Below are 72089 nucleotides of genomic sequence, written 5' to 3'. Positions count from 1 at the left end.
TTTATATATAGAATAGGCATTTATATATATAGGCATTTATATATAGCACAGCCATTATATATAGCATAGGCATTTGATTTTTTTTAAGGCAGATATTCTATCCTTAGCCCTGTGACAGCATTTGACACTACTTTTCACCTCCATCTCTGGCTCCAAAACTTTATTGAGCTTTACTGAGCTTGCTGCTCATTGTTGCCCTGGCTGTGCACTATACTCTGTAAATTCGACTGCCAGCCTTTGCTAGACAAGATCTTTGCTCATGCTCTTCTCTCAGTCTTAAATGGGTTTAACTACTCATGGTGGTACTGGTCTTTGCTAATCACTTCAGATTTGCCAAGAAGTACTGATATCAACAACGACAACCTAAAACTCTGAAAACAAGTTAAAAAGACTCATTTATTAAAAGAGTTTTAACAATTAGTTACAATACTTGAAAACTTGAAATGCTCCCAACTCTTAACATCTCCCGTATGACAGAACTTTGAAAGATGTAGTCCCAATTATGACAGCAATCCTCAATATTTACCTGTGACTGACAATAAAGAGTTGTGATGGTGTAGGAAACTGTACTAAATTATCAGTAATAAAACATAGTTTTTGATGAATTGTGCTATTATAAAAATGAAGTCTTTTAAACTCTTTACAGAAAATGACATGAAAAATAATTGTCATGTGAAGAGGTAAAGAGTATGCAGGCAAAAAAATAAGAAAAAATATTAGAAAACACAGTTAGGTAATTAATTTAAATTGATGTATGTTAGTTTTCTGAACGTGTCAGCTTTTAAAAATGGGTAAATGTGATATTTTATCATTCTAAAGAAAAATTTACTCTGTACCTGTTTACATTAATGTTACATATTCTGTTTCTCAAAGAGAGCTTTCAAAATTGCAATAGATTCTGACTCCACAAAATTTAGATCAGTCCTTAGATAGGTGCTGTTTTATCCACACTGCAGAGAGAAAGAGATAAATACAGAGTAATACTATGTAAAATAACTTTTCCAAGGTTATGCAGCTAGGAAAAGGCTGAGCAGGGACATATTTAACCCAATCAGTATGACTCTATATTCTGAGCTATTAACCAGGAATCCGAGACTTGTCAATTTTGACTGTACATTCAAATCTCTAGGGCAGCTTAAAAATACCAATGCCTGGGCCCCATCTCTGACCAATGAAATCATAATCTCTTGGGATCTGAACCTTGGTATTTTGTTAAAGCTCCCCAGGTGATTCTAATGTTTAGCCAAGTGTGAGACTCACTGCATTAAACCTATCTTATCAACAAAAGGTGTCGGCTTTTATGATGGAACTTTAAACATTTTTAAGGCAGTTATGCTATATGAGCAGTCTGACTGCAGGAAGCTGTGCCAACAAAATTTTCAAGGAATTTGTAATATCTTCCTTGGTTTGCGTCCCTATAGCCCTCTAATCCTCACAGCTGGCATTACTTAGTGTCCATATGCAAGCTCTGTTCCATCCAGGTTATGGGACCAACATTGTTCTCAGAAGCTAAAGAAACAGAGATCTTTGTCATTAGTCACATAGCATCCATTATCCGTAGCCAATCCACCTTTTACTCTCTGCCCTAGTAGTCTGTAATCACATTTAGTAATTATTTAGTTGTACATTTGCTTCCACTTGACCAACTTACCACAATTGTTGCTTACCATTTACTTTTTCAATATTACCTTTGATATTCATCAAATTATTTCATATGTCATCTTTATGTCATTTTATTTCCTAGATTCTTTATATAAATACGTAAGTGTATATCTCACCAGATAGTTTATCTTCAGTGTATGTGTTGTTTTTGTGTCAGTGTATGTGTTGTTTTTGTTGAATTATCTTGGAAATCAAAGATTAGAGTTCATTTTAGATTGGAAAGTAAAGATGAGTATTTTAAATATGTGATGAAAAGCTAGTAAAAATATTACAAAATTATTAGGAAGAAATGTGTGTTAACTTATAAAATATATGTCTTTTTCGTTTACAGATACAAGGGATTGCTCCTTGCTAGGTACCTATGTCCCTCTCTACTCTTTGCCATAGTCAGCACTATGCTAAACATCTTTTTCGCTTTAGATGTGTAGATGTGATTGTGTTATACTATTTACAATATCCTACATAAAAGAGAAAGTGAAAAATTTAAAAAAAAAAAAAAGAAAAAAACTTACCAGGATTTCAACCTTTTTTTTCTTCTCAGTAGTATTTAAAAACATGAATGAACAATCTTCTTTGGTCCTCATCAATAGCATAATGCTGAACACATATTAGGATTTCAAAAGACATAGCTGAACTTGCCATAGTGGTCTGTGATCTTTCCCGTCACCTGGCCCAGTCAGAGGAACTTCTTGCCTCATGTCAGGAGCACATGTGGCATCACTGGAGACATTCACGGTAATTCCAGGGTGTGAATTGATATTTGCCAGGGCATCATATTCCTGCTGAGCCAGTACCTATTTACTTCTCTTTGCTTTTCTACTTGGTTTTGATCTCTATTTGACACATTTAGTTCATATTTCATATACACACAACACTGGATCATTAGTCTTAAAAGCCATGTATTTGAAATTCTTGCCAACTTCGATGTAGGTATACCACTAATGTGCTTCAGGACCGAGAGTACAACAAGCAAAAAGGGAGAGAAAACCCAGGAGTGTTATGCTAATTGAGCTCCTTGTCTTTGGAAGAAAACACCAGGAGGGGGGATAGAATATTTACTTGCAATAACAGACACATGACAAGTACTTAATTATTTTATTGATTATGAATTGCATTATAGCTGGCCTGGTTGGTCACTAATTTACTTAACATCAAAGAGAGAAAAGCTGATGGCAAGTATGACTTTTAGGGCAAGATAATTAATTCGTTCTAGCTCTAAAGAATACTACAAAAACTGTAAGTGGAAAAAATAGTTATTTGGCCATGTTATTTTGTGTAATTCACTTGGACAACTGACTGATATTAGCTGTGTGACATTTATTAGCATCACTTTAGTGAAATCAGAGGAAAATTTATATCTTTTGTTTACTCTTTTTCTTGACATATATAACCTTAATAAAATATAACATTAAAAATTATTTTAGTTTTCATTATTCCTGGAGTTCAGAAGAACAGGTAAAGATAGGGACTCTGGAGAAGTGGACTGGTCCTCAGGGCAGAGCAGGCTGGTGAGGCGGTTACTGATCATGGAACAGAGGATGATTAAAAAGAGAGATTCTGACGTTAAGAGCCAATATGCAGTCTAACCAGCTTCTTCACAACTGGCTAGAAAGGGGAACAGGATTCAGGTGGAAGGCAAAATGTCAGAGAAAGCATGAAAATCAACCAGAGGACGAGTATGAAAGCAGAAGGATGCACATGGGGTATGTGCAGATTCCTGGGGCCTCTTGAGTCCAGCTGTGTCAGGAACCTGCCTATTCAGCTGTGAAATAGAACACTGAAGGGCGCCCAGTGAGCTTGAACTTCATGTCTGTGGAACAGATCCTTCTTATCATAGCCTTTTCTAGATTAGAAAATGACAATTCAGGGAAGTTTATTTATTCATCAGATCACATGGCTAGTTAATGGGAATTCTAGTATTCTAACTTAAGTCTCCAGATTTTCTCCTGAGATTTCACTGTGATTTGCATATGTCTGTTGTCTCAGTCTTAAGTCTTACTCTTCTTATTCCTCCACGTTGGCCTCAGACTTATTCTAAAAACCAGGACTGATCATAGTAATTCATAATTTAAAACAATTTATGGTTTCCCATAATAGAGTTTAAATTTCTTCACATAGCCCACAAAGTCTTCTGATGATCTGGCTTTTGCTACCTATGCAGCCTCCCTTCCTACACATGCCCCAGCTTGTCCTCTGTGATCAAGATCTCCATCTCTTTCATCTCTAGCACAGCACCCTGCTTGTTAATAAGGTCATGGAAAATACATGGCTGTATCTACTACTGCACTTGTAGTATTGAAGATAGATACTGCTTGGATGACATTCACTCATCTGAATATTATCTTTCCTTTACATCACAATCTCCAAGCACTTTGTGTAGATTATCAAAGGCTCACAAAATCTTATGGAGGTGTGTAGATATCCAACAAATAACTACTAAAATGAGTAAATAAAGAAGCATAAACTTTATGTTCATTTTTTCTATGTATAATATTGTCTCATTGGAGAACATTCATCCTCAAAAGTAAGGACTTCAAGTGAGAGTTAATCTCTAAGTAATAAATACATTTTTATCGGGAGGGTTGTACCCCAAATACTCTACTTTGAACGTAATTCCTGTAAGATGCATTTTTCTCAAAGCAGATTATCAGCTGCTTATATTTTCCCAGGACAAATGTGCTCTTAAGAGCCTATCTTAATTGAGCAATTGATTAATTAGCACTTTTCTACTTTCACCAGGGAGTGAGAATTTAGAGGGTATTACTGTGCTAATAAGCTCACACCTTTCCTATTTTAAACTGTTTTCAATTTTGGGAATACAAATCCCTAAGACAAGAAAAATAAATTTGAAATCTTTTCATCCATGCAAAATGCAAAGTAGGTCACCCCACCTGTTTCTACTTGACTAGCACATTTGCTAAGGAGCAAGACATTTTCCTCTCATGTTTCTGTTTCAAATCTACCACGTGTTTGTTGGGGAATTTAATATCATAATATATAAAATAGCAAAGAGCACCAAGTCACAGACAGATTAAAAAAGAGTTAAAAGGTCTATCTTAGTCCATTTTGTGCTGCTATGACAGAACACCTGAGATTCTAATTTCTAATGAACAGGAATTTACTGGCTCACAGTTCTGCAAGCTGGGAAGTCTAAAGTGTAAGGTGAGGCGCTTGCAGTTTTGGTGTCTAGAGAGGCTGTTCCCCTCTTCCAAGAAGGCACCTTGCACACGCATTCCCACATGGCAGAAGGCAGAAAGGTGAGTCCACTCCTTAAAGCCCTCCTCTGCCTTCATGTCCTAGACACCTCCCACTAAAACCTACTTCCCTACACTGTTGCATTGGGTCTTAAGTTTCCAACACATGAATTTGGGGAAACACATGTAAGCTATAGCAAGGCCCAAGTCTCTTTTCCTTGTTTGATAAATCTCTTTTAACTTCCTTATTTGACAATTCTCAAATGTATGTATGCTCATTAATAAACAATAACAAATTGTTGTAATTTCTATTATGATTTTTAAAAATTTGTTCTAGATATCACTCTTCAAGATAACACTCTCTAGGAGAGCCCTGACTAGGGAAATGTTATGTTCAGGTGTGTGAGTCAGATGAGACATTACGAGGATGTGAACCCAAAATGTATAAAATAGAAGAAATTTGTTATTCACAGGTACCAGAGAGGTTACGGGTGTTTATGGGAGACTGAGGGGAAGTCTAGAAGTGACCGAGAGCTCAACCAGCAGGTGGGAAGAGAGACAGACAGGACATGTGGGACTATGCCTTTATTAAAGTCCATGGGTGTTATCCCTTAGACTGCCTGAAGGTTTGTGGATTGCATATATTTAGTATACAATCAAATAAATATATATAAATGATATATAAAGAAAACACACATGAAGGGGAAACTTATGTACTGAGTCTTATGTTGACCATTGAGTTTCACTGTAGTCAGCAATTGTGGAGTGTGTTGGGTTTGGGGTGTGGGATGAGGAACAAATGGCATATCGCAAACAACCACACAGAGAGGTAAAGTTTTAACTAAGCCAGAGGTGATGGAGTATAACTGGGTTTCAAACATCTTCTGTCAAGCTTAAAAATGGATGCCAAAAGCAGCTATTACATAAACAAATTTATGGCACCAATTGAAGTATATGTGGTGAAAAGTTGCATGTTCATCGATAGCCAGTACACTTAAGAAAAATTTAGTGGAGATATTTTTTTGCAAAATTAGTCTTCTGAAACTTGACAAAAAACTTACAGAATGATACAGAATGTATCTAACAGCACCAATGCTTCTTGGAAGAAAAGCCCTGCCATGGAGTAGGTTTCCTTTAATGGGTTTGTAATGAGCTGCAGGTGGTGGTCTAGGGCTATGCTGAATTATGAGGTTATTAATGATATTGGAAGGAAAAGCAAGTCATCAGCAACAGAGTTTAATATGCCTTTGACTTTAATGAATTTTTCCATATTTTTTAAAAATAGAATTTTGTACATTTTAAATATAGAAAAAGTAAAACTGCATTAAATACATTTAGTATACAAACAATAAATACAGATAAATGATATTTTAGTGTAATAGGTAAATAAATACACAGGGCATAAAATTGTGCTGCAAAACTGACATTTCATCTGTGTTTATAAAACTCATTTTAAAGAGGTAGAAATAACATTCCCTAAAATATTCCCTTAAAAGAACTGTTTACAAGTCACAAAGTCTGCATTTAATACCTTACTTTTTGTTTTAAAGTTATTCAATTAGTTAACTTAAAGTTATATGTATTATTGACTGACATATATATATTACTTTCTTAGACTTCATATTTTTTCTCAAAAATGAGTGGTTAGATACAATTGCCTACTAAAAAATTAATATTTTGCCCTCAAGTTCTGCATTACTTCTTTATGTTTACTCTGTAATACTGTAAGTGAAACTTTGGAATAAGAGAAGACTCCTCCCATAATTCTATGACATTAAGTAACAAACTAGCCACAAAAGGACTTATATCAGAAATCTGTGGAAGGTATCTTAAATGACAGAGTACCATCCAGGTCAAAAGCTGGAAGAGCAGGGTGAGAAAATCTAATTACGGTATGTGTATCTGAAACAAAGATGTTATATATGTAAAGATACAATGTGCTTACTGCAGTACATGGTGCTCAGAAAAAAAAAAAAGATAGTCATGGATCTAGAGTATACCATTTTAACCCAGCACTTTCAAGGGGAATATGTGCTAAATGCAGACAACTGAAGAGATCCATGTTCCATTTGAAAGCAGAAGTCTCAAAATGACACTTGTAATTTCATGCCCATCAATAGGTCATTTCATGGTTCTTGTTGTGATTCCTTTCTCAACAAGGAGCCATCAGAGGAAGCAATTGCCTTCCCATGTCTATTTCCCAAAGGAGCTTACTAAAATGGAAGTTTCTGTGCCTAGGACTTTGGCATTTATTAGGGTCTATTAATTACCTTATACATTTATGTGTTTGTAAAGATATATGCTGTGAATTTTAAAACTGGCTTTCTGGTTTATCTATCAGACTCATCTGGACTTGGTTAACATAAAGCAATCTTCTGAATCTACTCAACTCTGGGTGATCAAGGCACTCAAAATATGAGTTTGAAATGCTCCAGAAGTAATTATGTATCATGGTCAATTCATAACTCTTGTGTCATCCTGTAAAAAGCTGCCTGAGCAGCAGTCAACTCCCTAGATGAACTCTTTATCTCATTTTATTCTAGATGGAATAATCAAAATAAAATAACAGAGAGAAATTCCATCAATCATAATGTTTTAGAAAAATCTTTCCACTCTGCTTTGGAAAGAAATAAAAAATTAGGTAAAATTCAGTATACTAAAAATTATACTTAGAAGCAGTGGCTGTAACCTTCCCTACTGGAACCTGACCACAAAGTTGTATTAACATGCCCTGGCACCAGTTCTTATATCATGCATCCTTTCTTATTAGTTCTTAAAGCAATGATCATGGAGACATTAACAAGGAAACTTTGCAAAATGCACTATTTCTTTCCTATAATGAATGGGCATATTTTGAACGAATGGACCTTGAAAGAACTTATCAATAGAGCAGTCTAGTGCCTCCTAAAGAGGAAACATTTTTCTACCAGGTGACATTTGGCAACATCTGGAGGCATTTTTGGCTGTCACAGCTGGAATAAAGCATGCTATTAGCATCTCACTGGTAGAGGTCAGAGATGCTTCTAACTATCCTATGTGCAGGAGAGCACCCACAGAAAAGAATTGTCTTGTCTAAAATATCAGCCAGGTTCCATAGCTTATGCCTGTAATCCCAGTACTTTGAGGGGCCGAGGTGGGCGAATCACCTAAAGTCAGGAGTTCGAGACTAGCCTGGCCAACGTGGTGAAACCTCGTCTCTATTAAAAATAAAAAAATTAGCAGGGCATGGTGGCACATGCCTGTAATCCCAGCTACTTGGCATGCTGAGGCAGGAGAATCACTTGAACTTGGGAGGCAGTGGGTGCAGTGAACTGAGATCATGCCACTGCACTTCAGCCTGAGCGACAGAGTGGGACTCTGCCTCAAAAAAAAAATAATAATAATAATATATACACACACACACACACACAAATATATATATACACACACACACAAATATATATATACACACACACATTATATATCTATCACTAAAGTTGAGAAGCTGTAGCTTAGATCATTGAATTATTTTAAATACAGTGATCATTATTTAAAGACATAGAAATTAAATCAAAATAAGCTTATAGAACAACTTTTTCTTACTGCAGTGACTAAATGGAATATAAAAGATGGTTTGAATCAATTTTATGAGTAGTTTTTTATAGTCATTCACTTAAAATGTTTTTATTGTTGCTATATTTTTATGTGTCAATTAATGAAAGCTTCAAAATGAAAGATTTCATGAAGCATTACTAACTAGTCAGACAGCTGAGAAATGTTCACACATAAATGTTAGATCTGGTTGATTATTCTGTAAATCTCATTTTCATGCCCCTTTTTCACCAGTGGAGCCAATGAATTTTCTTGATGTTACTCAAGTATCTTCTTCCTTCTTTGTATAACTATTCCTGTTAATTAGACAGTGATTCCCAACCTGATTATGACATTATTTTGCTTCTCTTGTTAGTTACTATATTCAAGTGTCTAGTAATAAGAAAGCTTTAAAAAAAAAAAGGCAGAACTCTTACACAGGAAGCCATCCTCAGGCGAGTTACAGTGTATAAACAGTCCAGCCGACTGCACGGTGTAATGGAGCAGCCTGTATTATCCCACATCATGCCGATAATAGCTCAGCTCCATATTCATGAGTTTCAAGCTATTCATACAGAAGATCCATGGCCCTTCCATTCAGAGAACATTGTATGATTCAATGAGCAAAATGATTACTGAGCACACTGTATAATATGTGTATACTAACAGCTCAATTGTGCCATGCCCATAGACAAAAGTGAGTCTTCTCTGTTTTAGTCATTTGTTTGGCCATTTATTCAACAAGTAAATGGAAGTGCTATGTATTTATTGAGCATCTCCACAAAAGCAGTCACTTTCATAGACATTTCCTTTTTTAAATTGCATATTGCCCTGAGAGGTATTTGTATTGATGTTTTATTGTAAACTAGGGCTTTAAGCTCAGGGATTTATAAATGTCCTCAAGGTGTAAAGCTAGGAGACTATTACACAACATTTTTTCTCCCACATGTATCCTCCATATTTCTCTGCCTTGCTGTCTCCCCGGAGGATCTGAATTCTACAGATCCCATCACCCAGATTCTTTTTCCCTCTGGTTTCTGGTTGAGTTCAGCCAATGGAATGCACCAGCAGATCAGAGGGTGGGAAGAGACACTGTGTGGGATATTTATTCCCTCTGCTTTCTCCCTGCTTTATAATGCTTCTGGTCATTGTTGTGCTTCTCAACAATTACAGGTCTGGTTTGGGGTTCCTTTCCCAGCAGCCCAGGTTCTCTCAGGGTTCTGGTAATACCACTCACTTCCTCTCATCTCCTTTTCTGCTCTAAGGATAAAAATGATTTCCTGGCTGTTTTCCGTTTCTGGTGCCTCAGAGTCTTCTGGCTCCCTTGATTCTGAACACACCTTTATGAATCACCTCCTCATTAAACTTTTTAGTGTCTGCTATGACCTTACAGACAGAGGAGTAATGTCGTGATTAAAACTCAGATCTCTCTGACTTCAACACCTGAGCTCTGTCTATTCCACCATGATGTTTACGTGTGCCAATGTGTAAAGATGGATTAGGAAAGTGAATACAACCCTTGCTCTCAAGTGGCTTCCAGTTTCTCTGAGCAGATCCACACTAAGCTACTACAATAATAAGGAAGAAGGAAATCAACCAAAAATATCCTGTATTCCTGAAAATGAAGACTGGTAAATGTTACACATTGGTCTTTAAATACTGAATATTAAAATTTTACACAGCAGTGGGTCCTGAGAAACTACCAAGACTCACTTCCTTTCTTTATAGAAGGAAACTGAGACTCCCTACGGAGGTATAGGAACTGGGTAATTTCCACAAGGTGTATTAGTGGCGAAACTGGGACTGGTACCCAGCCCTCTTAATTGCTAGCTAAGTGTTCATTCCTCTCTACTAAATAATTCATATAGGCTTCTAAAAGAGTACCAAGAGAGCATCTCAGACATCAAGTGATATTCTATACACACTCTGCATATATTAATCAACCAACAGTAATTTCTCTACTTGAAGAATATCAGAATGCAAAAATGAAAATATAGCCATATATCCACCTCCCAAGAAACTCTTACAAAATAGAGAATACTAAATATGTGCAGAATTAAGTTAATCTAGAGAGAGCGCTAAAATTGTAAACTCTTCCCAAGAAACTTTTTTCCACCTTAATCTAAATATTGACTGTTTTGAGATTTCTTTTCCTCATTTAAAAACAGTTAGAGCTAACACATCTGCGTGATAGCAGAAAGAGATGCTATCAAATGCTCAGTGTGTCAGCATTTGTAATCTGCTTTTGGCCAGTGGGAGGTGAAGTGGTTTATTTCAAGTTGAGAACTTAGGTGAAAACCCTTTATGTTTGTTTTATTCAAAATAGCTTTCACACAGATACAAAGCCATCGAAGCACCAAGCAGTCCATTGCTGCTACATAATGTTATTTATTTTTTATGTAGAGTAGTTTTGATGTTAGGATTTAAATGTTTTAATGATGCTTAGTTCTTATGTATTCAAAAATTTCAGATAACATCAAATCATTTATTATAGATTTATTTAAGTTGAGATCATTTTAATAACTAACAAACAACACACAAAGTCTACTACAAGGGGAGTTTGAACAAGTCCTGTGGTCTAAATCTGAAGAAGTTTCTGTGCAATTTTATGCATACTAGCCTAGCCGGGGAGCAAAGTGCAAAAACAGGATGGAGGAAGTTACTATTCCCTTAGTTTATTTTTCATTTTAAATTTTAAGTAAATCCAACCAAACAGATTTAGTTTCCAGCTTCTCCTTTTACACGGAAGTAATTTGTCATTGGAACAGAATTCAGGTGATCCAGAAATTCTCAGATGTGTCACGTTATTTTTTTTTCTTTCTATCCTTTCCTCTAAACTAAAACTTATGTCTTTACACAAGTGCATAGGAGATTTTTTTCAAAGACTATTTTCCACTGATGGTTTCCAGCCACACCAGAGGCCTAAGTGCCAAACTTTCTTAGGAAATGCTGCCCTTATGACATTTTTTGGCAGGGAGCTGAAAGGCAGGCAGTAGACGGCATACAGAAAATTTTGTTCTTCCATGATTTCCCTTATGATTCTAAATGGACAGAGATTTAAGATAAAAATCCAAACGATGTCCAGCATAGTTTTGCATTCGTATTCTACATAAGTATCCTGGTTCATAGGCTTTTCCCAGCAGAAAATATCAATCAGTGATGAATCAATTCACTCTGATAAGATGGATAAGTACCTAACAGGTGCCAGAGCTTGTGTGACTCACTGCACATAAAGAGACAAATAAAAGTGCCACTTGGCTTGAGAAGAGTCTAAAACGAGAGAGAGAAACATGTCCTGAGAATCAATGGGGAGAGAAAATGATAATAATGATGACAACCAAATATACAAAAAGTGTTTCTGTGTTGTACAACATGCTAAGACTATTATGTGCATTACCTCATTTAATCATTGCTGTCTCAATTTTCCAGATAAGGAAGTTAAGGTTTAAGAAAGATTATTCAACTCACCCAATAAAATAATGGCATGAAAGAGTACAGCCAGAATTCAAATCTAGGAAAGCTTGATTACGTTCTCCAAACAAGGATACCCTTCAAATACTACTGCCATTCAATCATCCCAATTGGGAAAGTAACATTGATAAGATACTGTCATTCAATCCATAGACATATTTCATATTGCATCACCTACTCTAATAATGCCTCTTTTTTCCTCTCACAAATTTTTCAAATTCAAAAACTTAATCCTTAAAACCTGTGTTCTTAAACTGTGAATGGACAAGTTGAGTCAGAGTAAAAATAGTTTTTTTAACTTGTTATATAATTTGAGGGCTAAATTATTTTAAAGATACTTAGAGTTTTAAAGAGATATCTGTACACCCATGTTCATAGCAATACTATTCATAGTAGACAAAAGATGAAAGCATCCCAAGTGCCTGTCAACAGATGGATGGATAAGCTACACATGGCATATACATACAATGGAATATTAGCCTTAAAAAAGAAGGAAATTCTAACACATCAAATTGCTTATTATAGAGTAATTTAAATTAAGATCATTTTAATAACTAACAAGCAAAAGACAATGTCTACCACAAGGGAAGTTTGAACAAGTCCCGTGGTCTAAATCATAAAGGTTCATCAATAGATGAACTTTGAGGACATTATGCTAAGTGAAATAACCCAGTCACGCACAGACAAATGCTGTATGACTCCATTTACATGAGGTATATATAGTAGTAAAACTCACAGAAACAAAGTAGAATGGTGGTTGGCAGGGGAGATGGGGAAGGAGAAAGGGGAAGTTGTTTAATGGATATAGAGTTTCAATTTTGCAAAATTAAAAAGTTCTGGAGATTGGTTGCCCAACAATGTGACTATCCTTAACTCTACTGAAAATGGTGAAAATGGGAAATTTCATTATATGTAATTTACCTCAATTAAAAAGGAAAAAAATGTCAAAAAATTCTTAGAAATTAGGTCTAAGAAAAGATTAAAGGAAGATGAGTCCTTCTGGTAAGGACAAAAAAGGATGAACCAATCTGATCTTTTCCAATATTGCATAAAGATGTCATTATTGTATACCTGTGACATGAGAATATTACCCCCACAGTGATTTATTAAAAGTCTGGTTGTAGTGATGCACAAGTTTAATCCTTATAATTGGGCTCTTCCTTATTGCATTGATAAGACACAAACAACACAGAACCAGACATGTAACCAATAGGAATAAAGTCAGAAATATACCCACCAATTATATGCATTACAAATATCTTCTCATTCTATAATCTTCTCATTCAGTATAAGTTCTAAAATAAATATAAGTTACAGAGTAAGGGAGTAAAAACATATGAGCTATATGTTCAAAATAGGTGAAACTGATGGAAAGGGTTCCTGCACCTAGACCAGCCTGCTGTACCACACCACTCTTTCCATATAGAACTTTTCCAAGTTACAGTAATATTTACTGTAGAGGAAACTATTAGACTTACATACATTTGTCTAAACAAACTGAGTCCTTTGTGTTGACCTCCTCTTCTCTTATCACTCTCTCCTCTGAGTAAACCATTGGAGTAAGGTTCATAGTTAGAGAGAAGGAGAGCAAACTTTAATAACAGGCTGCCTTGGTTATGCTAATGCCTGAACCAGAATATGTTTCTATCTATTCCCCAGTATTTTTAGTGAGGTGAATTTTTGAAAGAGGTGAGACGATGAGGACATTAAACTACATGGCTTAGTGCTTGCATTGACTTTGACCAAGGTCATTGGAAGAACAGCAGGTAAGTGCTGTAACTAGATGTTCTCTCTAGCACACACACCCATGAGAATGTTACCTAATCTTTCTTCTGTGACATAAATCCTTCTCACCTTCTTTCTAGCCTTTCCACCAAATGGAGCTAATCAATTACTCTTTCTAATTACTCCAATTATGCTTCCTTTGATTTACATGTATTATTTTTGTGATAATCTCATTAGCATAACAGTGAGCATCTTATTTGCAGTATAACCAAAAATGGTGCATGTATATTTTCACTGTTAATGAGATGTTAACTCTATTTTGTTCAATTCTTACCATGTTTTCAGTTCATTTCATATTTGTGACTGCAAAAATATTAACATTCCACAGCTTCCACCTTCTTATTTGGCCTGTTTATTCTCAAGGTTTTATTTACTTGTATGTCTTCCTGAAATCAATGACTTCTCATATTCTATTTCCACTAAGAAATCTTGATGATGTATACTTCTTCAATATAAAGGATCACTCTTCTAATCAGGACTGTCCACTCATCTTATCAAATGATTTTCGACTTACAGATAGTTGTAAAGTCTTGAGAACTGCACAGAACTTGAAGACAGTAGACATCCGGAACATTATTACCTGCTACAGGCATTACAAATACTAGACAGAGTGAATCAGCAGAGGGGTTATAAAGAGTTTCCCAAAAGCCCATGACATGGTCTTTTAGCCAAATTATCCTTTTTAAAGTGCTTTACTACCTAACATTTCTTCCTGTACAAATCGTCTACAATTAACACTGCCCCAAGCTATTTTCCTATAAGTTTATACATTCCCAAACAGTGATCCATTTGATATACTAGCCACATTTATGGATGCATAAGCAAGTAATTGAAATCCCATAGTACTTTAAGCCAGGTTGTTTCTTTGAATAAAAAAAAAATCAAGACCATGAACAGAAAATAATATATATTTGTTCATATAGAAGCAGTCTTAAAATAATTAAATATAAATTAAATATAAATCATTCCATAATTTTGTCAAAGGATACATCTATCTCGGTTCTGACACTACTTAAAGTCACAAATTCCAAATTCCCCATGTCCTTTGGGATTTCCTTTGAAGATAGAATTTTTTTTAAGAACTGTTTTACAAAAAAGACTAGAATTTATGATATGAAAAAATATTTGTATTATCTTAAAGAAACAAGTTTGTTCAAGGCTTTGAATGCAAATCTGCTCTTAGTCTCTTAGCATGTAACCCAGAGGGACATAAATAGCAGTGGTGTATTTCATTTTCAGGCCCGGTCATTGCTCAGCCTCCTTAAGGTAATGCTCTAGAAGTTGACAGGAGGCTTTAAATCTTTGGTTGGCTTATAAATTGCAACAGGGAACCTTTCATGATGTCCAGGATCCCAGAAGTGAGACGCCAGTAACTAATCCCTGAGTCACTGGGCTCCTTTAACCTGGTCTCTTCACACTTGTTTCCATATTTCATCTTCTCTGAGCTGAGTTTGCTTTATGATTTTGGTTAAGTGTGAGGAAATCAGTGTGGCAGATGGAAGGAACTCAAGCTGTTCTGTACCAAATGCTAAATTTCTACCAATATTTATTTTGTTTGCCATAGTAAAATCCCCAACATGCCGTTTTTTAGTGTGTCGAGTAAGCCTTATCACTTGCCACTTTAAGTAACAGCAGATGCAGTATTCCCTTGCAGAAGATGAAGAAAGGACCTCCATGTTTGGTTTTTAATGTTAAGGACAACATAGTTTAAGGCATACAGCAATCTGAAAGAGAAAGTACTTTAAACATAGTGCCTACTACAAAGGCCAGAGCTTTGCTTGTGCCTCCATGGTTAGAGACGTGGCTGAGACCCTTATACTGATGGCAGCTGTGAGTGATGTGAGGGGCACTGATACTGGAGTCAGAGATTCTCAACTCCAGTTCTGACTCTGCCAGCCTGTTACCCCAAATTACCAATCGCTTCTCACAACCTGAGTTGCTGCAATAGTAAAGTCAAAATAAGGCAAACCTCAAAGGAGTTAATTAGAAATAAGTAAGATTATGAATAAAGATATGTTTGCAGGCTAAAGAGCATCTTATTATGGGTTATGATCTTTTTGTTACAAGGTTGTAATATTTTTTGGCCAATTTTGTTTACTTAACATTAGTAAATTAATGTCATTTCTATCATATTGATTTTTAACTTTTTAACAGATATTTTTGTGTCTGACTTGATGCCAAAAATCCAACTGGGAACTAAAATATTTAGTCAATAATCTGGATTGCAGAGCACATACACGTATCATCACTTATATACAAAATAGCTACACTTCTGACAGATTTTTAAATTGCTGTTTAGCATTATGGAGAACCAGACTAAGAAGCTCTTCGTAAACTGTACTTTGTAACCTCAGCAATCTAGGAGCTAAGTTATCAGACATCAAAATTATGTGCAGTTTTATACCAGAGTCCTTTTTAAAAAGCTAAGCACAAATGGTTGAGAGTCTTTGTCCAAATAAATAGCCATCATTGTCTCTCTATACATGAATTTATATATAAATATACTACTAAGATAGAACTACAACTATAAATATAAAGTAATGAGATAATGATATGCACTGTAAAAATATGAACACATACACATATGTACTGAATATAGATGATTACATACACATATGCATTGTATACATTGTATATGAATATAGATACATATATAGTGTGTACACACACACATACACACACACACACATCTGCATGAGACCAATGCCAGGTCTCTATTCCGGAACAATTGTGTTAGAATATATAGGGTGGAGCTGCAGCACTAGTGCATATTAAAAGCTCCCCACGTGATTTTCACAAGCACTAGGAACCACTGCTCCACATCTATATCTGAAGTCCTCTGTGTATCTTATATTCAGTATGAACTTATATTGTGCTGGCCCATGTGTTTCCATCTAGACTCGAAGGACAATAGTAATGGTAACGTTAAAAGTCTTCATCTGCTGTGACTAATTCATTGAACTCCTTGCTTTCCACCTTGATTGTGAGGCTTCCCCAACCACATGGAACTGTAAGTCCATTAAACGCTTTTTCCTGTATAAATTACCCAGTCTCAGGTATCTCTTTTTCAGCAGCATGAATATGGACTAATACAATAGGTCTGGGTGGGACCTGAGATTCTGTATTTTTAACCAGCTACCAGTTAATGCCAGTATTTAAGGCCATGGACAGCTTTTGAGTGGCAAGGCTGCCCCCCCCCAAAAAAAAAAAGAAGTAAATCAGAATTTATAACTTTCTGGAAAAAAAAATCTTGACTACACAGGCTTTCTAAAACAAAACACTTAAGAAATAATATACAGAGTATGAACTAGAAACTTAAAAAGCAGAGACAACGTAGCATCTGGCTTTTGAACAATGACCCTGTTTGCTTAATGGCATTCCAAAGTATTTTCATGTTCTTCTGTTGCCCTAACTACACTTCAGTAATTAGTAAATATTATAGGCATGCTGAGATTTGCTGCCTGGTCCAGTAGTCAATCATTCAAGCATCTATAAGAAAAAACAAGAATGTTAATGCATTTTAATGCATTTCTGTGATTTGTAGTTTCATAAATGTTGTTCTAACCGTTTTCCTCACAGTTAGCAAAACAGGAATGCAGTAATTCTTTTATTTCAACATATAGTTCATCATTAATCTTGAGACTCTATTATAAAAGACTGCACCCCATGAAATTAATCAATATGCTCCACACTTTTATTCTGCTTCTTTTTGCCCTGTGTCATGGCTAAATTCAAGAAACTGAAATACCCGTTTCCATAACAATGTGAAATTTTTTACTTTGACAGAACATGCAAAGTTTGGTTTCGCAGAGTTTTCTTTTACTCAAGTCAGAAAGACCCAACTATGCTGTACCTCTTCCCTTCTACCGCTTTGAAGCAGACTAATTTTATGGAACCGAAGATGTGGCATGAGAGGACTATTTAATTCCCAGCTCTTTTATGTGGGGGTCTAGTCTGGCCTGAGCTAGTCACTGAAATGGCTCTGGGCCTCAGTTTCCTTATATAAAATGAGATAATTAATATCTTATATAATATTGCTTATATAATTATCTCTTTTTATGAGATATTAATTATCTCATTTTATATAAGGAAACTGAGGCCCAGAGACATAATAATATCAACATTATTTATTATTACTATTATAACTATAGGATGTGAGCTAATACATACATTTGAGTCAGAAAACTTTTTAAGTGAAGTTATGAATCCTCGTATGAGACACATACGTGGATCATTTCTTCTCCTTTCTTTCTCTAACTTAAATATGGCTTGGCAGCTGGGACTCTAGGTTGGATACAGGGATAAAAGTTTATAATTATTTCAGCCTCTGCCAATCAGTTTTACTCCTTGCATTTAGTTCACAAGATGGAACATCTCAGAAAGGCAGGAGCGATGTTATTTACCATGTGGTGATAGTGCTCAGCACAACACCTGGCATGAGGGAAGCCCTATTAATGCCAATTAAATACACAAATAAAAATCATTTGTCTATTATACATTTGGTTTTTTCTAAGTTTAAAAGATGCAAAACTCTGATCAGTAATTTGGAATTGAAACAGTATTTTTTAGTTTGAATTCTGCATGATGACAATAAACATGTTAACACATATTCAATCACAAATTCATTTTGGTCTTCCTATTAAAGTGGGAATCAGCATTCATTAGCAGTTCTAAATCTTTTACAATATAAAGGCAATGGAAACCTTAACTAGCCAATGCTGTGATGTTTACTTGGGAAAGAATCACATCTCACTCTGCCCTCTCCTTGCCCGCTCTCTCTTGCCCCATACTCCCTCCACCTGCAACACATACCCCATCGCTACCTTTCAGACCTCTGAAGCTTACACAGTCCCAGAAAGGTATGTGGGGTCATGGCTCACACAGGGTCCCTTGCACTCTAAAACTACTGAGAAGATCGGAACTTCTTAGGCAGCATGAGAAGATGATGATGAAGGCTTAGAGTCCCAGACACTAAAAATAAATACCTAAAACTGTCAGTCTAGAACTTGCAGAGGTCTAGTATGTGACTATGAGAAAGAACAGAGGTTCTGGAAAAGAAAACATGCGTAATTAAAGGATCTTATGCAACACTAACCCCCCTGATCACGGTCTTTCTACAATACCTCTGGCCTCAATTGTTTCTGAATTAAGAATTAAGAAAGGAAAAGAAACCTTGTTTATGCTTGATATTCTTTCGCCCCCCTCCAATTTGTTTGTTGGTTTTACTGATTTTAGAAAAGTTTCTTTCTATAAACACTTATCCTTAGGAATCTAATTAAATCACAAATTAAAGAATTAAAATGACTCAGCAGTGTATGTGACAATGAAACATTATCTATGAGTCAAGATATAATGTATCTTCATACATTCCACCTATTGCTCTGACCTGTCTGAAATGTAAAAAGAAGGCTTTGAAAGAGATCAACAGGCAAAAGTATTGAAAATAATTTTGCCATCAGATAAAGTTAAATACTGTTAAAACTAAATAGTTTAACTGTATAATGGGGCCAATTCTGACCCCAGGATAAGCTAGGAATCTTTGGAAACTCTGGTTTTTATTCCAGATAAGTGAAGTGTTTTATTCCCCCGTCTCCTCCAGGGCATATCTGGAGTGCTTGTAAGAATGGCTTATATCTGATCATTCTCTTGAAAATAGAAGTAAATAGAAATTTTGGACCACATACCTTATTAACTCTTAAAAATTACAAAATAGTTTGGCAAAGTCCATGAAAAGATGGTCAATGAGAGAGGACTAGTTTAACGTGCTAGATCTTGATACACAGAGACTTTAGATACACCTTAAGAGTCAAAAAGGCTCTTTTCCTAAATGGTTCTTTATGAATGTTCTCAAACGAAACTCCCTTTCTCAATACTCTGTATGGATCTTTTCTAAAAAAGATAAAACAAACAAACCACGAAAAACCAGCAGACATTTCTGTACACTGTCTAGTCAAATACATGAGTTTCATTCACATTGCTATAATAATCTCATTTTCTCTTTGTATTAAGCACTCATAAAAGACAAGCTAAGAAAGGCTAATTGGGAATATTGACAAGTAGGAAATATGCCTAGAGGTCTGGGTCTCTGGGATGATATCTGATAACCAGAATACTTAAGCAACATACAGTGAAGTCACCAGCATGCAGAAAATTGAGAGCTACCTGGGAAAACCATACTTGGGACAGGGGGCAAAACAGAGAGGCTCATTCAAGAGAACAGACTCTTATTGGTTATTATAAAAACTACCAACAAAAGCACTTGATATAACATCATCTAAGAAATATTTTGGGATTCAACTTCATATATCAATCATTTATTCATTAATATTCTTGACTAAAATAAAGAGATAATATTTTTAAGATAAAAAAGGAGTAAAGTATTTGAATCAAAAGCTGGCCTTTGTTGCAGTATTAATGGAAGCCACCTACTGGCATCAGACAGTATCACCAGAGAATGAGACACAGTTACTGGGAGAGGTATCATGATGACACACTTATTGCAATGACAGTTGGAATTTTGTAAAACTAGCCTTATAAGCTTTTTATGGACCTAAGCTTGGTCATATTTATCCTATTTTATTTGAGGGGTTGATTAAATGCTAAAGAAATCAAAATAGCCACAAGGAACTTATAGTTTCTAAATAGTTTAGGTGACATTCTCATTATCTCATCATCTGTTCAAACAAAAACTTATTTTGAGAACATCACAGTGGATATTTTATGTACCTCAGATGCCTTGAAATTTTCCCTTTTAGATACAGAATGTCAAATAGCATTATAAGCATGCAATTTGTACCATAATCTTTAAAATGAGTAGAAGTATGTCCAACTGTAATTGGAAAAACCTAAGCAAGCAATAACACCAAGTTTCAACTTCTAAAAGTGATTTTGTAGGAACAGTATGGATTGCTCAAATTCTCTTGATTTCTTTTTAACAATTCAAGTTGGCTTTTTCTTTCATATATCTTTTGTTCTGATCATTAGTTTGGAGTCAAACTACTTTACCTCTAAACGTGACTCCACTGACTATTTACTATGTGATTTGACTTCATTGTGCCTCAGTTTCCACATCTGTAAAATAGGAAGAGTATTGTTATCTGTTGGGAGACAGTTGTTTAGAAGTCTCTCATTTTTCTGCATATGTTCTGGAGAGAGGCACTAACTACCTCTGCTGTGGATCATATTTTTAAGGACATATGAATTGATAAGAGCCTTGGAAAATAGAGATAGTATGTCCCTCCCAAGAAATAATGCTTATTGCCCGCTATAGAAGTTTTGATTTCCTTACACTCAGAGTTCCTATTCTGTAGTTCTACCCATTGTATTAACAAATATAACCTGATTATTTGACTTTATTCTATAGGAAGTGGAGCTGAGAGAGCTGAGACAAGAAAATGCAGATACTTTGGAAACTGCTACTACTATGTGCATTAAAACTATCCTTTGTTTCAGGAGTCTCATGAATGTATTCTGCTAACATACATGAAGCTTCAGTAGACTAGTTTGTTAGCCTAAAAGTAGGGAAAATCTCAGACCTTTCGCAGTTCTTGCAGTACCTGTCTCATAATGTTATCTTGAAGATTAAGATAAATAAAACACATAAAGTGTTTACAACAATATCTGGTATATACAACGCCAAGATTATATTAGTCAGTGTAATTAACTACTTATAATTGGTCATCAACTGTTTCAAGATGTAAAGCTCTCGGGCTACTGGAGAATTCCAATTTCAATAGTGCTGAGAGATGAAAGATACAGACTAAAAAATCACTAAATTGTCTCATGATAGTATGTATTTTCTTTCTAATTGCCCAAGAGGTGATTTATACAATTAAGAATTTTTGACCATCTTGGATACTCACTTTAAATATCCAAATTTTTATTCTATATCAAATTATATAAATGATTGCTGGAGAGTATCATGTGCTGGAAATGATTTGTCATATCACTATTTGTTTCTGCTGAAACCATTGCCTACTATTGATGGTCAGCATCATACTGGTGCCACTGCTTTCTTCATCACTGCAGCTCATCTCACTGTCCTGTGAAAATTAGTTTGGTTGTTTTATCAAAGTGCTATAAAGCAAAGAATGGTGATTAGTGTTTATTTCTTTATTATGAAGGGTGTTATATAAACACATTCAAAGACATCTTTGCTGAGAAAGATTATTTAAATAATCTCACATGGCTCCTATCCAGCCTCAACCTGACTGTTAGAGTCAGGGGCATAAACGGATGCCTTTGGGGTTCTGTAAAATTAATCAAGTGATCTTATCAGATAAATCAATTGCACTGAGTTTCTGTTGCATTCTAAGCCACCAATTGAAGCATATATAAGTTAGATATGGCCTATGTATATACAGTTTTGCCAATTGCATAAATAATTCAATGGATCACATAACTTAATTTTGGAGAATCCAATGAATGAAGCTGATGCTGGCTGATAGGGTCAAGAGCTAGATAGAAATTTATGGAAACTTTTCCACAGCTATTACCTAGGGAGGGTAAAAGGTATGAGATTACTTCCCCCACACGTATTTTCCTCACTCTTATGTTTTAATGCTGCCTTAATATTTATTTTATTTGTTCTGTATAAAAGAGAAATGGAAAAACATTTGACACGTGATGTACTCTTCCCTAAGTTTTATGCCTCTTTGGGATAGCTCACGTGCCCTTACATTGTTTAGAATTTAGAACTGAATGAAGGAAACAGGAAGCAGCCACAAAAGTGTTAATTCCTCTGCAGAACAAATCAATTGTTTCCAAATCATTTGAAAACATGGAAATATTTTTAAAAATATAATCTTCCAGACCATCCATATGGGTCTGCCTATCCTACAGAGCATTCCAGTGTGCATTCCAGGGATCCCTAAGTATTTAAAATACCAGAGTTTGTGAGCCACTTCTTTAGGGCATTCTCTCCCCAAGGGTAAGTGGAGGTCTGTATTTATCTGCATGCCCAGCATGCTTCATGATGCACTGCTTTGTCATTTTCTTAGGTGGTAAAGGCATCATTTGACTGGTAATTTCTCTGAACTCAAAGATGTTATCTTTTTGTTGCTATTGTTGTGGATGATTGTTTCACAATGTTGCTTCCACTTAGAGTTGCCACATAAAATATAGGATGGCCGTTATGAATTTCAGGTGAACAGCGAAGAGTTTCTTTTAGTATAAGTATGTCCCGAATATTGCACAGGACATACTTATATGACAAAATTTTTGGTTGTTTATCTGAAATTCAAATTTAACTCGCCATCCTACATTTTTATTTGTTTAATCTAGCAACCCTCCATGGGAAGATTTTAGGAAAAGTGACAGTTTATCTGGACCAATAATTATGGGCAACAGATTTAGAGAGAGTATTTTAAGAGAAGAAAAAGGCAAGAATGTATATGAGAAATCAGATATAAATATGCATTTTCTAAGAGTAAAAACAGAATTCAAAAGTACTGAATTATCTATCTCTTCTTATAAGTCCATGTCCATCTAAATGTAAAAAAATTTCTATGTTATTATTTAGGAGGATTACCAAGCTCACTTGAAGAAGGTCTGTGGAGGTAGAGCCAAGGGTCAAAGTGTGAGAAAGCAGAATATTCACTGGATTTTCATAAGATAATTAATCCACATCTTCAGAATGAGAAAACAATTTCACCATTTTCTTATCAGATCTACCCAAATTTCTCCCCACCTCATCTTTAAAAAATATCAATATTCTGTTGTAGTTAAGAAAATAGTTTTTAATCAGATAGAGTAGGAATTTAAATTCTATCTTCAATGTTTATTAGTCAGGTGAATTTAGTCAAATACTTACCTGCAAGTCACCTTTCTTGCCTGGAAAATAGAGTAAATAATACTAACTTCTATGGATAGTTCTGAAGATAAATTGGCATGTACTTAAAAGCATCTAGTATAGTTAGTACCTAAAATATAGTAGGAGGTCAAATAAATGGTAGGAATAGTCTCTGGCCCTGCCTAATAGATATCACATTTCCCCAAGATTATTCTGGATTTCTTTACATTTTTAAAGCTGCTTATTTTCTTAGGAATTCATCCAAAACAGTATTTTACCCATTTTTGTTTTTAGTCCTAATCAGAAATTCTAAAGTAATATTTCTGAATGAGAGTATGATTCCAAATATTAACCAACAACCGTCGTAGAAGAAGTAATCTATCAGATTATATACAGAGGTAATGAGATTGGTTGCCAGCAGTAATCACATGATACAGGTGTGCCTCCACTGGCTGAATCACAACCATATTCCTGGAACAGAGAAGGCAAAATATCAGATACTAAATTTTCATAAAATATGGTAAGATCCAAACTAAAGCCCTTACATTAAAAAAAGTTATTTCTTGCAAGTGATTAGAGTTGAGATGAAATTTTAATCTTAATAAAAAGTCTGATACCAACAGAGGCTTAATGTTTAATGACAGATATGAGAAAGATAGGAGTAATAGCAGAAAGAATAATACTCTGTTGATTATCCACTATTGCCATGCACTCTGCTGAACACTACATTCACTTACTAATTTAAATCTATCAAGAGCTGTTTTCTGTCAATGTCATCTTATTAATATGATTCTATTTTGAGATTAGATTCATCTCTATGTTACAAATAAAACTGACAGAGATTATTGTTTAACTTGCCCGGGTCACACACAGTTGGTAGTGGAAGATTCAGCCTTTTAAATTTATGTCTGACAATCTCCAAAAGCCATGTTCTCATACACTATGCTGTGCTGCCTTTCACTGCAATGTTATAAAGCAAAAATAAAAGGTCACATTTCAATCAAAATTATGTTAACAATAAAAAATAGTATTAACTTGTTTGATAAACACCACCAGAATGATGCAAAGGTACTGTTTCAAATGAATTTTATTTAATGCATATTGCCAATCCAACAATAAAGCTTCAGAGAATGTTTTTTGGGGGAAAAATCCCAAACAGAAATATTGGAATGGTTTTGATTCTTTTCCCAAACACAATACAAATAAACATGTGTCTGTTTAACCAGATGTAAAGAGAAAGAAAAAAATTGTAAACTAAGCACACTTTGCACCTGGATATTCCTGTGACAGTAGCCATATTATCTCTGGGATACATTTTCTTTGCACCCCCCTTTTTCAAGTGCTGTATAATTCTTTTGATGACTATTTTTATCCCTATTCAAGGGCATATGTGCCTGCTTTTGGATTCCAGTTGTATTAGTCAGTTTTCATACTGCTAAAAAGAACTGCCCAAGACTGAGTAATTTAAAAAGAAAAGAGGTTTAATAGACTCAGTTCAGCATGGCTAGGGAGGCCTCAGGAAACTTACAATCATGGTGGAAAGTAAAGGGGAAGCAAAGCACCTCTTCACAAGGAGGCAGGAAGGAGTAGTGCCAAGCAAAGGGAGAAGAGTCCCTTATAAAACCATCAGATCTCATGAGAATTCACTCATTATCATGGGAACAACATGGGGGAATTGTCCCTGTGATTCAACTACCTCTACTTGGTCTCTCCCTTGACATGCAGGGATTATGGGGATTATAATCCAAGATTATATGTGGTGACACAAAGCCTAACTGCATTATTCTGCACCTGGCTGCTTCCAAATCTTATTTCCCTTTCACATTTGAAAACCAATCATGCCTTCCCAACAGTTCCCTAAAGTCTTAATTAATTCCAGCATTCACCCAAAACTCCAAGTCCAAAGTCTCATCTGAGACAAGGCAAGTCCCTTTCACCTATGAGCCTGCATGATCAAAAGCAAGAAAGTTACTTCCTAGGTACAATGGAGGTACAAGGATTGGGTAAGTACATCCACTCCAAATGAGAGAGATTGGCCAAAACAAAGGAGTTATAGGTCCCATGTAAATCCAAAACCCAGGGAGGCAGTTAAATATAAGAGCTCTAAAACAATCTCCTTTGACTCCATATCTCACATCCACGTCACATTGATCCAAGAGGTGGGTTCCCATGGTCTTGGGCAACTTCACCCCTGTGGCTTTGCAGGGTACATCCCACCTTGTGGCTGCTTTCATGGGCTGGCCTTGAGTGTCTGCAGCTTTTCCAGGTGCATGGTGCAAGTGGTTGGTGGATATACCATTCTGGGGTCTAGAGAGCGGTGGTCCTCTTCTCATAGCTCCACTTAGCAGTGCCCAAGTGGGGATTCTGCGTGGGGGCTTTGACCCCACATTTCCCTTACATACTGCCCCAGCAGAGGTTCTTCATGAAGGCTCCAGCCCTGCAGCAAACTTCTGCCTGAACATCCAGTCATTTCCATACATCCTCTGAAATCTAGGTGGAGGTTCCCAAACCTTAGTTCCTGACTTCTGTGCACCCACAGACCCAGCACCACAGGTAAGCTGCCAAGGCTTGGGGTTTGCACCCTCTGAAGCAATGGCCTGAGCTGTATGTTGGCCCCTTTTAGCCATGGTTGGAGTGCAGAGCACCAAGTTTCAAGATTGTACAAGCAGCAAGGCCCTGGGCCCAGCCCAAGAAATCATTTTTTTCCCCCTGGGCCTCAAGGCCTGTGATGGGAGGGTCTGCCATGAAGACCTCTGACATGAGCTGGAGACATTTTCTTCATTGTCTTGGTGATTAGCATTTGGTCCCTCATTACTTATGCAAATTTCTGAAGCAGGTTTGAATTTCTCCTCAGAAAATGGGTTTTTCTTTTGTATCACATTGTAAGGCTGCAAATTTTCTGAACTTTTATGCTCTGCTTCCCATTTAAACATAAGTTTCAATTCCAAACCATCTCTTTGTGAATGTGTAAGACTGAACACTTTTAAGAGCACCCACATTACCTCTTGAACGCATTACTGCTTAGAAATTTTTTTTTGCCAGATACCCTAAATCATTTCTTTCAAGGTCAATGTTCCATAGATCTCTAGGGCAACAGCAAAATATCACCAGTCTCTTTTCTAAAGCATAGCAAGAGTCACGCTTATTCCAGTTCCCAACAAGTTCCTCATCTCATCTGAGACCACCACAGCCTGGACTTCATTGTTCATATCACTATCAGCATTTTGGTCAAAGCCATTCAACAAGTCTCCAGAAAGTTCCAAACTTTCCCACATCTTCCTGTCTACTTCTGACCCTTCCAAACAGTTCCAACCTCTGCCTGTTAAACAGTTCCAAGGTCACTTCCACATTTTGGGGTATCACTACAGCAGCATCCCACTCTCTGTGATAGCAATTTACTGTATTAATCTGTTTTCATACTGCTAAAAAGGACTATCTGAGACTGGGTAATTTATAAAGGAAAGAGGTTTCATAGACTCACAGTTCAGCATGGCTGTGGAGGCCTCAGGAAACTTACACCCATGGTGGAAGGAGAAGGGGAAGCAAGGCACCTTCTTCACAAGGAAGCAGGAAGGAGAAGTGCTAAGCCTAGGGAGAAGAGCTCCTTATAAAACCACCAGATCTCATGAGAACTCACTATCATGAGAACAGCACAGGAGAAACCATCACCAGGATTTAATTACCTTCACCTGGTCTCTCCCTTGACACATGGGGATTATGGGGCTTATAATTCAGATGAGATTTGTGTGGGTGGGGATACCAAGCCTAACCATATCACTGGTTTAATCTGTATTTAAAAGTATATACACAACCATGATTTCAACTAGCTGAATCAGCATACGGATTGAGTTTGTTACTGTACTGACTTGGTCTTGTGAGAAATTCTAGCATCACCTCAACCAAATCTCTATCACCAACCAGGATTGTATATAACCCAACTCTCATAGGGCAGCAGAGAGAACCAGAAATATCCAGGAGAACATGGATATTCTGTATGTGGAGTTTAAGGACTGGTGGTTTGAGCACTGTGTTCAGAGGGTCCCTAGAGACAAAGGTGTCATCATGCAGGCAAGAGAGAGGCACTGAATAAAGGGACTTCATATCCTTTAGTTTACTCCAACCACAGAAGCTCCACCTTTTGACTGTTATGTATAGTTGGTTTCACATAATAAAATTTTTATGAAGAAAGTTTTATGGCTAAAAATATTTGAAAACTACAAAATTTTTAGAGATATATGAAGGAAAGATGTGACAGAGACTGCTAGTTGCCCACTCAAAATCCATTTACTCCGTATCTTAATTAACAAAATTTATATATTGTTCAGAGCAGCAGCAAAGTACTTAACTAAAATGTTATTCCCCAGCCTCCATTTCAGCCCCTTATCTTCCTTCTTTGTTCCCTCAATGCAGATATGATTGCTGGTGCTGCTGTGTCTATCCTGTAACTCATAAGGCATTTTGAGAGAAACCAAGTTCTACGATGGCAGAGTTAAAAAATAGGGAGTCTGGGGACTATAGTGACAGTGCACATCAATTATACTTGCCCTGGATTGCCTCTCTGTACTATTTTTCACATGAGAAAAAAGGGAAAACCTAATTTACATAGGCCACTGTTTTAAGATCTATGTGCAGCCAGAAATAATTAGTAATTAATACAAGAAGTAATAGTTACCTTTTCATTTTTATTTATTCATTTATATGTGTGTGTGTGCATGTGTGTGTGTGTGTGTGTAAGTAAAGCTGATTCTGACACAATATTAATGTGAGCTGAAAAACAGATAAACTAAACCATGGTTGGTATTTACTAAACACATGAAATGTTAAGTATATGCAAATTTGCAGGTTCTATTTAGATTCTTAAGATTTTTAAATAATTAGAAAAATAGTTACATGGTCTTTAGTAAGAAATAGTATACTTTCTAATATGTAAATACATAATATTGTTGCTTTAGCTCTTTCCTTTGGCCAGATCTGACACCCTGTGCCAACTTATCTGTTATATCTCTCAATGCTTCCTCTTCTCCCCTATTAAGATCTCTTCCTTAGTAAGGTAGGTATTTGTATTGGGAAGAGTTTGGGATAAGGAACAGAGGTACAAAATAGGCCCTCAGATTTCTATACAGTCTCCATTTCAAATTTTTGAAATCCTTCATAAAATCTACAAAAAAAAAGATTTTCAAATTTTAATAAAATGAGCATATAGTAAATTCATAGACATAAGTACAATTAAAATAATTAGGCAAATTAAAACAAAATAAACAAACAAATAAATAATAATACAAGATAGCAAAGGTATAAATAAAGTATAACAACGAGCATACTTGTATGAACCTTGCCTCTTAATAGTTTGCTAGGAACTGTTTAGAAAAAAAACTGATATATACTACTCTGTAACCTTACTAAGTGTATATGAATATGAATAGATCTACGATCAGTCGTGTTTTATTCACTAAAACAGGTGCACTTGTACTTTATTATTTGAATAACACATTACTTGAAATAATTTATAGGCGAGCAAGAGTAAATTTTTTAAAAACCTAACTGAAGTAAGTACATATATTAGAAAGACATTATTCCTAGGTGATATATTTTTGACAATACAATTTCTGCAGTTTGAGAAAATGATCTTTTTCAATTAAACATGTAACTAGGCAAATCAGCAAAACTGACAAAAGCAGTGGGATAGCAGACATTGCAAATAGATTAACCACAAATTTAACATGTTAAAGAGAACTTTCATATTTCATTGTGCAAAAAGATTGGCTTAAGATACCTGTTTTTTTTCTTATTTTGAAACCAGTGATAAGAACAGCACGCATTCAATTTGAAGGCAAGGATGGTGTGACTAACCATTAATTCTCACTTAAATCTGCTGAAGAGTTGTTAACACCATGTGTTCATATAACACTTTATGTGATTTTCCTAAAAACAGTGGGCCTCAAACTATTTTCTGAGAAAATCTGGAATTAGACAATGATAGATCAACTGTTTTGACTATAGGATTGAAATTTTATTTTTGTATGATTATTTGAAAGAAAACATATCAATAGGTAGAATTTTCTTAATTTAATTTTTTCCATAAATGTTTCAGAAGTTTTTCCTTTCTACTTCTGCTTACTTATCAATGTTATCACACTACAAATAAACTAAAAAATTAATAATTATTACCTAATAAGTCAAAAGTGTAATTAAAACATTTGTACAAGATTGTTTTTAACATGTGGAAGACTACATATATTATTCTCTGTAAATTTTTTGGTACCCATTAACCTTCCCCACCTTCCCTCCAGTCCACCGTTACTCTTTTAAACCTCTGGCAACAATTCTTCTACTCTCTCTGTCCATAAGTTTAATTGTTCTAATTTTAGATCCCACAAATAAGTGGGATGCAATGTTTGTCTTTCTGTGCCTAGGTTATTTTACTTAACATAATGATCTCCAGTTCTGTCCATGTCATTGCAGCTGGCTAGATCTAATTCTTTTCATGGCTGAATAGTACTTTATTGTGTACATGAACTGCATTTTCTTTATTAATTCATTTGTTGATGAATCTGTAGTTGTTTTCAAATCTTAGCTATTGTAAACAGTGCTGCAAGAAATAGAAGAGTGCAGCTATCTCTTTGATATACTGATTTCCTTTCTTTTGGGTATATACCCAGGAGTGGGATTGCTGTACCATATAGTAGCTCAATTTTTAGCTTTTTGAGGAACCTCCAGACTCTTCTCCAGAGTGGTTGTACTAATTTACATTCCCATCAATGGTGTGCAAGGATTCCCTTTTCTCCACATCCTTGCTAGCATTTGTTATTGTTTGTCTGTATTAGTTTGTTTTCACACTGCTATAAATACATACCCAAGACTGGGTAATTTATTTAAAAAGGAAGTTTAATGGACTCACAGTGCTGCAGGGCTGGTGAGGCCTCAGGAAACTCACAATCATGGGGAAAGCAAAGGAGAGGAAAGGACCTTCTTCACATGGTGGCAAGAGAGAGAAGAGTGAGTAGTGAAGGGGGAAGAGTCCCTTATAAAACCATCAGATTTCATGAGAACTCACTTACTATCACGAGAACAGCATGGGGAAACCTTACCATGATCCAATTACCTCTACCTGGTTTCTCTTTTCACACATGGGGATAAAGGTGCTAATTCAAGATGAGATTTGGGCGGGAACACAAAGTGTAACCATTTCACGGTCTTTTGGGCATAAGCCATTTTAACTGGGGTGAGATGATATATAATTGAAGTTTTGATTTATGTTTCTCTGGTGACCAATGATGTTGAGCACCTTTTCATATGCCTGCTTACCATTTGTATGTCTTCTTTTGAGAAATCTGTATTTAAATCTTTGGCCCATTTTTTTTTTAATCAGATTATTAGATTTTTCCCATAGAGTTGTTTGAGCTCCTTATATATTCTGGCCATTAATCCCTTGTCAGATGGGGTAGTTTGCAAATATTTTCTCCCATTCTGCAGGTTGTCTCTTCACTTTGCTGACTGTATCCTTTGTTGTGCAGAAGCTTTATAACTAGATGTGACCCCATTTGTCCATTTTTGCTTTAGTTGCCTGTACTTGCAAGGTATTGCTGAAGAAGTTTTTGCCCAGGCCAATATCCTGGAGATTCCCCCCAATGTTTTCTTGTAGCAGTTTCATAATCTGAGGTCTTAGTCTTAGGTTTAAATCTATAATTCATTTTGATTTTTGTCTATGATGAGAGATAGGGGTCTGCTTTCATTCTTCTGCATATGGATATCCACCTTTCCCAACATCATTTATTGAAAAGACTCTGTTTTCCCCAGTGTATGTATTTGACACCTTTGTTAAAAATGAGTTCACTGTAGGTGTGTGAATTTGTTTCTGGGTTCTCTATTCTGTTCCATTGGTCTATGTATCTGTTTTTATTTCAGTACCATGCCATTTTGATTACTATAGCAATGCAATATAATTTGAAATTAGGTAATGTGATTTTTCCAGTTTTGTTCTTTTTGTTTAGGATATGTTTGGCTATTCTGGGTCTATTGTGATTTCATATAAATTTTAGGATAGCTTTCTTTTCTACTTCTGTGAAGAATGTCATCAGTATTTTGATAGGGATTGCATTGAATCTGTACATTGCTTTGAGTAGCATGGATATTTAAAAAATATTGATTCTTCCAATGCATGAACTTTTTAAAAAATTTTTTGCTGTTATCTTCAATTTCTTTCATCAGTATTTTATAATTTTCACTATAGAGATCTTTCACTTCTTTGGTTAATTCCTAGGTATTTAATTTTCTGTGTGGTTATTCTAAATGGGATTACTTTTATTCTCACATTGTTCACTGTTGGCGTGTAGAAATGCCACTGATTTTTGCATGTTGACTTTGCATCCTGAAACTTTACTTAATTTATCAGTTTTAATAGTTTTCTTGTGGACTCTCTAGGTTTTTCCAAATATAAGATCATATTATCTGCAAACAAGTATAATTTTACCTCTTCCTCTCCAATTTGGATGCCCTAGATATGTTGGTGTTATAGTGGTGAGCATAGCTGCCTTCCAATTTGCATGCCCTTTATATCTTTCTATTGTTTGATTGCTCTAGCCAAGACTTCCAGGACTATGTTGAATAACAGTGGTGACAATGGACATCCTTATTGTATTCCAGGTCTTAGAAAAAAGACATTCAGCATTTCCCCATTCAGTATGTTACTACTTGTCAGTGTCATATATGGCTTTTATTATGTTGTGGTATGTATGTTCTTTCTTTCTGCAGTTTTTTGAGGTTGCTTATCACGAAGGGATGTTGAATTTTATCAAATGCTTTTTTGGCATCAATTGAAATGTTCATGTGTTTTTTTTCCTTTATTCTGCTGTTCAGATCTATTACATATTTTGATTTGCATATGTTGAACCATACTTGCATCCTTGAGATAAATCCCACTTGGTTATGATGAATGGTCTTTCTAATATATTGTTAAATTTGGTTTGCTGGTGTTTTATTGAGGATTTTTGCATCAATATTCGTCAGAGATATTTGCCTGTAGTTTTCTTTTTCTTTGATGTGTCTTCATCTTGTTTTGGTATCAGGGTATTACTGGTCTTGTAGAATGACTTTGAAAGTACTCCCTCCTCTTCTGTTTTTTGGAATAGTTTGAGTAGAATTGATATTAATTCTTTAAATGTTTGGGGGAATTCATCAGTGAAACAATCAGGTCCTGCCTTTTCTATACTGGGAGATTTTTATATGGCTTAAATCTGGTTACTTGTTATTGGTTTGTTCAGGTTCTGGATTTGTTCCCAGTCCAATTTTGCTATGTTGTATGTATCTATGAATTTGTCTATTTCTTCTAGATATTCCATTTTATTGGCATATACTTGCTCATAGTTGCCACTAATGATCATTTAAGTTTCTGCAGAATTAGTCACAGTGTCTCTCCTTTTTCATTTCCAATTTTATTTATTTGAATCTTCTCTCTTTTTTGTTAGCCTGGCAAGCAGTTTTTCAACTTTGTTTAGCTTCAAAAAACTACTATTTTTTTCATTTATGTTTTGTATTTTTTTTCATTTCAATTTCATTTATTTCTTCTCTGATTTTTATTATTTCTTTTCTTCCACTAATTTTGGGTTTGGTTTGCTCTTGCTTTTCTAGTTCTTTAAGATGCGTCATTAGATTGTTCATTTGAAGTTTTTCCTCTTTTCTGATGTAGACACTTATAGTTATAAACTTCCCTCTTAGTATTGCTTTTGCTGTATCCCACAGGTTTTGGTATAATGTATTTTTGTTATCATTTGCTTCAAGAAATTTTTCAATTTACTTGTTAAATTCTTCATTGACCCACTGGTCATTCAGGAGAATATTGTTTAATTTCCATTTATTTGTGTATTTTCCAGAATTCCTCTTGTAAACAATTTCTAGTTTTATTCCAATGTGTTCACAGAAGATGCTTGATATTAATTCAATGTTTTTGAATATTTTTATACTTGCTTTATGACATTACATATGGTCTATCCTTGAGAATGTTCCTTATGCTGAGGAGAAGAATGTGTATTCTTCTGCTGTTGGATAAAGTGTTTTGTGTATATCTATTAGATATACACATTTGGTCTATACTGCAGATTAAGCCTGATATTTCTTTGTGGATTTTCTATCTGGAAGATTCATCCAGTGCTGAAAGTGGGGTGTTGAAGTCCAGCTATTATTGTATTGGGACCTATCTATCTGTTTAGCTCTAACAGTATTTGCTTTATATATCTGGGTGCCCAAGTGTTGGGTGCATATATATTTATAATTGTTACATCCTTTTGCTGAACTTACCAGTTTATCAGTATATGGTAGCCCTTTTTTGTCTCTTTCTGTAGTTTTTGCCTTGAAATCTATTTAGTTTGATCTAAGTATAGAAACTCCTGCTCCTTTTTGGTTTTCATTGGCATGGAATATCTTTTTCCATCACTTTATTTTCAGTCTGTGTGTGTCTTTATAGGTGATATGTGTTTCTTCTAGGCAACATATCAATGGACCTTTTTTGTTTTTGTCTATTCAGCCAGTCTATGTCTTTTGATTGGAGAGTTTAGCCCATTTACATCCAGTGTTATTATTTATCAGTAAGGACCTACTTCTATCATTTTAAAATTTGTTATCTGTTTGTTTTATGGTCTTATCTTTCTGCCTTCCACTAGTGAAGGTGATTTTCTCTGGTGATACAATTTAGTATCTTGTTTTTACTTTTTGTGTATCCATTGTACACTTTTTGGTTTGATATTAACATGAGCCTTAAAAATACTATCTTATAACTCATTGTTATAACCTGATAACACTATTCACATAAACAAAGAGAAAGAAAACTAATAAGAACTCTATTCTTAACACTAAGGTTAAGAATACCTTAATTTAGTCCACCCTCTTTTTAATCTTTTATTGTTTCTATTTATATCTTATTGTACTTACTTTGTCTTGAAAAGTTGTAGTTATTATTTTTGATCGGTTCATCATTTAGTCTTCCTACTTAGCATAAGAGTACACATCACAGTTACAGTGTTATAATATTCTGTTTTCCTGTGTACTTACTATTACCAGTGAGTTTTGTACCTTCAGATGATTACTTATTGCTCATTAATGTCCTTTTCTTTCTGATTGAAGTATTCCCTTTAGCATTTCTTATAGGATAGTGCTGGTGTTGACGAAGCAACCTTTGTCTGGTAAAATTTTTATTTCTCCTTCATATTTTCACAAGATACCCTATACTAGGGTTAAAAGGCTTTTTTCTTTCATCACTTTTTGTCATGCCACTCTCTCCTGGCCTGTAAGATTTCCACTGAAAAGCCTGCTGCCAGATGTATTGAAGCTTCATTCTATTTGTTTATTTTATCTCGCTCCTTTTAGAGTCCTTTCTTTATCCTTGACTTTTGGGAGTTTCATTATTAAATGACTTCAAGTAGTCTTCTTTGGGTTAAATCTGTTTGGTGTTCTACAACTTTATTGTACCTAGATATTGATGTCTTTCTCTAAGTTTGGGAAGTTCTCTGTTATTATGTCTTTGAACATACTTTCTACCTCTATCTCTTTCTCTATCTTCTTTTAAGGACAATAACTCTTGGATTTGCCCATTCGAGGCTATTTTCTAGGTCCTATAGGTTTGTGCTTCATTGTTTTTTATTCTTTTGTCTCCTCTAATGGGGTATTTTTGAATAGCCTGTCTTTCAGCTCACTAATTTATTTTTCTGCTTGACCCATTCTGCTACGAAAGAACTCAGATGCATTCTTCTGTAGGCCTACTGCATTTTTCAGCTCCAGAATTTTTGCTTTATTATTTTAAATTATTTCAAATTCTTGTTAAATTTATCTGATAGAATTCTGAATTTCTTGTCTGTGTTATCTTGAATTGCTTTAAGTTTCCTCATTACAGCTATTTTGAATTCTCTGTCTGAAAAGTCACCTATCTCTGTTTCTCCAGGATTGGTCCCTGGTACCTTATTTAGTTCATTTGGTGAGGTCATGTTTTTCTGGATGGTGTTGATGCTTGTAGATACACCAAATGGTTAAGTATTTATTGTAGTCTTTACTGTTTGGGCTTATTTATACTTTCTTGGGAAATCTTTTCAGATATTTGAAAGGACTTTGGTGTTATGATATTAATTTAAGCTGTATTTGCTTTAGGGGGAACCCCAAGCCCAGTAATTCTGTGGTTCTTATAGACTCATAGATATACTGCTTTGATGGTCTTGGACCAGACCCATGAGAATTCTCTGGATTACCTGGAGGACTCTTGGTCTCTTTCCTAACTTTTTTCAAACAGTCTCTCTCTCTTTCTCTGTCTCTCTCTCTTTCTCTGTCTCTCTCTCTTTCTCTCTGTTCTGAACCACCTAAAACTTGGCGGGGGGGGAGTGACACAAGCACCTCTGTGGCCACCACTACTGTGACTGTGCTGGGTCAGACTTGAAGCTAACACAGCACTGGGTCTCAACCATGGCCTGCTGTAATTACTCCCTGGCTGCTGCCTACGTTCACTCAAGGCTGTAGGTCTCTACAATCAGCAGGTGTCAAAGGTAGCCAGGCCTGTGTCTTTCCCTTTAGGGCAGTAAGGTCCCTCAGGACACAGGTGTGTTCAGAAGTACTGTCCAGGAGTCAGGGACTAAAGTCAAAAACCTTATAAGTCTACCAGGTATTACATCATATTGCGACTGAACTTGCATTCATACCATAAGATGCAGCCCTTCCCACTCTTCTCTTCCTTTCCAAAGGCAGAGGAGTCTCACTCTGTGGCCACCGCCACCGCAGGCCATAAAGAGTACTGCCAGACTACCACAGATGTTACTTTAAGGTCAAGGTCTCTTAACTGAGCTTGTGGTGAATGCTGCCTTGCCTGGGATTCACTCATCAGGGCAATGGGCTCCCCTATGACCCAGGCAGGTTCAGAAATACTGTCCAAGAGTCAATATCTGAAATCATGGACCCCCAAAGAGCCCAATTCGTACTCTCCCCCACTGTGGCAGTGTTGGTACCTAATGCTCAAGACAAAGTTCCCTTTACTTTTCCCTCTGCTTTTCTTAAGCAGAAGTTTTGCCCAGTAGCCACCAGAGCTGGTAATGTGCTGAGTCTCACAGGAAGGCAGTAAGTCTTCAAGGCCTACCCAAAGGACTCAGTGTAGTACCTGGGTATCACTGCTGGTTATTCAGGGACCAAGGGCTCTTCAATTAGCAGGTGATGAATGCCAACAGGATTGGATCCTTTCCTTCTGGTCCAGGGTATGTTTAGAAATGTCGTCTGTGAGCTGGGGCCTGCAATAGGGACCTCAAGACTCTGACCAGGGCTCTATCCTGTTGTGGCTAAGCTGGTATCCTAGATACAAGGCAAAGTTCTTTCCACTCTTCCCTCTCCTTTCCTCAAGCAGAAGGAAGCGTTCTCTTTTGGAGTCTTCAGCTGCGCAGCCTGGGGTCGAGGGAGGGGTGATGCCAGCACTCCCATAGCTGCCCCAGGTGGTTTCTCAGTGTGTAACATACCCTCCTCAGTGCACTATCTCTGGGCCTAGTTTAGCACTAGGACTTGCCTAAGAGTTGCAGTCCTTATAGCCTAGACTGCCTTTTAAGTTTACTTGGAGACACAGAGTGATGTGGCCCTTGGTGGCGAGGTTTGCAGGAACTCAAGTTCGGACCACTGGCATCTGCAATTCCCTCCTGGCTAGGGCTGGTTTAAATGCTCCCTCCTTGGGCAGGCATCAGCTAGTTTGGTCTGGGTTTCCTTTCTACTCTAGAGCTGCTGTTGGGGGTGGGGAAAGCAAGGTGGGTTGGCATTGGTGATTCAGGGCTGTTTTTTCTCTCTTTAGTGCCTCTTTCAGTGATATGAAGTTAAAACCAAGTACTGTGAGTGCTTACCTGATGAAGCTTATGAAGGTGTTTTTATTTTCTGTATAGGTTAACTTGGTGTCCTCACGGCAGGGGGTGGGTATGAGGAGTAAGATTGACGCAGCCTTCTAATCTACCATCTTGCTTTGCCTCCCTTTCACATGGTATGATTTAATAATGAGGCTCCTGGCCAGGCACAGAGGCTCAGGTCTGTAATCCCAGCACTTAGAGAAACCAAGGCAGGAAGATCGCTTGAAGCCAAGAGTTTGAAACTAGCCTGGGCAACAAAATGAGACCCTATATCTACAAAGTAATTAAATAAGTAAATAAATAAATCAAATGACTCCTAAGCTCTTTTCAGAAGTCTTATCCTAAAACAACATTTTGAAAAGTATCTCTGGAGATGATCACTTAAAATTCAAATTTCAGGGCCAGGCCTGGTGGCTCATGCTTGTAATCCCAGCACTTTAGGAGACTGAGGTGGGCAGATCATGAAGTCAGGAGTTTGAGACCAGCCTGACCAACATGGTGAAACCCCGTCTCTACTAAAAATACAAAAATTAGCCAGGCATGGTGGTGCGTGCCTGTAATCCCAGCTTCTCAGGAGGATGAGGCAGGATAATCGCTTCAACGTGGGAGGCGGAGGTTGCAGTGAGTCGAGATGGTGCCACTGCACTCCAGCCTGGGTGACAGAGTGAGACTCCATCTCAAAAAAAAAAAAAAAAAAAAAAGAAAAAGAAAAAGAAAAAGAAATTCAAATTTCATCTATTCTCTTTGACTCATCTTTGTACTTGTATTCATCATAAATTTCTAGGAGTGAGTAATTCCTTGTTTTATTCTACAAAACTGTAAATAAACAGGTTGTACGGAATTGGAACATTGGCTAGATGATGCTGATGGACATTTCTTGAACTCTGTCTCCAGTGCTCCAGCCATGTCGCCATCAGCTGGCACGAGGACTCACAAAACAGTCTCCTAACTGGTCTCTCTAGTCCCACAGTTTCTTCCCCACAATCTCTATGCAAACACTGTAGCCAGAACATTTTTAATGCACAAATCTGATCAATCTCTCTCTCTCTCTCAAACCCACACACACTCTGTTTCTAAAGTTTATTTAATCTCCATGGCTCTTCTGTAAGAAGCTAAGACCCTGGCAGAGACTTCAGAGTCTTTCTTTTCCCTCACTATATACCAGATACTTTCTGACTCCCTCAGTGGATACCAGCCACACTCTCTAGTTACAGAAAGGTCTAGTCCCTCCTTGCCATGGTGCCTATGAATATGATAATTACTCTGCCTGGAGTTCTTTGTACCTGCTGATTGACTTGATATCATTAATTCCCAAATCTCTGCAAAACTGTTGCTTCCTTAGGAAAGACTTCCCTGATTTGCCTGACTATATCAAATCTCCTTTTTACATAATCTTATGATTTTAAATAGTAACTATTCATGTAATACTTTTGTATTTGTTTATGCAATGTTTGATGAATAGATTTCTTGTCCTATAGGCTGTAAGTTCCATGAGGTCCGGAACTATGTCAGCTTTTGTTCATCATTGCTTACCCAGTACTTTTCTCATAGCAGCTCTTCCACAGACAGGTGTTGAAGGAATAATATTATAGGCACTAAAAATTTGATTTGGTATAAACAATAAACTTTTTAAATATTCTTCTAGCAACACAAATAATAAAAACACAAATAATCATTGTTTTCAGAACTAAGTTATTTTTGATGGTTAAAATGAATTATTACTTTTTATTGCCATTCTCAACTCAGCATGTAACCCAAACATCTATTAAACACTGAGAATTACTGGTTCTTCTTTTTTTTTTTTTTTTGACGGAGTTTCACTCTTGTTGTCCAGGCTGGAGTGCAATAACGCCATCTTGGCTCACCCCAACCTCCACCTCTTGGGTTCAAGTAATTCTCCTGCCTCAGCTTCCCGAGTAGCTGGGATTACAGCCATGAGTCACCACGCCTGGCTAATTTTGTATTTTTAGTAGAGACAGGGTTTCTCCATGTTGGTCAGGCTGCTTTCAAACTCCTGACCTCAGGTGATCCGCTTGCCTCGTCCTCCCAAAGTGCTGGGATTATAGGCGCGAGCTACTGCACTCAGCCGAATTACTAGTTCTTATTGAACCATATAATCTTAAAAGTGCATTATAGGAATAAAAGTACATTTTCCTGATGTTAATTTGCATTTTGGAATATACACACACATGCTCACACATATGAACACCACATACACAAACACACACACACACACACACACACACAATGGCAGAACATCACTTAATATTGAAGAAATTTTACTGATAGGATTATCAGGCACCTTGTGGATAAGAATAATCTTAATGTTTTTAATATTTAGTTTTCAGTTTTAGAAAATATACTAATTTTAAAAACTCCTTTTGCTCCCGAAAAGACTCATTGCATTTTGTTCCCAGGGTCTCAATCCTTTCTTATCTTTATTTCTATTATATCCTTCTTCCTGTGGTCCTGGCATTTGTTTTGTGTTTTTACCCCTGATTTCTTGAGTTATCGCTTCATTTATTTTAGTTATTTCTTGAACAAAAATGCAAACATTTAAGGCCATACATTTTTCCCAGTTCATGTCCCCTCCCCTGACCCCCATTGTCACTCTCTGGTACTCTCACTGTTATTTTCTAACTAGCCTTCAATTTCCATGACATCCTTTCATATTCTTTTGAACCCAGGGGTTCTTTTGCAACATGTTTTTCTTCTTTAGAAAAAATTTTAAATAGTTGTGTTATTACTGTTATTTTCCTTGTGAAAACATTTATTATGCTAATTCCTAATTTTACTGTATTAATTTCTCAGGGAATGTGGCCTAGGCTATTACTAGTATGAAAATTTGTTGATGTTTTAATGATGTACTCAATGAAATTTTAAAAAAATTATAGCTATATTGTGGATATTTGAAAATAAGCCATATTCTTTGTTGAGAATCTATTGAATCATTCTTTTATGGCATTTGATGTCCTCCAATTTATTTTGCATATATAGTTAGTTGATAATTGACCCACATGATATTTGATATTGTCATTGTGTTCTTGGCAATTGTCCTTCTATTTTAATCTGTTTTTTTTTGTTTGGTTTTTTTTTTTTATAATGGATTGTGATCTATACTATTTAGTAGGTGGCAGTATTAACTATCTTATTTTGAACAGGATACTTTGTGACATAAAATTCCCCTGTTTCAGATAAAGTTCTTTTCCTCTAGTTTTTCTTTTTTGAGTATTAACATTATCACCTTAGTTTTCTGTAGTTATTTTATATAGTAATGTTCAACACTTTATACTCAGTCTTTCTGTGTAATTTTAGTTTAATTGTATCTACTATAGAGATTGTACTTGGATATGGGTGGCATGGAGTAATTTCTGATGTTTCCTTTATTTACCTACCTTCACAGAAAGAAGAGTATCTTGTAGGAATGGTTAATGCATGGTGACAAGCGGGTCAGTCGTGGCCCCTTTCCTTTGGAATCTGCTTGCCTGCATAGAGTGTGTACTCTTTTCTGCTCTTAGCCATGCTGTCAGTGGCGAGGCTAAGGTTCTTCCACAGCAACAGAAGCCGGCAGTCCTCCTTCACTGCCTGGTGATTAAACACTCGTAATTCAGGGACTCAGTGTTTGGAAGCTATCGTTGCTTCCAAACAATAAATTATTATAACATTAAAAAGGAAGAAGTTCTAATATAAGTTTGGGAATCACTTGTGATATAGATTAAGAATGAGATCATGAAGCAAAAATGTGATGTGTATACATTGATTAAATTGCCTTCTACAGAAGAAATGAGTCCTACTGGTTGCCTGCTTTGTCTTTTCTTTTGCTAACCCCAGTCAGCGTCCATGTTAAACTGCAAACTGTATAGTAATATAGCCAAGTTGCCTGGTCCCCGCAGTTGCCTCTCTGCTTGAAAGGAAATCCCAGAAACGAACCAGGGCTAGGAATGTGTAGATACTCTTTCCTCTTCTGGTTTTGTAGAAGTATAATGAATCCTGGCAGCCTGTTGCTTGGCCATCTCTCCTTTCTTTTTTGTTTGTTCTCACCACAGAGTGCTGGACCCACCACAGAGCAGGGTATGGGACAGGGAGTCCACCTTGCTGGTACGTAAGAGACATCCAACAGACAGTTGCCTCCTTCCCTCATTCCTCCCCCAGCCTTCCCCTCCTGTAACAATGATATAGCCACTTCCTCCCACATCACATCTTCCTCATAGACAACTGAATTTTTTGATGAACACGCTTTTATTCAGTATGTTGTTGCGTTTTGCTGTTCACTTGCCCCAGGAACAACATGTGGAAATGCAGGGATTTGTTTGCTACACATGATGACATTTTAGACATTTTGTAATGTCAGCTAACAATTCAGCGAAGTTTTTAGTAAGCAGGCTTTGACAGGTGAGCTTCCCCAGGTTAAGGCTGGGAAGCTTATGAATACCACATAGCCTTACTTTCTTTTGAAACATTGGTTTGCTGGAGCTCCAGCAGTACTTTAAAGGGATCTAAATCTCTTGCAGCTGTGAAACACTCTCATCCTCTGTAGATCTGCAGACCTCCCGAAGGAATGGTGCAGCTATGAACAGCCAGCTGTAAGAGTAAACATAAATCTCTTGGAGACATATATACTGTCATATTTTGCTAAGGCTTGGAAAGACTGAACAATTTTAATCGTTTATCTCCATTTATCAAAATACTCCAGCCCAACAAACTTCAAACCAATTTCAGCTGTGAGCCTGCCTTGCTATAGAAGAAACTGACCACGGAGTACTTTGGTGTCTTTGTGATAAACCTGTACATTTGTAAAAGAGCTCCTTGGTCATATAAAACCTTTTGTTAGTTATTGGCCATTTAAACAAACAAATAATCAAAAGCTACTTTGTAGCTGATATTTTAGTGTATATATGAATGTATTAAATATGTGCATGTGTGTATACATATATGCACACATACACACATATATACGTTCACACCCACACACATATATGTAATCTCAAATATCACATGAAGTGCTTAGCCAAAAAGTCACCAGTATTTCCATTATAACCTTATTTTTAGCTATGTATAAGAATATAAAACTCTGAACCATGAAAGCATAGATGTCTTCAATAATGACTTTCTCCTTTTTTATACTATTTTTAAATGTAGAGAACACCACATTCCTAATTTTAAAAAAATTAAAACGTAAGTAAATAATATTCTATCTCACTCAAACATCTTGGAAACTAGTAAAAATAAGTATTTAATTTAAAAAAATGAATCTTAAAATTAAATATGTCATTCAGAAGTGGTTAGTGTTTTTTTTGGTGTATTTTCTGTTTGTCACTATAATTGAAGTTAGAAGACTTTTACCTGTGTTCAGAGGCCAGAGAAGAAGGAGAAACATGGAGCTCCTTCCCTTTGCGTGATCCCTAGACTAAACTTGGGAGAAGGGAGTGTGTCGATGAGACGGCCTTGCTCCCTATACCACAGTTCCCAGTCTGAGTCAGGCTGCCGGAAGAAGACAGGCACCCCATCAACCAGACCCAACACACCTCCTTCTTGCTTTAAGTGTGCCTGAGTCAGAGGTAAAGAGATTGCCTCTAGCATGAATTATTTTGTGAAACACTTCATTGATCTTAGATGCTAGGAAGAAACATTCATGCATTTATTTAGAGCATATATAAAAGTGGTGCTCTGGTGGGCATCATTCATGGCTTTAAACAGCAGATTTCTCTTGGTAAATGCTGCACAGCTGTAAAACTTGCTCAGAAAAGCAGTATGTTGTGGTCTTTGAGGAAACTCAAATATGCTATGTATTTGGAAGTATATATAAGACAGGAAAGGACAGAATAGCAATTTTTTTTATTTAAAAAATTTCTATAGAAATAAAACGACAGAAAATAGTTTCTTCTCAAAAGCAGAGACATTCATGGCTATTGAAGCATAGATGTACCGCATGGAATGAACATGGAGAGATAAGAAAAGTTAGGAACAGATGTGCCCGCTGGAAGGATGAGGATTTTTCGCCACTAATCCCCATGATAAAGTAGATTAATAGAGTGGTTGTGGCTAGGTCACAGGAAGGCCATTGAATGATCAGAAAGTTGCCTGTGTATGCTTTTTTTCATTGTCAAGTTGCCCTGAAGTCCCAGATTAAGATGGTGTTGTATGGTGTACTTCAGAAAAAAAAAAAAAAAACTATTGGTTAATAGCATAATTCAGGGTGAGCTCTTCCCAAAGCACCGTGGAATAAAGCCAGAATTAGATTTCTTAGAGTTAAATATTTGGGGTCAGACAACTATTTGGTTATTACCAAGTTTTTATATTGTGCTTACATAGAATTGTTTCTGACTCAGTTACAACATTTTTAGCATGATAAGCTAATACTAGTACTTAAATGTGTTAAAATATAGTTCTATTTTTTCCAAGAAAAAACTTACTTGAAGACCCATTTTTCATACCTCTATAGTACACCATGCATAGAGAAAACTGAATGGTTCTCTCTAGAAGATAAATCCAAGTAAAACGCCTAAAATTATAGTGTCTCTATCCCACAGATCTGTCTGGGTAGAAGTTGATGATAGGAAATAAATATGCTCATTGTTGTGAGTTTTTATGACCAAACACATGTATCACCATTTGTGACATGGCAAAGATCATGTACTTTGGAGTCAGATATACAAAAGACTTCCAGGTTCCCCTGTTACTATATGAATAAACTAGCACTGCTTACATAAAGTCTCTAAGCCTCAATTTTCTCATTTTTCCAATGGGATTAATAATATCTAAAGAATATTGTAAGAATGAATGATTTTATATTTTAAGTATTTATATTAGTGGTCAATTAAAATAATAATCTGAAAAAATAACATCATGTTCATTTTTCAAGAACCATGCCAATTTAGACATAACAATTCACAAACCATTCATTCATTCACTTATATGTTTAACACACATTGTTGAATATCACTAGGCATTAGGGATAAAAAATATGAATAGGACATTATGAGTTCAAAGTTCTTCATAAAATATACAGAATTTTATAAGGAAATTTGTGAATTTTTAAAATGAAAGTTTTATCTTTTTAAAATATTTTGTCTCTACAGGACAGGTACTTGCTAAGAGGATAAAACACAGGGTCACTCTGCCCAAGGTCGAAACATTTCATTCTTATTGATTCAACATAAGGAAGACCTGGAAATGTTAGCTATTACTTAGAAGTAAGATGAAAGATAAATAAAGCTTCGTTCACTCTAAATTCTGTGTTAAAGTGGAAAAAATGGGATTAATTGAAGTGAAGATGAGAAAATGTCCATCAAGCTGACAAAAATGGAAAACCAAATAAATATGCAGTGTTGTAGAGGGTGTGATGGGATATACACAATCTCACTTAGTAACTTCTGTGTGTATCTAAGTCTGAGATTAACTGTGGTTGACCAAAGATTAAAAACTAAGCTAAACTAAACTAAAAGTTTCTGGGCAGTAACTTATTCTGCCTGTAAGACAACTACTAAATCCCAGGTGAAAAGTGTAATAGATGGATAGAAAATTCCAAAAATTTTCTGTGGATTTTTTACATCTATTTTTCTGAGTTTCTAATCTTGATAGCATTAAAGATTTAAGAAGTAATAAATTCACAGCATAAGGAGATACAACTGTTAACATAGAGTCAGCTGCAATATATAATACATATGTGAAGAGAGGCTTCCAAAGCAGAACACGGAATTGCTTCTCTTTCTAAGACCAATGCTGTTCCAGTACTGTGGAGTCTCCCCAGGTTCCTCATATTACCAATTTTTCTTTCTCTACTTGACATTAATTTGCTCCTTATAGTAAATAATAGGCTTAAACAAATATCTTGATCTGAAGTCAATACATAAATAATTAAGGACCCATATAATGCTCCAGACACTGTGTTTACCCTCCTCTGTTCCTAACTAAATTTCTTCTACCAGTTATCTCTATGCACTATTTTCTCAACTCTCACTCACTTCCCAGTAATACCAATTGGACTTCTCTTTTTACCTCTCCTGAAGTGCTATGCAACTAGGTCATCAGTAATATTCATAGTTTTAAATTCTGTTTTCATTTTCCATCATATTTTTTCACCTCTTTATAGTCTTTATTACTCAGAACACTTTTGTCATTTTCTTTTCCTCCTCTTTCTCCATCTTCTTTACTAGTCTTTTCTTCTTTATTCAATCGGTAATTGTTGGATGTCCTCAAGATTCAAGCCAAGATTCTCTTCATATGTCCCTTTCTATTCAGTCCTTGGGCAATCTCATCAACTCCCATAGACTCAATCACTGTCTGTACACCTAACACTCCCACACAAATCTATCTCTAGTCCAATCCTCTCCCCTGAGCCCCAGACTATTCCTGTCATACAATTACCTACTTAACAATCGATGTCATCCTATATTCCATATTTGAGTCATTGGATTATTATCCATCTAATTCTATAAAGTAAAATTCCAGTCATCAACATTGATATCTCCTTCTCCCTCACTTCCCATATCCTGTCTTTCACCTTGTTTTGTCAATTTGCTTTTTAAATATGAATCAAATACATTCACTATGAATTGGTGTCCACATCTGTCATTCTAAATTTTCCCCAAAGTAGTTTGCATTGCAGCAGGAGAAAGCATTTTGAAATACCATTCTCATATGTTGAATGCCCCAAGACATCAGCTTAAAATTCATAATGGACTTCCTGTTACTTTTAGAATAAAGAACAAAACCCTTAACATGGTCCAGAAGCCACTGCACGATCTGGTTTCCATGCATCTCTCTAGACATACATCATTACACTCTGCATGCTTCTTTCTGAGCAACTCTCACTCAACCCTCTTTCAGCTTCTCAAAAAACGATGGTTCATTCTGCCACAGGACCTTGTACATGCTGGAAGAACATCTGTGTAAGCCCTAAATTCTTTTCATTATTTGCTCTTGAAAAATATTACTTTGCATCAGAGTGATCATTTTCTTTGTAAATACATATTTAGTAATAAGGTTATTTGATTACTATCTCTTTGAAAACAAGAAATTAAGAAGAAGAAGAAGAAGAGGAGGCGGAGGAGGAGGAAGAAGAAGAAGAAGAAAAAGAAGAAGGAGAAGAAGAAGAAGGAGGAGTAGGAGGAGGAGGAGGAAGAGGAAACTGTTTGATCTAGTAATTCCACTTACAGTAGTTTATCCTAGCACATAACTAGGAATGTATACCTCAGAATATCACCAACAATTCCATTGAATTGTACGTAAAAATGTTGAAAAACTAGGGATAATATATTTTTCCAATGTGTATTTTTTAAGTATATATATATATACACACAATCTAAATTTCAAATATATAATTATTAAACAAAAATGTGAGTATACTTTGTGATGAATCAACTGTTTTTATTTTATTTATTATTTATTTATTATTATTATTATTTTGAGATGGAATCTCATTCTGTCACCCAGGCTGGAGTGCAGTGACATAATCTTGACTCACTGCAACCTCCATGTCCCAGGTTCAAGCGATTCTGCTGCCTCAGCTTCCTGAATAGCTGGGGTTACGGGTGCCAGCCACTACCCTCGGCTAATTTGGTAGTTTTAGTAGAGACAGGGTTTTACCATGTTGGCCTGGCTGGTCTCAAACTCCTGACCTTGAGTGATCTGCCCACCTTGGCCTCCCAAAGTGGTGGGATTACAGGAGTGAGCCACCACAACTGGCCCAGTTTTTAAATTTAACAATACAATGTGAAGATATTTTCATGTAAATAAATACTCTAAATATTATTTTAAACAGCCTTCATGAATATCAAATTATAGATGTCATAATTCATTTAATGATCCATTTTCTTACTCGTTAAATTATTCATTCGAAAGACATTTATTCTGTGCCTATGGAAAACCAGGTGCTTAATGAGTCTAACACTTAAGCAAAAGTTGAGACCATGTAACAGAATACACGCTGGAAACCATATTCCTGTTCAGCATATTCAATGTTTAGACAGTGTTACCGTTACTGAGACATTGACAGATTCTCTCTCTTCTACTCCCCTTTTTCATACTCCATGCTGACTTGCTAGTCACAGTGGCTTCCCCTAGTAAAGGTGCAGTGTAAACCATTGGTTATCAGTTTCAAAACAATCTTAAGACATTAAATGTTCTTGATTTAATTTTACAGTAATCCCAAACTCTTCAATCATTCATTAACAGCCTTCTTTATTAGTTGAACAAACAGTGAGTACTAGCTATTATATATCAATGAAATTAATTTGATCTTTAAAGGTGATGTTGTCCCTCGGGATTTGGCATGTGAGACAATTTTGTCTACTTAAGTATCTAAAGCACTTCTGACAGGGAAATATTTTGAAACTAAGTAAAAACTATATTTTATCTGGCAGAGAAATTCTTATGGTTTTCATAGACCCATAAGGTTCTTATGTCCGGCTGTGGTAGGGAATTATAAATTACGGGTTGATATCTTTTTCCGATTGTATTAATCTAACCAGCTTGGGTTGAATCCAGGGCTATGCTGGTGCAGAAGAGTCAGGAGAACAACCTCTTCATTCCAGTGTCCCCACCTCGCTTCACCTCTTTCATCCACCACTGCTTTAGTCAATGGATCCTAGTTGCCTCTTCCTCTGAGGTTTCTGCCTAAGTTTGTCGAAAAAGAAAAATCCCTTTCAATCTGTGATGGAATAAAATGAGGAGTTTAGCATCATCCATATTTAAAAAGTGAAATAAGACACAAAATTGAAAATACGGTAGAACAAATAACTAAGATCTGCCTGTCTACACACACACACACACAAACACACACACACACAAACGTCTTTCTTTAATTTTTTTCTATAAAGGATGTTAGTATGTATAAACAAATGACTCCTTTTAAGTACTTTACACTAAAATAATCACATCATTATTACTACTATTTTAATGAACTCATATTCAGAAAAGTGACAGTAATGTATTAGTCTGTTCTCATGCTGCTAATAAAGGCATACCCAAGACTGGGTAATTTATAAAAGAAAAAGGTTTAATTGACTCACAGTTCCACATGGCTGAGGAGGCCTCACAATCATAGCAGAAGGCAAATGAGGAGCAAAATCACATCTTACATAGTGACAGGCAAGAGAGCTTGTGCAGGGGAACTCCCATTTATAAAACCATCAGTTCTTGTGAGACTTATTCACTACCATGAGAACAGTATGGGAGAAATCGCCCCTATGATTCAATTATCTCCATCTGGCACTGCCTTTGGTACATTGGGATTATTACAGTTCAAGGTGAGATTTGGGTCAAACCATATCAGTAACTGTGGCAAAATTTACATGTAAAAATACACAGGCAATTGATTATTTGATGTTGAAACATCTACCTCATCAACTACTTCATATTCTTCCCAAGATTTACCTGTCTAGCCACCCCTGGGTTGAAAGACATAAAAAATAGAATAGCAGTGGGAGGATGTAATAAAGCAATGATCCAAGTCAGAGAAGAACAATAGGGATCATCAGGGATAGAGAAAGGGAAGAGAAATTTTAGTGAGAATTTTAAAAACGTGAATACATAAGGTATAAAATTTAACATGTTCTACTAAATTTGGAGTGGGTTAAAAATAATTTAGAAGAAGCTAAGGAAAAAAGATATGAAGAAATAATAAAGATGCAAAGAAATTCAAAATCAACATTTTGAATCTCTATTGCATTGATACCTCCCTAGCATACAGAAAAGAATATAGCCATGTCCTAGCCTTCTAAAAGAGCTTACCATTTTATTGGGAAATAATTTCACTTAATGAGTGGTAACTGTGTACTAGATACATAATCAAGCACTTGAAAATCAGTGCAAATGAAAACATAATGAAGAACTGTATATCATGATAATGAGTACAAAAATGCACCAACTTGTTTTTGAGACAGTCTCGCTCTGCTGGTTTGGCTGGAGTGCAGTGGCACAATCATGGCTCACTGCAGCCTCAAGCTCCTGGGCTCAAGAAATTCTCTCACCTCAGCTTCCCAGTTAGCTGGGACTATAGGCGCATGACACCTCGCCCCGCTAATTAAAAAAATTTCTTTGTGGGGACAGTCTTGTTACACTGCCCAGACTCCTCTTGAACTCCTGACCTCAAGCAATCCTCTTGCCTTGATTGGCCTCCCAAAGTATCGGGATTACCTGCATGAGCCATGACACCTGGCAGTACCAACATTTTTGATTCACTAGTAGATATGATTTGGCTGGGTCCCCAACCCAAATCTCACCTTGAATTGTAATAATCCCCATGTGTCAAAGGTGGGGCCAGGTGGAGATAATTGAATCATGGGGGGCAGTTTCCCTCATACTGTTCTTGTGGTAGTGAATAAGTCTCATGAAATCTGATGGTTTTATAAATGGGAGTTCACCTGCACAAGCTCTCTTAGCCAGCCACCATGTAAGATGTGACTTTGCTCCTCCTTTGCTTTCTGTCATGTTTGTGAGGCCTCCCCAGTCATGTGGAAGTGTGAGTCAATTAAACCTCTTTCCTTTATAAATTACCCAGTCTCACATATGTCTTTATTAGCAGTGTGAGAACTGACCAATACACTAGCTGTGAAGTAGGATACAGAAATAGGCACTTTCAACAAATACCCCAATGCTGATACAGCTTGTCTTTATGCAAAAATGTGAGAAACATCAAAAATGTCAAAAATTGCTGTGAATGATCATAAAAGCAGAGAATTATTCACATTGACATTTTTGGGGAATGATCCATGGCAAAGTAAAAAATGGAAAGTTTGAAAAAATTTTTTTATGCTTGTTAATTATGATTTTTATGTGTTTTAAAAACCCTTTATTTATAAATTTGGTCATCTTTGTAGAATTCCTAACTTTCTAAATGATGTTCTTTTGAAATATTTACATTTTAATTTTACATATGTTTAAAAACATACATGAAAAATCCTAATATCATCTGTTTTTTCCCAAATATTAGTAAACTATTGAGAGGAGTCATGAAATCACTTTTCCTGAAAGTTTTATACAGAATCTCAATTCTCTGGCATTGGTTATGGTCCTGCCTGAAAGTGAGATTTTTAAATCATAACATCTTCAGTCCTATAGTTCTATGATTGTGATATTGTTATATCCTACACACCACAGTTCCATTGATTGCACAGACTAATAAACCTTAGATAATGTATTAGTCATGGTTCTCCAGAGAGACAGAACCAATACACACACACATACACACGTAAACATGCACACATAATTTCACCCTATCAACAGTTTTGCTTTCTGTGATTTCAATTATCTGAGGTAGAGTACAACAAGATATTTTGAGAGGGAGAGACTACATTCACAACTTTCATTACACTATATTGTTGTAATGTTTCTATTTTATTATTTGTTAATGTTAATATTTTACTATGACTATAAATTAAATTTTATCATAGGTATGATTTATAGGGGAAAAAAGGTGGTATATATAGAATTTGATACTGTTTGGGGTCTCAGGCATCCACTAGTGGTCTTGGAACATATTCTCTTGGAATAAGGAGGGACTACTGCATAGATATATAAGAGGATATTTATTAAGAAAGTTGGCTCATTTGATTGTAGAGGCTGAGACATCCCACAACAGTCTGTCTGCAAGTTGCAGGCTCTAGGATGTTGGTAATGTGGCTCAGTCTCAGTCTAAAGACCTCAGAATCAGGGAAAGCGATGGTGTAATTCTCAGTTTAAGGTCAAAGGCCTGAGAAACTAGAGGTCCTCTGGTGTCAGTCCTGGAGTACCAAGGCCAGAGAGCCTAGAATTCTGATGTCCAAGGGAAGAAGGAGGAGAGTTTTCCATCTCCAGGAGACAGAGAGAGAGAGAGAGAGAGAGAGAGGGGGAGAGAGAGAGAGAGAGAGAGAGAGAGAAATCCTTTCTCTCCGTTTTGTTCTACCTACTGTCCCAGCTGACTGAACGGTGCCCACTCATTTTGAGTGAGGATCTTCCCCACTCAGTTCACTGACTCACATGCCAACCTTCTCTGGAAACACTCTCACAGACAGACTCAGAGGTAATTCTTTATCAGTTCTCTAGGTCTTCCTTAATCTACTCAAGTTGATGGATATTTTGGATGGTTTGGATGTGTGTTCCTGCCGAATCTCATGTTGAAATGTGATCCTCAATGTTGAAGGTGGGCCAAGTGGGAGGTGTTTGAGTCATGAAGGCGGATCCCTCATTAATGACTTGGTGCTCCACTCATGGTAATGAGTTACTGGAAGATCTGGTTGTTAAAAACAGTCTGGGACCTCCCCGCTCACTCTCCTGCTCCCTCCCTCACCATGTGCCATGCCTGCTCCGCCTTCACCTTCCACCATGAATAAAAGGTAGCTGTGGCCTCACCAGACACTGAGCAGTTGTGGGTGCTATGCTTGTACAGCCTGCAGAACCATGAGCCAAATAAACCTTTCTTCTTTATAAATTACCCAGCCTCAGGTATTCCTTTATAGTAATGCAAAACTGACCAACACATCGACATCTAAAATTAACTATTACAAGTAATAACTAGAAAAGTCTGAAGATCATGGAGGTAATCTTACACAGTGTGGTGTCTGGCAGACAGGTTGTTTTCCTAAAGGTTGTTAAGTGAAAGAATGGCATTCAACACCATGAATCTAACTCAGCTTCCTAGGAAATTGAGGCTGAAGTAGAAAAGGTAGAAGCAGCTAGCAAAGAATATAGCTTAAAAGCATAGGAGGCATAGCCAAGAAAAACAACTGTTTACCTCAGCAACATTCAAATAGTTATAATTATATCCTAAAAGAAAATAATTTAAAACATTTTCCAAATTTGAGGATTCAATGACAGTCTGTTTTGGTGGAAAATTTCATCCATACTACAAAAACTTGGCTACTGCAGCAATTATGAGGGTGAACAAGATAAGCAGCTACATATTTTTCTATTTTTAGTTGGGGAAAGGATGTTTATGTGCTATTGTCAATAAACGCTGGACTTTAGTTGACTCAGAAAATGTTAAATTAGGTTGTAAGAATAATATTTCATCTATGACTTTACTTCTTAAAATCTGTGTAAATGAAACAAGAGAAGAGGGAGTGAAAAACTGAAAGTGGGGAAAAAAACTGAAAGATATCAAACATATTTCTTGGTCATACAGAAATTCAACTTTTAAAATAAATTTGGCATTGAGATTTATATAGTTCATTTATTCAAAGACGACTTCATATTTTGCATTCCACTCATTTGGGGACTAGTTGATACACTAAAATCCAAATATTACAAAATAAAATGAATCGAAGCATGCAGTTAACAGCATACAGATTTACATAATTTTACTACTTAATAATAATAATAGTTGATTCTTAAAGCCTACTACTGACCAAAACCAATGCAAATTATTTATTATGGGCTACCTACTTACTCCTCAAAAACAAAAATTCCTAAGCAGTACTTAAATTTTTAACTTTATTTTACAGATGAGGACCTGCAGCTTAAAGAGGTTAAGCAAACATTCAAGATTATACACAGCATACAGCTAAGTCAGGAATTTCAACCTAACATATGGAGCCACCATATTATAATACTTTATTTCACAAAACTGAAGTCTCTTCAACTATAACTTCAGAATGCATGTATTCATGCATTAAATGTTTATTCAGTACCTTCTAATGAAGACACCATCCTAGGCAGCATGTCTACTTGATAGTGCTCCCTTCTATAACTGATATTTTTGAAAATTAATTGCTTTAGAACTAAATGCAAATTGAATAAACACTGAATCCTCAGATGACTTTTAGTTGCTGTTTCAATTCAAGGTGAATTAATCCAAATGGAAAATGTCCCAGACACACTACTTAAATAGTAAGTAAGTTACACTTACTATTTAATTCTCTAACATCTTTATGGTTCCCTTAGTTTTGATAAAGAAAGTGAGGTTTAAAAAATTTAAAAAAAAAAAGAAAGAAAGAGCAACAAAAACTTGTGGTAACTCAAAGCACAGGAGTCAGTGCCAGATATTTCTAAATAAAAAAAAAAACATATAATGTTTAAAAGTAACTTTTTTCATCTCTACCAATGGGATTGAATATTTGTATATGCATAGTAAGATGGTGTATTAGTCTGTTCTGACGCTGCTAATAAAGACATACCTGAGACTGGGTAATTTATAGAGGAGAGAGGTTTAATGGACTGGTAGTTCTACATGGCTGGGGAGGCCTCACAATCATGGTGGAAGGTGAAGGAGGAGCAAAGTCACATCTTACATGGTGGCAGGCAACAGAGTATGTGTAGGGGAGCCCCCTTTATAAAACCATCAGATCTTATGATACTTATTCACTACCATGAGAACATTGTGGGGGAAACTGCCCCTGTAATTCAATTATATCCAACTGGTCCCACCCTTGACACATGGAGATTATTACAATTCGAGGTGAGATTTGGGTGGGGATACAGCCAAACCATATTAAATGGTTTCTAGTTTGTTTAAAAAATGTAATTGCCTACAAACTAATTCAGTGGTATAATAAATCTATTATTATTTCTTACATTTCTTTTTTAAACAGTTGAATGTGTTGGTGTAGTGGTCATATGATCAGTCTCTGAATTCAGAGTAAGATTTCAACTCTTATTCTGTTACTTAATGGAAGAATGACCTGAAGCAAATTATTTGTCTTTTCTTTGTTTGTTTGTCTGCTCATCAATAAAATAGGAATACAGGAGTATTTATTCATAAGATTGTTCTGATAACTAAATGAGATAAATATTTATGTAAAGTGTATAGAAAGTTCCTGGCTGTGATAAGTTCAAATATTTTATGTTTCAAAGAAATTCATTTGAAATGGCTGTTTCAAACTACTGACAATCTTATTGCTAAGAAATTTGCATATATGGGACGAAATCTGATAAGGATGGGTGTGTACTAAGTTCCTGCACTTCTGTCTTACGTTTAGTTTTCCTTTGATAGGGTATGACATACCCTAGTTGATGTTTCATAGGTATTTCCAAGTTCCCACAGTCTTCTATTTGAATTTCAGTTTGGAAGAAAACTAGAGAGAAAAAGAAGAAAGTTTAAATGCCATTTGCCTCCATAGAGTTCAAATGCCATCCCTTATACCGGGATCTATTTAGATATCGAAATTTTCCTAAATAAATAAATACATAGAATAAATTCTGAGAAGAAGCTATATCTTCTTGGAGACTTCTAAGCTTCTAGGAGACTTCTAAGATGGCTGAAACTTATACTGGGAGAATATCAGGATTTGATGTGCAATCATAATAATTGAGAAATAATTATGGTAGCAAGACTTCAGCTAGTCACACATATAATTATCTCAGGTAATTCTCAGTATAGCCTCATTTACATATTAAAACAACTAAATTTCAAAGAGATAAGTGGTTGCACTGGGAGGGGATGTGCTTTGTCACTAGAAACCTGTTGTAAGTGGGTAGGCATTTTTTTCACAGTATTCTCATGCTTTTAAACATTTTTATTATGGAATAAATTAATAGTTTATTATACTAATCATGACTTTATGATTATATACTTAGAACATGATTTTTCTTCATTTAATAGTAAATATGCCATTTATCTAAACAGACCTAAAACAGCAGTTCTATACTATCAACAAAAAGTTTTTAAAAAATCATACTACAATAAGCTACACTAAACCTTTCGGACAAAGTTCAGACAACATTAGAGATTTAGCAATAGTTGCATGGGTTAGCACTATCTTCCAACATAACCGTAAAGATACGCCAGATAGAAAATGTATCCTTTTTAAAGTACAACAGACTTTACTTTAAAGTAAAGGGAGAGGGAAGGAGTAATATATAAACTCAAAGAGTGTAAAGTTAAATAAAAAATGCTATATTAAAAAGTCATAACAGTTTAATTTATGCTACTTATATTAAAAACAATCAGAAAAAGAAATATGGAGAAATTTACTCAAATAAATATCAGCTAAATTTTGCTGGTTTTTCAGATATAGTTGGATATTAAAACAAAATAATTTTAATCACCTTAATTTTGAAACTTGAAGAACATAAATATGAGCATTTTTTGTAAGTCTAGTTAGAAGATTAAAAACATTAGAGTTATTATTCATGATGAAAGAATATTAAAGTACCATGAATTTCATTAGATGAATAAACACTTAAATAAACACAGCCTACATGAAAAAAGTAAAATCTAAGGCTATTTGTGTGCTTTGAGAATTATGGCTAGATGTTGATTACCAACTTCACCATGAATTTACTTCCCAAACCTCTACCAAATTAGCAATGCTAACATTTGTATGAGTGGATTCTATATTTATACCATATAAATACTGTATGTATTCTATATCTCTGTATATATTCCATAGTATTCCAACAGAATGAACTGGTACTATAGTCAGACACTTTAAAATGTTGTTATTAGATATGACAACTAATAAATTAAATTCATTAATCATTGGTTGATTAATAATTACATTTAAACACCTACAGATTTTAATGGGAATTGGAAGTTCTTTATTATAATGAAAAGATCATAAAGCTGCTTTATTTTGATTATTCAATTAAAGGAAGGATATTTAAAATGTTAAATAATTCCATTAATGATTTATTAACCATATTTATCCACTCAGCATTTTGCAGAGAAGAATTTCTGAATACTCCTTAGATGTGACCTGCTACAGGAATTCAAGAGGTAATTATTAGAAATTCAGACTTGGGGGCCTGACACCAAAACTACTGGCCAAGCATCTTTAGGACTGGGGCCCGGCATCAGCTTTTATAAGAAGCTGATTTGGCTGGTGTTTGGGCTCAGGAGTTTGAGAACTGATATAGTTTGGCTGTGTCCACACACAAATCTCATCGTGAATTGTAGTGAGTTCTCACAAGATCTGATGGTTTTATAGGGGCTTTTCCCCTTTTCCTCGGCACTTCTGTTTGCTTCCATTATATGAAGAAGGATGTGTTTGCTTCCCCTTCCGCCATGATTGTAAGTTTCCTGAGATCTGCCAAGCTATGCTAAACTGTGACTCCATTAAAATTCTTTCCTTTATAAATTACCCAGTCTCCAGCAGTCCTTTACAGCAACGTGAGAATGAACTCATACAATAAACTGGTGCTGGTAGAATGTGATGCTGCTATAAGGATACCCAAAAATGTGGAAACAACTTTGGAACTTGGTAACAGGCAGAGGTTGGAACAGTTTGGAGGGCTCAGAAGAAGACAGGAAAATGTGGGAATGTTTGGAACTTCCTAGAGACTTGTTGAATGGCTTTGATCAAAATGCTGATAGTGATATGGACAATGAAGTCCAGGCTGAAAGGGTCTCAGAGGGAAGTGAGGAATTTGTTGGGAACTGGAACAAAAGTGACTCTTGTTATGTTTTAGCAAAGAGACTGGCAGCATTTTGCCCCTGCCCTAGGGATCTGTGGAACTTTGATCTTGAGGGAGATGATTTACGGTATCTGGTGGAAGAAATTTCTAAGCAGAAAGGTGTTCAAGAGCAACCAGAGTGTAAAAGTTTGGAAAATTTCCAGCCTGACAATGCAACAGAAAAGAAAAACTCATTTTCTTGGAAGAAATTTAAGCCTGCTGCAGAAAATATGCACAAATAAGGAGCAGCTGAATGTTAATTACCAATACAGTGGGAAAAATATCTCCAAGGCATGTCAGAGACCTACGTGGCAGTCCCTCTTATCACAGGCACGGAGGCCTAGGAGAAAAAAAAAAAATGGTTTTGTGGGCCAGGCCTAGGGTACTCCTACTTTGTGCAGCATAGGGACTTGGAGCCCTGGGTCCTAGCCACTCCAGTCATGGTTAGATGGGGTCAAGGTACAGCTCAGGCCATGGCTTCAGAGTGTGCAAGCCCTAAGCCTTGGCAGCTACCATGTGGTGTGAGACTGCTGGTGCAATAATCAAGGTTTGAGTCAATAATCAAGGTTTGAGATCCTCCACTAGATATCAGAGGATGTATAGAAATGCCTGAATGTCCAGGAAGAAGTTTGATGCAGGGGCAGGGTCCTCATGGAGAACCTCTGCTAGTGCAGTACAGAAGGGAAATGTGGGGTCGGAGCTCCCACACAGAGTCCCCACGGGGGTACTGCCTAATGGAGCTGTGAGAGGAGGGCCAAAGTACTCTAGACCCAAGAATGGTAGATCCACTGACAACTTGCACTGTGCACCTGCAAAAACCACAGGCATTCAACACCAGCCTTTGAAAGCAGCCTGAAGCAGGGGCTATACCCTGCAAGGCCACAGGGGTGGAGCTGCCCAAGGCTGTGTCAGCATGACCTGGATGTGAGACAAGAAGTCAAAGGGGATCATTTTGGAACTTTAAGGTTTAATGACTGCCCTATTGGGTTTCGGACTTGCATGGGGCCTGTAGCCTCTTTGTTTTGGCCAATGTCTCCCATTTGAAATGGATGTATTTACCCAATGCCTGTGTACCCATTGTATCTACGAAGTAACTAATTTGCTTTTGATTTTATTGGCTCATAAGTGGAAGGGATTTGCCTTGTCTCAAATGAGATTTTGGACTTGAACTTTTGTGATAATGCTGGAATGAGTTAAGACTATGGAGGACTGTTGGGAAGGCATGATTGTGTTTTGAAATGTGAGGACATGAGATTTGGGAGGAGCCAGGGGCAGAATAATATGGTTTGGCTGTGTCCCCACCCAAATCTCATCTTGAATTATAGTTCCCATAATCCCCACATGTCATGGGAGAGACCTGGGGGTGGTTATCTCCATGCTGTTCTAGTGATAGTGAGTGAGTTCTCAAGAGATCTGATAGTTTTATGAGGAGTTTTTCCTCCTGCTAGGCACTTCTTGTTTCTTCCATGTGAAGAAGAATGTGTTTTCTTCCCTTTCCGCCATGATTGTAAGGTTCCTGAGGCCCCCCCAGCCATGTGGAACTGTCAGACAATTAAACCTTTTTCCTTTATGAATTACCCAGTCTTGGGTATTTCTTCATAGCAGCATCAGAACAGAGTAATAAAAGAACTAGGGATGTAACTCATGTGTGTGCATGCAGATGGTGCAAGGGTGAATAACATAATCCCTTCCCTCATGAGTCCTCCTTTGAATAATTTGTTGTCTTTATAAAATTAGACATAATTAAACACATAATTGCTTTTAATAAAAGGAGTTGAGCTGGGCACAGTGACTTGTGCCTGTAATCTCAGCACTTTGGGAGGCTGAGGCAAGTGGATTACTTGAGGTCGGGAGTTTGAGACCAGCCTGACCAACACGGTGAAATCCCATCTCTACTAAAAATACAAAAATTAGTCAGGGGTGGTGGTGCACACCACCCATGTTGTAGTCCCAGCTACTTAGGAAACTGGAGACTGAGGCACAAGAATTGCTGGAACCTGGGAGGCAGAGGTTGCACTGAGCCAATATCATACCACTGCACTCCAGCCTGGGTGACCAAACAAGACTCTGTCTAAAAGGAAAAAAAAAAAAAAAAAAAAAGGAGAAAAAGGAGTTGGCATTTCTTCTGTTTCAGTGTAATGTGTTGAAATGTCTTTTATACATTCATTTTAAAGTGATTCTTGATTTCTCCTATGCACTACCAGCATTTAAAGGAAATTCAAACTCTGCTTCAGGGTAAACCATAGTACCTCAATTTCTCTGGATTTTGAGACTCTTCTAATCATGTATCAGGTGTGTCACATCTTAAAATTTCTTTCTAAGTTATACCAATCATTTGGATCATATGTATCTATAATAGAGTAATTTAAAAATGTATGGTTCTCCTTCCTTCTGTCCATGTGAAAGTTGATATAAAAGAGCAAGCATTATGTCATTCGATTGACAAATCAGTTCACATCAAACATGGATAGCAGTACAGTTCAAAGCAATATTTAAAGTAAAACTTATACTTATGGGTAATATAGTCTTGCATTCTAATTTCATATTGGTATTCCTTTTTTTTTTAACATATTTTCAGGTTTTCTTTAACGATGCTTTTCTAAAGACAACACCAATCCAATCTTTATGCTCAGGTCAATATCAAATGCTAAAAAATCTTCTAAATATTTCAACCTGATTTTCATTTCCCAAAGTAAAACAATATTTCTTTCCAAATCTGTAACTATACAGGGCTGCTGACTAACATTTTGGTCATACACAGCAAAAGTAGCGCTTAGTATTTTCAGAAAAAAGAAATAATATGGTGGGTGTATAAAGAATATATCCTCTTTATACAAACCTTGCATGAAGGCTGTTAAGGAATGAGACAAAGAGTAGACAGAGTTAAGCAGGCGCAGAGAAATAGGCCTAGGTAACACAGGCCAGCACCATCCTCAGGGGAACAGTAGGAGTCCACAACGTGCTGTGAGGGCTGAGCCTCAGGGAGGTTGGCCATTGATAAAGACACTTTCATATATCAGAAGACTGGTGAGAGGTGAGGCGAAGGTGTTTTCAAAGAACAGCAGTGCTTGGCATGAAAATAATAACTACTGAATGAATGAACAAGTGACAGCTGCAGCTGTGCTCTGTGTTGGGATGCAGGGCGGGGCTTCCATATCCACACCAATCAGGGAATGCAGATACATTCCTTTAAGTCTTATCCAGTGTATTAGGGGTCTAAAGAGAAAACTGCATACCTGTCAGAAGGAGATCGCCAGGATTTGATAGAAATATGTCCAAATGGTCTTCGGACTTGGGATTAAAAAAACTTAAAGATGCAGAGGCAAATGGGGTGTGGGTGCCCGAGTGAATAGCATCAGAATGGAATCACCAGAACTTAGAGCAAGACTGCCATTGATGAATCACTCAATAACGCTGTGTTGATGATTCTGAAGACCAGAGATACCTGTGGCTGTGTGATTATTTGAAGTACTTCTAATACATTTCACTGTGAGCAAGTCAAGTCCTTTTAATGTCTATGGGACTCTATCTTTACTCATGTTCTTCCTGTCTCTCTATCCCTTTCTTTTTGTTTTCTGCATCGACCCTAATTCCCTCACCTTAATCCTCCCTTTACCAACATCAATTTATATTTAACACTTTGGGATGCTGTGCTAGGCAGTGGCGAATTAGAAATGAATAGGAAACAGTTCTTGTCATTATCAGAGTGGAGGATGAAGGAGAGGTTAAGTGTGGACCTAGGTCCCACCACTACAACTGGCTCCCTTCTCTAAGTTTGAATGTGGTTCCCTGACTCCCCACAATGTCCCAATGTCTTGGTGACAACGGGAGCTATAGCAAGCATAGGACCACAGCCACTGCTTATGCGACTGTGCAGATTCCTCAACCAGTGGAGCATCCTAGCGTGGGGAATGCCCAGAGGAAGAGGTACACTTTTCTACTCTGTGCAATAGCTCATGCTACTTCCCAAACTTTGTGTCCATGGGGTCATCTCACCAACTCACCAAAAGGGGACGCCTTTGTGAAAAATTTACCCATAGAAGGTAGCTTTTCTACTGACTAGAGAATGCCTCTAGTCATTGTGCTAGAGGCAGACCCAGATGGTCTTGACTGCTAGAATTTTGGAGGAATATGAGATCTCCTGAAATTACAGATGTGGGAGTTTCAGCTCTGAAAAATTAGACCACATAACATACTTGCTCCCCGGTAGCCCACATTCTAATCATGGGAGACAGACAATAGCCAAGGAAAAAAAATGAGTCAAATAACTTCAGGTAGTACTTACTACGGTGAAAAAAAGCAGGAAGAGTAATGGAATATAAGTGCTGGATGCAGGGGTTGCTATTTGAGGTGTCCAGGGGTTTCTGGGCTGTGGATGACGGACAGCAGTGAGCAAAGAAAAGCTCTAGAGAAGCAACTTTCAAGGCAGAGGAAAACCCTGCAGTGAGACCAACTCAAATGATGAATAAAAGTCCATTATTCTGTTTATTTGGGCACAGTGATGAGTCACAAACTCATCAATTAATAAAAAAAAACAAGTGAACCTCAGATTGCTGTGTTCTGAAGGGACCCAACACTACCACACAAAACTGTTATTTCAGCCTCCACCTTCCCCCAAGTCAGACCTCCGAGAGCTATTCCCAAGTGTATCGAGATAAATGATTAAGCCTGAGGAAGGTTCTAGTGTATTTTGGATTAAATCCTATACATTGTCATATATTTACATTGCATTTGCATAATAAAAACGATAGTTGATTAAACAGCTTCCTCCAGTAGACCATCTGGTGAGCCCAGGTGGTTGTCCAGTGCAGGTAATGGATAGATGACAGAGAGCAGAAGTAGCCAAATCACTGGCTTCTTTGTTTTTCTTTCAAACATAACTGGTCATTCTTTTTATCTTTCTTTCGGGTAACCAAAAAGAAAAAAATAAGCTAGCATCACCTTTTCCTATTATGTAGGTTGTCTAATAGATATAACCTAAAACTATGTATGAAATTGAAATTTTATACTTATTTTTGACAATATTTTGTTGAGGCTTAATGAAGGTATTCATAATAAATAATAATTAGATATATCTTCCCTAAATGTCATGTCATTTCAGAAAAGAACGAAATGAATTAAAAGATATTTCTATGTCTGGGTATGTTGTATAAACATTTCGGGAAGTCAGTTATGTAATGTGTGAATTCGGCAAACAATAGAAAAAGAAAAATAAGGATCTAAGTGGCATTTTTATTGGGAATAATATTAGAAAGAATTTGCTTACCCAGAAGTCAACAGAAACTCTGATTTTTCAAAATCCATCCAATATACAGATTTATCTTTTAGCATTTAGCATAACTTTTAGCATTCTTGGGATATTGCTGCAGGAACACTGGTGATCACACACTTAGGGAAATAATAAGGCTGTGAGTTGAAGAATGTAATATCCATGCAAATACATATGTCTCTTTCCTTGGTAAACAAATACGTTGGATAGTAAATACACCATATTTATTATTTGTTTAGCATACTTCTACATTTCCAGTACGACCTGACATTTCACCTCTTTATTTCCTTGTGTTGAAGATTTTATGTATTTCATTAATTGCATCAACCATGGGAAAAGCAAGTATGTCTCTACCTTTACTTTGAAAAATGACAGGGAAATGTATAGCATATGATAACTGGCAAATTAACTTATTTTAAATAAAGTAGCCATGCCTTGATCATTCTGACTACTGAAAGAGTTATTGATATTTGAATTATTGGATCTCCCTCCACCTTTATGTACAAAGAGATCCAGCTTTATAATTAGATACGACTATTGAGACTATCAACACCATCATGAAGCTGGAATAAAAGGTATTTGTAGTATCTGTTCAGAATTTGCAGGAAACAATTGGGTAACAAGTGTCAAAAACCACAGCTCAGTGTAGATTCAACAAATAGGGGAGTCATATGCCCCCTTATCTCTCATCTGGAAAGTCCTGTGATAGGATGGCTTTCAACTTGGATCCAGTGGCTCAACAGTAGAATATTGTAGTTTTTATGAATATCAGTTAGAGAATCTGAAATAAAGAGCAAGCTGTAGTTGAGGTCCAATAGTCACTTCCCCATAATATCAATATTTTATATTTTCTTATTATCTACTTAGACTTTTATAATTTGTTGGATACAGGCTTCTGGCTTTGTGTTTGAACATATCAACTGTGACTTCTTTTGACCTTTAAATTAATCAATCTGAAACATTAGAAAAGATTTGAAATAGCAACTCGACAAATATTAAATGCCAATCATCTTTCTGGAATCTTAAAATTAATATTTAAATATCATGTGTCTTACTGAAATCAGAAACACTTTTAAATTTTCTTTTCTTTTCTTTTTACTTTTTTATTGTTCCATTTCAAGTGTTTGCTTTCTCAGTATATACCACTCCAACCTACTCCACCTGCATGACTCATGTACTCACATGAGGCAACAATGATTTTACTCCATCTACCTAATCTGCACAGTTGCTTACAAGCTTTTAGAGACAAACGTAAATGCATGTGCCACTACACATAAGAACTGGGTGAGACACAATTAAAAGAACTAGAGAAGCAAGAGCAAACACATTCAAAAGCTAGCAGAATGCAAGAAATAACTAAGATCAGAGCAGAACTGAAGGCGATAGAGACACAAAAAACCCTCCAAAAAATCAATGAATCCAGGAGTTGGTTTTTTGAAAAGATCAACAAAATTGACAGACTGCTAGCAAGACTAATAAAGAAGAAAAGAGAGAAGAATCAAATAGACGCAATAAAAAATGATAAAGGGGATATCACCACCGACCCTACAGAAATACAAACTACCATCAGAGAACACTGTAAACACCTCTACACAAATAAACTGGAAAATCTAGAAGAAATGGATAATTTCCTGGACACTTACACTCTTCCAAAACTAAACCAGGAAGAAGTTGAATCCCTGAATAGACCAATAGCAGGCTCTGAAGTTGAGGCAATAATTAATAGCCTACCAACCAAAAAATGTCCAGGATCAGATGGTTTCACAGCTGAATTCTACCAGAGGTACAAGGAGGAGCTGGTACCATTCCTTTTGAAAATATTCCAATCAATAGAAAAAGAGGGAATCCTCCCTAACTCATTTTATGAGGCCAACATCATCCTGATAGCAAAGCCTGGCAGAGACACAACAAAAAAAGAGAATTTTAGACCAATATCCCTGATGAACATCGATGCAAAAATCCTCAATAAAATACTGGCAAACCGGATTCAGCAGCACATCAAAAAGCTTATCCACCATGATCAAGTGGGCTTCATCCCTGGGATGCAAGGCTGGTTCAACATTCGCAAATCAATAAACATAATCCAGCATATAAACAGAACCAAAGACAAGAACCACATGATTATCTCAATAGATGCAGGAAAGGCTTTTGACAAAATTCAACAGCCCTTCATGCTAAAAACGCTCAATAAATTCGGTATTGATGGAATGTACCTCAAAATAATAAGAGCTATTTATGACAAACCCACAGCCAATATCATACTGAATGGGCAAAAACTGGAAAAATTCCCTTTGAAAACTGGCACAAGACAGGGATGCCCTCTCTCACCACTCCTATTCAACATAGTGTTGGAATTTCTGGCTAGGGCAATCAGGCAAGAGAAAGAAATCAAGGGTATTCAGTTAGGAAAAGAAGAAGTCAAATTGTCCCTCTTTGCAGATGACATGATTGTATATTTAGAAAACCCCATAGTCTCAGTCCAAAATCTCCTTAAGCTGATAAGCAACTTCAGCAAAGTCTCAGGATACAAAATTAATGTGCAAAAATCACAAGCATTCTTATACACCAGTAACAGACAAACAGAGAGCCAAATCATGAATGAACTCCCATTCACAATTGCTTCAAAGAGAATCAAATACCTAGGAATCCAACTTACAAGGGATGTAAAGGACCTCTTCAAGGAGAACTACAAACCACTGCTCAGTGAAATAAAAGAGGACACAAACAAATGGAAGAACATACCATGCTCATGGATAGGAAGAATCAATATCGTGAAAATGGCCATACTGCCCAAGGTAATTTATAGATTCAATGCCATCCCCATCAAGCTACCAACGAGTTTCTTCACAGAATTGGAAAAAACTGCTTTAAAGTTCATATGGAACCAAAAAAGAGCCCACATTGCCAAGACAATCCTAAGTGAAAAGAACAAAGCTGGAGGCATCGTGCTACCTGACTTCAAACTATGCTACAAGGCTATAGTAACCAAAACAGCATGGTACTGGTACCAAAACAGAGATATAGACCAGTGGAACAGAACAGAGTCCCAGAAATAATACCACACATCTACAGCCATCTGATCTTCGACAAACCTGAGAAAAACAAGAAATGGGGAAAGGATTCCCTATTTAATAAATGGTGCTGGGAAAATTGGCTAGCCATAAGTAGAAAGCTGAAACTGGATCCTTTCCTTACTCCTTATACGAAAATTAATTCAAGATGGATTAGAGACTTAAATGTTAGACCTAACACCATAAAAACCCTAGAGGAAAACTTAGGTAGTACCATTCAGGACATAGGCATGGGCAAAGACTTCATGTCTAAAACACCAAAAGCAACGGCAACAAAAGCCAAAATTGACAAATGGGATCTAATTAAACTAAAGAGCTTCTGCACAGCAAAAGAAACTACCATCAGAGTGAATGGCAACCTACAGAATGGGAGAAAATTTTTGCAATCTACTCATCTGACAAAGGGCTAATATCCAGAACCTACAAAGAACTCAAACAAATTTACAAGAAAAAAACAAACAACCCCATCAAAAAGTGGGCAAAGGATATGAACAGACAGTTCTCAAAAGAAGACATTCATACAGCCAACAGACACATGAAAAAATGCTCATCATCACTGGCCATCAGAGAAATGCAAATCAAAACCACAATGAGATACCATCTCACACCACTTAGAATGGCGATCATTAAAAAGTCAGGAAACAACAGGTGCTGGAGAGGATGTGGAGAAATAGGAACACTTTTACACTGTTGGTGGGATTGTAAACTAGTTCAACCATTATGGAAAACAGTATGGCGATTCCTCAAGGATCTAGAACTAGAAGTACCATATGACTCAGCCATCCCATTACTGGGGATATACCCAAAGGATTATAAATCATGCTGCTATAAAGACACATGCTCACGTATGTTTATTGCGGCACTACTCACAATAGCAAAGACTTGGAATCAACCCAAATGTCCATCAGTGACAGACTGGATTAAGAAAATGTGGCACATATACACCATGGAATACTATGCAGCCATAAAAAAGGATGAGTTTGTGTCCTTTGTAGGGACATGGATGCAGCTGGAAACCATCATTCTTAGCAAACTATCACAAGAACAGAAAACCAAACACCGCATGTTCTCACTCATAGGTGGGAACTGAACAATGAGATCACTTGGACTCGTGAAGGGGAACATCACACACCGGGGCCTATCATGGAGAGGGGGGAGGGAGGAGGGATTGCATTGGGAGTTATACCTGATGTAAATGACGAGTTGATGGGTGCTGACGAGTTGATGGGTGCAGCACAGCAACATGGCACAAGTATACATATGTAACAAACCTGCACATTATGCACATGTACCCTAGAACTTAAAGTATAATTAAAAAAAAAAAAAAAAAAAAGAACTGGGTGAGACAAAGACATGCATATATATTGGTGTTAAAAAAGACTTTGGTGAAATGTATACTGGGGAAGTATACATTTATTAATAAATGTATACTCAATAAAAACAAACTATGATATCATTCTGATTCAATTAATACTATTAAGCTTTTAATACTTTTTGCTGGTTTCATTCTATTTGTAATTTGTTTGAGTTCATCTGCTACACCATCACTAATTCGTGTTTTTAAAACCAAAATGATTATTTCGATGTAATATTTAAGGGAGTTCAAGAAATATTGAAGGGTTTTGCGATTTGCTGTGATAAACTTCAAATCATTTAGTTCCATATTTAAATCATGCAATATAATACCTGGGACTAAGTAAGTATTTAGTAAATATTTATCTCCATTCTTCCTCTTCTGTAACCTAGTTTTAATAAATATTCTCCTTTCTTTCCTTCATTCCTCCCTCTTTTATTCTCTCTTCCTCTTTTTCATGAGTCTTTCAATAGTTAATGCCTTATAGCAGTGCCCAATGCTTAATTACCTTCAACAGTAGTTTCCACCCATGGCTGCACATTAGAATCACTAGTAAAGCCTTTAAAACTTTCTGAAGATTCTGATTTCAATGATGTGGAATTACAGCTGCTCATTGGTATTTCTTAAAATTTCCTAGGATATTCTAATGGGTACAGAATCAGGAGACAAGCAAGTAAACAATTATGACATAGTCATAGATCAATAAGGAAAAAGTCAGCAGGCATTGGGGTGAGCACATTACCCCAATCTCAGGATGTATGGTAGGGTAACTCTTCCTAGGAGAAATGATCCTTGAGATGGGCAGGAAAGGAAGGACACTTGAACAGTTGGCAGAGGCAGGGAGAAGGAGGAGAAGGAAGAGCTTTTATTGAAAGAGGAAAGGATACATGGAAATATGCAGTTAGGAATTACCCTAGCTAGGTGAACACATTGGAACCTAATGGAAAAAGAGACTAAAAAAATAAGTAGAGGCTGAACTTGGTGTGCCAAGCTAAGTATTTAAATTTTATCTTATGAGATTTAACAGGAGATTAACAAGATATGATAGACATTTTGAAAATATCACCCTGAGAAAATTATGATGGTTGAATTGAAGGGCATCTAGAATGACATCAAGGAGGCCAGTCAGAATGTTCTTGCAGTAAACCATGGAAAAAATAAAGAAATAGGGATGAGAAGAAGGATAGGACACATGGTTTCAAAAAAGAGCAAGATATTGGGAGTTATCAAGTATGTCTTCACAATTTATGGCTTGAGCAATTAGTAAGATGGTGGATCCGTTCAGTGGATAGAAAATATGGCCTGAGAACAGACTGTGGAAAGAAGCTGGTAATATCCATTTGTACAAATTGTATTTCAGATGTCTGTAGGATACCCAAGTGGAAAGATAGGTTTAGCAAGCAGTGGATTTACAGATCTCGATCTCCAGAAAATTTTTAGCTAAAAAGGATACAGACTATTTTATTTAGGAGATTAATCAATTTCTCTTTCTTGGGGAAGAGCATGCAGACAGAAATGGAAAGATAATCAAAGGCAGAGACCAGTGTAACACCAATATTTAGTTGCTTACACTCACATATGTGCATTTCTCTTTCTGTGTCACTGGGAAGTGAGTGTCTAGCCAGAGATTACATTTCCTATGCACTTAGGAGTGGCTGCATGACTAGTTTTCATTCACGGAATGTGAGTAGAAGTTACATGTGCCATGTCTAAATCAAGGTTTTTAAGAAGTCTATGCCTCTTTTTGTAGGTGCTTCCCCCCCCTTTATTCTACCTATTTCAAACAATTATAAGGTCCTAAAGGATAGCAGAGCAATAAGTGAAAGAACTCTTAGTCTCTGCATAACCACAGAGTGGAAAGCAACTAAGAACACCAACTTTGTACTGTTATATGAGAGCAAGAAGCAAACTTTTCCCTGCTAAGCCACTGAAATTTCTTGGCACTATATTGCTCATCACATCTAGTCTCCTCTTTCTACCCTTTTCATCCAATCCTCCTTTAAAGTCTAGTTCAATTTCTTCCCTTATATAAATTCAACCTGTGTAACCCTTAGTGATGGTTCCTTCATCACTTATTTAGCAAATAATAACACTTTTTGACATTTATTATAATTTTTGTGGGATTTTAATGTATTTTGGTTTATCTTTTTACCTATGATAGACAGGCTTGTATTCAGTATGTTTATTGTATTTTTAAAAGGATTAAAATGTTTTTGTTTTCTCCATAAGAAAAGACAATTTCTAAACTAAACTTTGAAATAAACTAGCAAGTGGGAGAATTTTGAATTTTAATGTTGATTAAACAGCTATGTAAAAGTTACTTTATTGGCAAGGAAACTAAGTTTGTCTGTGTGATTTGAATAATAAGAATTATATTCTATAGAACAATAAACTATGAAACCAATTAGATTTCTGTGTTTCTTAATCTTCACATTTAATCATAAAACCCAGCAAACACGTGAAAATTATGGCATTCAGTTTTTTATTTATAAACATTAACTGAATTAGCAAATAATTTACATTGCTTTGTATCATATATTTTTCATGGGCTTATTGTCATACTTTTTGGCTAATTTCATTTTCTTATAGTAAGATGATTATGAAATTTGCCATCATATGCAACATTCATTTTATCTTTTAAAACCAATCAAACATATGTTTTGTGGTATAATACCAGATTAGATTTCTCAGTTTTGGGTTATTGGTGTGATTTAGGGGTGGAAGACAGAGAATTCTATCCCTTTGGACATAGAAGTAGACATTTCAATGCCAGGTCTCCCCTCATCCTATAAGCTATCATCTCTGAAAACTCTTGGCCTGTAGCCCAACCAGTGTTTCATTCCCAAGTTTGCAGCTAAAATAAATGACTCTACATCTTTATTTCCCATCGATCAACTATATGGTAGACCACAGAGTTAATTTGTCATTCTACTCTTTGGGGGGTGAGGGGGATGTTATAAATGGTTTGATTAGATTTCTTTTTTGGAAGGAATCATTTCTGCAAATGTGAAGCTTTGGAAATCATGCCTAAGGGACAGAATTAGGAAAGGAAAATATTTGTCTAGTAAAGGCATGAAAGTGTTATGGCCATAGCCCAAGGATGATGAGACAGGAAGAGTGTGGGTGATTTAAGACCACACTGCTGCAAAGACTTTTATTCCATCATAACCATTTTGGTGAAAAAGAGTAACAGCTCAGAAGATATATTTAGAATGCTTTGCTGCTTCTATTGCAGTGTTAAAACTTTATTTGTCTTTGTTATTTTTCATACAGAAGTCTGTACTTCAAAAGAAAAATGGTGTGACTTCAAATGGATCTTACTGAACATATATTCTCTCCAGAAAAGCTCCAGTATGTTTGTAATCAGGGTGTAGCATTGCTGGGCCTCCTTGCTCTGATACCTTAGTGTGGAAAGAGAAGGCAAGAAGTGAAGAAGAGGCAACCATGGTATTTCTAGTTTCTACATCCACAGCATCTGAAATTTAGTGTTATGTCAACTAGAAATAATGACTAGAGCTAGAGAATTTTAGACCAATATCCCTGATGAACACCAATGCAAAAATCCTCAATAAAATACTGGCAAACCAAATCCAGCAGCACACCAAAAAGCTTATCCACCATGATCAAGTGGGCTTCATCTCCGAGATGCAAGGCTGGTTCAACATATGTAAATCAATAAATGTAATCCAGCACATAAACAGAGCCAAAGACAAAAACCACATGATTATCACAATAGAAGAATAAAAGACCTTTGACAAAATTCAACAGCCCTTCATGCTAAAAACTCTCAGCAAATTAGGTATTGATGGGATGTATCTCAAAATAATAAGACCTACTTATGACAAACCCACAGCCAATATAATACTGAATGGGCAAAAGCTGGAAGCATTCCCTTTGAAAACTGGCACAAGACAGGGATGCCCTCTCTCACCACTCCTATTTAACATAGTGTTGGAAGTTCTGGCCAGGGTAATGAGGCAGGAGATAGAAATAAAGGGTATTCAATTAGGAAAAGAGGAAGTCAAATTGTCCCTCTTTGCAGATAACATATTTAGAAAACCCCATCGTCTCAGCCCAAAATCTCCTTAAGCTGATAAGCAACTTCAGTAAAGTCTCAGGATACAAAATCAATGTGCAAAAATCACAGGCATTCTTATACACCAATAACAGACAAACAGAGAGCCAAATCATGAGTGAACTCACATTCATAATTGCTTCAAAGAGAATACAATATCTAGGAACCCAACTTACATGGGATGTGAAGGACCTCTTCAAGGAGAACTACACACCACTGCTCAACAAAATAAAAGAGGACACAAACAAATGGAAGAACATACCATGCTCATGGATAGGAAGAATCAATATCATGAAAATGGCCATACTGCCCAAAGTAATTTATATACTCAATGTCATCCCCATCAAGCTACCAATGACTTTCTTCACAGAATTGGAAAAAACTACTTTAAAGTTCACATGGAACCAAAAAAGAGCCTGCACTGCCAAGATAATCCTAAGTCAAAAGAACAAAGCTGGAGGCATCATGCTACCTGACTTCAAACTATACTACAAGGCTACAGTAACAAAACATCATGGTACTGGTACCTAAACAGAGATAAAGACCAATGGGACAGAACAGAGTCCTCAGAAATAATACCACACATCTACAACCATCTGATCTTTGACAAAGCTAACAAAAACAAGAAATGGGGAAAGGATTCTCTATTTAATAAATGGTGCTGGGAAAAATGGCTAGCCATATGTAGAAAGCTGAAATTGGGTCCCTCTCTTACACCTTATACAAAAATTAATTCAAGATGGATTAAAGACTTAAATGTTAGACCTAAAACCATCAAAACCCTAGAAGAAAACCTAGGCCATACCATTCAGGACATAGGCATGGGCAAGGACTTCATGTCTAAAACACCAAAAGCAATGGCAACAAAAGCCAAAATTGACAAATGGGATCTAATTAAACTAAAAAGCTTCTGCACAGCCCAAGAAACTACCAACCTACAGAATGGGAGAAAATTTTTGCAATCTACTCATCTGACAAAGGGCTAATATCCAGAACCTACAAAGAACTCAAACAAATTTACAAGAAAAAACAAACCACCCCATCAAAAAGTGGGCAAAGGATATGAACAGACAGTTCTCAAAAGAAGACATTCATACAGCCAACAGACACATGAAAAAATGCTCATCATCACTGGCCATGAGAGAAATGCAAATCAAAACCACAGTGAGATACTGTCTCACACCAGTTAGAATGGCGATCATCAAAAAGTCAGGAAACAAGAGGTGCTGGAGAGGATGTGGAGAAATAGGAACACTTTTACACTGTTGGTGAGACTGTAAACTAGTTCAACCATTGTGGAAGACAGTGTGGTGATTCCTCAAGGATCTAGAACTAGAAATACCATTTGACCCAGCCATCCCATTACTGGGTATATACCCAAAGGAGTATAAACCATGCTGCTATCAAGACACATGCCCACGTATGTTTATTGCGGCACTATTCACAATAGCAAAGACTTGGAACCAACCCAAATGCCCATCAATGATAGACTGGATTAAGAAAATGTGGCACATATACACCGTGGAATACTATGCAGCCATAAAAAAGGATGAGTTCATGTCCTTTGTAGGGACATGGATGCAGCTGGAAACCATCATTCTCAGTAAACTATTGCAAGAACAGAAAACCAAACACCACATGTTCTCACTCATAGGTGGGAATTGAACAATGAGAACACTTGGACACAGGA

This window comes from Theropithecus gelada, chromosome 5 (assembly GCF_003255815.1).
Source record: "Theropithecus gelada isolate Dixy chromosome 5, Tgel_1.0, whole genome shotgun sequence".
Taxonomy (NCBI): domain Eukaryota; kingdom Metazoa; phylum Chordata; class Mammalia; order Primates; family Cercopithecidae; genus Theropithecus; species Theropithecus gelada.
The sequence above is the reverse complement of the archived record's forward strand: the minus strand, read 5'-3'. Positions refer to the sequence as shown.